Below are 71,713 nucleotides of genomic sequence, written 5' to 3'. Positions count from 1 at the left end.
TTTCTTAGAATTCTTTCTTGGTCACCTCATGGGTATGTCTCCCATACTATTTTGGTGTGTTTCTTTGTTTCTTATCCATATTCTCCTTTTAAGACAATTAGTTCACACTATATGCTTTGAGCTCTCTCTCTCTCTCTCTCTCTCTCTCTCTCTCCCTCTCTCTCTCTCTCATCCCTTCCCCCACCCCGTGTGTGTGTGTGTGTGTGTGTGTGTGTCTTTACCTCATAGTATCTCACTGACACCCTGCCACATCATCAGAAATCCTTTCAAACCAGTGTTTAGAATGCCACTTAACCACCTGGTTGATATCCCGTGCAATTATGACCTGGACATTTTCCCTCTTAAAATCCAAATGGCCATCAGTCCGAGAATCCCCCTCCCCCAAGCTTCCAGAGCAAGCACAGGACCATCCTTGGTCTTATGCTGCTCCTGGCTCACAGACACTTCCTTACCTCTTACTGACTACATCCCAGGCCAGTGCTGGAGGGTGTCTGTTACTCACCACCACACTTTGTCCCCCTCCCTCAATGTTTCCATAGCCCCATCATGTTCCTGGGGCCACATACAGGCCACGAGCATCATGGCTGTTCATTTCCAACAGCCAGCTGAACCAAATATACTCACCTGCTGTTGGCTCCTGGCTGACACAGGAATGTTTCCAAACAACCTTCTAGACTTGTATGCACACTCCATCTCTCCTAGTACATGCTCATAATATTGGCCTTTCCATCAGAGTGCTCTCTCCTTTTTAGCCTGTGCTTCATCCTAAGCAAGTCTTCCATTCCTTTCTCTTTCCACGAACCACCTAAAATCCTCTTGAGCACAGACCTTCCTTTAGAGCAATGTTGATCCAAGGAATTGCAATCGCCACAATGACCTGCTTTCCTCTGAGAATCTCTGCCCTTTCCCAGGGCTCACTGCTGGCGGTCACAGTCTTTAAAACAGACTTCTGCCTCAGGCCTGGGAATCTAGGCTCCTCAAACCCACAGCTCTTTTCTTCTGTCCTTTCTATTCTCACGCCAAGGCTGTCAGTGACCCCCGCCCCACCTGCCCCCTCGCTATTGCAAAGCCTAACCAAAGCAAGCTGAAAATCATTTAACAGCAGAAGCGAGTCTGCAGAGACGCCCCCCAGCCCACCGTGAAGACGGCCTTTTACAGAATGAAACAGAATGCTTAACTTCACTGCTTACAGCATCTGCATATGGAGTCAGGGCCTCCCCAAGACAAAGAATAGGTACTTGAGGTACATCTGCATGACCAAGAGGCCAGCCTGAATGTCCAAAGCCAAACAAAGGCACCGTCTGGTTGCAGGGCAAATTTCAGCCCTCCCCTTAGAGACCTGACCTGGGTACCACTGAAGTTTTTTTTTTTTTTAAACTATCCCTTTGGTCTCCTGCCTCCAGCCTTTGAGGATTCAGAAATGTTAATGTCCAGTCTCTGAAATCTCCATTACACAATTTGAACCCTCTCCCCATTCATTCAGCACAGTTATTTGCTTTTTTAAGTAACACCCAGGACACAGAGGGCATGCGTTCTCACTCACATCCACAGTGATTTCTTTAGGATAAATACCTTAAAGTAGGGCTTCTGAGTTACACAATATGCCCCTTTTAAAAACAGCTTTGTGAATCTCCTCCCAAGGGTAGGGTGATTTGCTGCTCTTTGGGAGCCCCGCCCAGCAGTGAGTAATAGCTGGCCTCACAAACCCTAGGCGGCAGCAGCGAGGGCTTTTAAATTTTTAATCCCTGCTAATTTGATAGGCCAAATATGGTATCCATTGTTGCTTAATTTGCATTTCTTTGCATTCTAGTGGGTTTGAATATCCTTTCATATGTTTATTGGCTGTTACTTTGTGAATTGCCTGTTCATTGGGGCCTTGTTTGCTTCATCTCCTGTCTCCTCTACAGCCCAGGGCTAGCCATGAATTAAACACACCATACAGTATTTTTAATTAATCTTCCTTAAACACGACTCTGATCATGTTACTCCCCTACTTACAAAACCTCTGATGGCTCATTATCGCCTACAGGAATAAGTCTACATAAGGCCAGGCACAATTTGGCCTCTATCTATCTAATCTCCTGCCATCAGCACTCAGGCTACTTGGCCCTTTGCTTGAGTCACACATGGAGCACCTCCCACCTGACACCCGCACCCCTAGCACCCGTTGCTTCCCACTCGGCCCTGAGGTCCAGCTCAAATTGCTCTATCAGCTGCTGTTTCTTACTAGCCCCAGGTTCTGTGACTTCCCCCACTTCCCTTCCCCTTTAGATGGCCCCTCCTACAGCCTTCCTCAGAGCTTTTCCTCTTCCTCTTTGGACTGTGAACTCTAGGGCAGACTTGGGACATGGATGCACCTCTTTCTTTTCTTGGCCTCAGAACCCAAAACAGATGAGAATATGGATCCTGAGAACTTCTAACAGACAACCCCTGCAGTAGCTGCTCCATGTGTATGTTCATGCCTGTTGCACACCCTCACACATGCACGTCTACGCGGACACGCAATCAACCTGTAGCGTAAGAAACAAATAATTTGAACCCAAGTGAAAACAATGATTTCTGCTACCCAAAGGTGGACGAGGCAAAATTCCCACATGTTGGGGGGGGGTGCAGGGATAACCTCTATATTCCCACCCAGCTCTCTAAGGAAAAAGGCAAGTGTGGCAAGGAAAGAGAGTGTCGGAGCCAGGGCCATGTGGAACACGGCTTTAGAGCTGGGGCAGGTACAAAGATGGCTTCAGCTGTGTTGGAGAGGAATCGGAGAAGTTGCTGGACATAACGGAGTAGAAAGGAAGATGGAGGGGGTCGACAGATATATTATCTCCTAGACGGTAACAGAGGGGAGGAGTCAGGAAGCCAGAGTTCACTTGGGTGATGACAATCACCCTTGAGCAGGCTGTATTATTATTATTTATTAATTAAAATTTTCACTTATTTTACATCCCAAATGCAGTTTCCCCTCCCTCTTCTCCTCCTGTTCCCTCGCCCGCCTCCCCTCTGCCCTTCTCCACTCCTCCTCCGTTTATGTTCAGAAAGGGGAGTAGGTGGTTTTTAAAGGTCTCACTATGCAGCCCGGGATGACGACCTCATGCCTAGCCTTCCGGCCTCAGTGTCCCTGAAAGACATGTGTATAATAGCATGCCTGGCAGAAATGGTCTCTATTTGTGAAAACCTAGTGTCATGGTAGTAGCTTCTTAATTATTTTTTTTAAATATCTAAAACACACTTTTAAAGTAGCTTGTGATTCTGTGATGTAAATCTCCCCCATCTGACACACACACACACACACACACACACACACACACACACACCAGAAGTGTACTCCCTGACAAGGAACCTGGGGTGCGCAGCTGTGGTGAGTCAACCCATATACAAAGCTCCCTGCACCCCCAGGCTCACAGTTGGAGTCTGGGTGAGGAGAAGCCCTGTGTGTCTGCCTGGTTCCAATTGAGAGGCCTGAATTCGTTCTTACTGCTCACCAACTGGTGCTCGAGAGCTTTCATTTGATTTGAGCAAAGCTAACGAAGTTGGCCAATGGCGCTCCCATCCCTCCCCAGTGCTCCTAGCATCCCCAGCGGGTGACAATTCCAGCAGTCTTGCCAACGCTGAAGTCAAAGGCAGACGTGGGAAGCAGATAGAGAGGTGTACCTACCAATGGGCAGCTGGGAAGCAGCAGCCAGGGCGGCCCTGCCAGTACTTGTTTACTCTGTGCTTTGTTTAGTCTGTTTACTCTGTGCCTTGCTGCTGACACCTAGACCCATACTTGGAATATAGCTGACTTGTAATAGACTTCTGTGGATAGAATTCAGTCTGTTGGGACCAATATTTTCTCATGCACATTCATGAGTGTGCATCCCTAGGAGGGCTTTGGCCTCAAAGGGTGCAGGTAAGGGAGGCAATAAAAACAACAAGGCATGGTTCCTGCTCTCTCTTGACTTATCCTTCAGCAAGAGAGTAAAAAAAAATGGAAATGACAATGAACAAAAATATCCAGTAGCAATAATGATAATGAAGTCGTCATGGCCTGGACACACCTGAACATAAATTCCTTATGCTCCCTTCCAGGAAAAGCCACCAGGACTTTCATTAATGATTCTTGCTGAATAGAACTGGCCTTTTTAAAGAGGTCATGAACGGAAGAAGTCAAGTCATCAGGTCAATGAAGTCAGAAGCTCAAAACCGTCAGCCGGCCTTCTCTATTACTCTCCGCCATATTCCCTTGAAATAGGACTAATCCTGGAGCTTGCCTTCTTTTGCAACCAGGTTTCTCTGTGTAGCCTTGGCTGTCCTGGAACAAGCTCTGTAGATCAACCTGGCCTCGGACTCACAAGAGACCCGCTTGCCTCTACCTCTGCTCCCGCCTTGCCTCTGAGTGCTGGGATTAAAGGTGTGCGCCAGCACCACCTGGTGAGTTTGCTTTTTTACAGACTAGAACAGCATAAGGCCTGCAGAACTTTGAAATGGGCGGAAGTGGTGAGAACTCAGGCCTTCAGGCTCACAGAGCTTTTGCCCCAGCTCTATTGTTGACATTTATGTGCAGTGGGCAGCAAGCTCTTGGTAACACGAACTGGTACCAATTTTTTGGAGAATTTATTATAGACCAAGTATTTTTTTCATGGGTTATCCCATTTAAAGCTTGCAACCACCCCCACGAGGAAGAAACTGGGTTATAGAGAAGGCAAAAATCTTGCCTGAGGTCACTCAGCTAATAAGTAGCTAAGGCAGGAAGCCTAATTGCATCTCAGCACTCCTAACCTCTAACCCTAGCCGCTGTCGGTTCCTTCCAGAAGCAGCCTTGCTGGACTCCAGACACAGGCTATTGAAGAGTAAAGGTTACAGGAAGAAGTAGACCAGACCCGGTGACTAGGCAGATCTGGACCAGCTTCCTGGGCCCCACCTGGGGAAACCTGGGGACAAGAAGGGATTGGGAGGGCACCCCAAGGAGAGTGAGCTGCAAGGAGAACCCGTATTTGAAAGACAGAGAGCCAGCAAGCAGCATCCAGTCACTGACGGGTTTGGTATGGCCCAGGACCAAATTACACAAAACTGAACGATTTGCCAACACTGAAAATCCTGGAAATTTTACATTTAACATTTGGGTTTCTGGTTTTTCTGTATAAACGGGAGGGTCTGGCAACAGTATCTCGTTCTTTAGTCCTGAGGATCTGTGTCCCCCCAATCCTATTTTAAAGTCCCAGCCCGCTAAGTGATGATATTAGGAGGTGCTCTAGGAACTACTTTGGCTGTGGGGTTTGAGATTACTGCCCTTATAAAGCAGACCCCAAGCAGACCCCTAGCCCTTCTGTCACTAGAAGCTAGATGGAAAAGACAGACAATTATGAGGCAGACACAGGATATGCAAATGCTTTGCTCTTGGCCATCTTAGCCTCCAGAAGCATGCGAAATGGATTCCTGTTTAGTTTTAAGCCATATAACCCGTAGTGTTCTATCGTAGCAGCACAAATAGATTAAGACAGGCTGTCATTTCCACAGTGGCAGGAGCTGAAGACTGTAACCAGGCTGCTGTAAGTAAGATGTGCCATTCCCATTCTTAAATCCCTTTTGGTTTTTATCCCCCCACCCCCAACACATCTCACTCCCTTTCCACCTGGCCTCTGCAGCCAAGTGACTTATGACCTCCATAGGGACCGAAACTGTTGGAAGGCAGCAAGGAGCCTGAGTGTTTAAGGAATGTCAGGCGATGCTGGACTTCCAGGAGAGACCCGTGTTCTGCAGAAGCAATGGGAAGAACTGAGAAAGGGCATTGGTACTCCCAGAGAAGAGCCAGTGCCTGCAGAGTGGCCCACCTGTTGCAGCGCGAGGCAGGTGAGGTTAAGGATTTGATGTATCTAAAGCTTGGTGAGCTGACACTAAGGACCGAACGTTGGACACCGTGACTGGCAGAAGATACACGGAAATGTGATGAATTTAGCTTAGCCATGTTGAATTTGAGGTGTCAGAGAATGTTCTAGATGAGGATGTCTACTATGTAATTGGGGGGTGTTGCCAGAATATGGAGTGTGGAGAGGCTAAGGGTGGATAAATAGCGAAGGGGCAAGAAGCAGAGAAGCCAGAGAGAAGGAAAGAGAAGGGGGAAAGGTGGGAGATATGGAGAGATATGGAGAGAGGGGCCACAGGACAACCATCCTTCACAGAAGAAGGGAGAGTTCCAAAGAGGAGCTTACTATGTCCTCCCGGCCCAAGGCTCAGAAAACATGGGTAGGGGAGGAGCCAGTGATTGACCAACACCCTCATCTACCTTCATGAGCATTGGTGAGGGCTTACTCTCTTTCATCTCTTCAATGCTCTCCAAACTACCAGTCCTCTGGGGTGGTGGAGATGCAAGCCATCACTTCCTAGCCATGGGTTTTGAAATCTATCATGGCAGAAGACATGCATTGTCCAGCGTCACATAGCTTTGGCCCACAAGTGGATAGATAATTGATTGTGTCTAGAATATCCAGAGTTCTCTCAAAGGAGGTAAAGAGGCAGATGGTGAGGGGTTGTGGAAAAGCCTCCGAGGGTCATCATCCAGGTATTTCTGCAGGGCTTCCCCGAAGCTACCTGAGAGATTTCGAAGGTTTATAGACGCCCAAGTTCCACCCTACACTCACACACTTTTCTGAACTCCTAGGTGAGTCTAACATATAAGCCACTCCTCTAGGCTGTGGCTGTTGTAGGCTTGGCCGGATGTGCTGGTATTTGGCAGCGGATGGGGCTGGAAGTGGCCTGGTGTGGCCATGGTTCACAGGTCTACTCACAAACTTTCTTTATAGTACTTACCCGACTCCTTCCATATGCCTGTCTGCCTAGTGGAAGACATACATTGAAGAAAACAATGGCAGTCTGAGAATGAGTTTTGGTACTCACTTAACCTAACATGCATAGATTTCCACAGGACCCTGCCTCAGGGACCCACTCTCTGCTTTGGAGGCTTTCTCAGGGCACAACGGGTTCTCTTCCTTGAGAGATGCTTGTGATGCTGTCACTGAGCATGCGTTTCACTATGGACCATTTTGGATATGCCAGAACGCAGTAAAACACACAATGTAGCAAGCATCTGTGTCCCCATCACACGGCTCTGTTAAGTTTCTACAGTGTTTGAAATCCAGAGACAGATGAGGGCCCTTGGGCACCCCTCTCCTGACCCATTCTCCTTCCTCTTGCCCAGGAAACCCCGTTCCTGAATCCAGTGTGCCCCACATCCATGCATACTTTCACCCTGTGTTTATTCTCAGCTCCAGGTTAGACAAGAGAAACTGAAGGAACATTCCCCCAAAACACACAAATCAAGTCCATAGTAAGCAGTAGAATCCAGAAGCCCCAGGACAAGGTACCAGGCAGTCACCTGCCAGCATGCTGGCCCTGCAGTGCCCGCATCTGGGGACCTCCCACCCCATCATTCTGTCAACACCTCCTTTACAGGCAGGGGCCAGCCACACCAGGCCCAGCACAGTCCAAGACCGAGCAGAAGCTGTGGCCTTCTCCTCACATCTCCCAATTCCTCCCCTGTCTAACAGACCAGGCTCCTCCAGACCCCTGCCCTACCCCTTTTCTGTTTCCTCTCTGCCCAGGGCAGACCTCCTCCCATCCCCCCCCCCCAGTCCTCAAGCAAAAAGCCTGTCTGTGCAGTCCTTCCCCTGTTAGGCCACTGGGGGCTGGGCCGAGGCAAAGGCCTGTGATGCTGTTCTGGGGTCCTCTGGGCTTAATGAGCATGCTGCAGGCAGCAGTTGGCCAGAGGTGGTGGGCAGGCACCCAGACGCTCAACCAGGGCCCCAAACCACGACCTGCCTCCATCACCCCCCCCTGCTCCCTGCCAGCAACAGAGAGGGCCTGTATGCAGTGGAAAAGAAGGCAGTGGCCGACACCTTTGCATGAGGGAGGAACCCAGTGGGGAGAGGCAGGCAGCACATGCATAAACACAGGGAGATAATTGCTCCCCTTACACGTGTGGGAAGGGGAGGGGGCGGGGAGGAAATGGCTATTTATGAAGCATGCTGCTGCCTGTTATCCTAGCTAATCCTGTAGCCATCCGATGTGGGCACTGAGGAGCAAACTGAGGCTGGGAGGAGTGGAGAACACGGCCAAAGACAACGCTAAGAAGCTGGCAAAGGCTGGAAGCCTGGCCCGTTTGTCTCTAAGCGCCTTTCCAAGGGACAAAACAGCTTCCCAGACTTCTCCATTCCCAGACTCCTCTTCTTCCCAGCAGTCCTCTGAGTGGCGAAATGGCAGCTGGGAAGGGAGGCAGAGGTGGTGAACAGTGGGGTGGCAAGAGACATCCTTTGTGCAGTTTCTGTTCCAAGGCACTCAGGTGTCCATGGAATAGCTTCTGCTCAGGACACTGAAGCCGGTCAACCTCCTGCTCCCAGCCTCCAGCCTCATCCCAAACGGGCCCTAATCTCAGGGCACCTCTCCTACCTGATTCCTCCTTAGCCCCCATGGACCTACATGGCCACCAGCTGCAAGGTGAGGGGTCAACCCTGAGTGCCCTGAGATCACTAGTCACAAAAGCCAGGGTACAGGAAACTTAACAAGTGCTGGCTGCTGGGTGGAGAATGACGCGCATAGTAAATTTTTTTTTTTTTTATTTTTCGAGACAGGGTTTCTCCGTAGTTTTTGTTCCTGTCCTGGAATTAGCTCTTGTAGACCAGGCTGGCCTCGAACTCACAGAGATCTGCCTGCCTCTGCCTCCCGAGTGCTGGGATTAAAGGTGTGCGCCACCACCGCCTGGCGCATAGTAATTTTTTAACCCTTGCCGCAATCCCACTCTGGGGATAGCATCATCTCTCTGCTTTAAGACCAAGAAACAGAGCAGGGCACAGTGGCTCACTAGCACTCAAGAGACTGTGACAAAATCACTTAGGGTTTAAGGCCAGTTTGGGCCACACAGTAAATTACAGAAAATCTGGGACTGGAAACACTGTGGCCCATGAGGTCACAGGGTTCCAAAACCATATGTTCTGGGGTTCCCTCAAGGACACAGCTGCCTGGTGAGGGAAGAGATGGTGGCAGTCCCAGGAAAGGGTAGGAGGGACCAGGATAGCCCTAGAAGAAGGTTCCAGTTCTGGCTGGAAGGCCTCCAGGCCTCGCGATAGAGTTCAGGCAATGAACTTGGATGGTCTGCCATCAGACCTCTTCTGGAGGTGTTGCCAAGCCATTCCTGGGCCCTGCTGGTCCTCAGAACCATTTCCAGCATGTCTTTGTTGAGGAACTGAGGTGTGGGGTGAGATGCCGCTCAGATCCCAGACTCACTGGGATGGACTAGCAGGTGGTAAACTCTGCGTGATCGGACCCTAGCTTGGAGGCTCCACCCCTACACCCCCTTCTCCATATCTGGGCCTGAGGCCCCTAAGCTCTTAGAGAAAAATTGCTAAAATCAAATTGCAATTAACAGAGGCAATTATCCACCTATTAGAAAGTTTCCCCTGAGCCAGGCCTGTGCCTTGAATTGCCTGGGCCTGACTTAGTAACTGGGCCCCAAGAGAGGTCCCAGAGCAGGGCAGCATTGAGGGGTCAGGGAGTAGCCAGAAACAGCCTAGGTAGGGGCTGTATGTTGAAGGCCATTGTGGTCAAGAGAAGATTGGTCTGTCCTGTGCCCTGGGGAGGGGATGGCAGCCCTTGAGCCAGGACACTGTCCCTCTCTCCCCAGCCCCCCCCCTCTTTCAGCTCCTCCTCCCCATTATGCCTTCCTAGAGGGCAGACCTGGGGCAGTCTGTGCGTACCAAAGAACAAAGGAGAGGAAAATCGCGCAGTGACCCTCCAGGGAATGATGATAACATTTTCACTTGAAAATTACCAGAGAACAGATTGTCTTATGCAAATCATATGCAAATCACACTTCAGTTGGTCCTCTCCTAGCAATACCCAGAGTTCTTCTAGCTCTTTCCCTGGCTGGGTGTGATGGGGGTGGGGATGGACTCTCAACGCAGTTTCTGAAGAGGCTTACCTGAAAGTAGGCTGGATAAGAAAACCCTTTAGCCCACAGAGACAGCTGACCTGAGCTAGCGGGAACTCACTGACTCTGACCTGAGCTGGGGAACTTAGATAGGGCCAGACTAGACACCTCTGAATGTGGGTGACAGTTCTGTGACTTCGGCAGTCCTTGGTACCACTGACATGAGACTAGGATTTATCCCCAGTGCATGAACTGATTTTTGGGGAGCCCATTCCCTATGGAGGGATACATTGCTCAGCCTTGATACAGGGAGGAGGGCCTTGGTCCTGCCTCAACTTGACATGCCAGACTTTGTTGACTTTCCATGGGAGGCCTCACTCTTTCTGAGGAGTGGATGAGGTGGAGGGAAGGTGAGGGGGGAGCAGGAGGAAGGGAGGGGGAACTGTAATTGGTTTATAAAATGAAAAAAAATACTTTTAAAATTTTTTTAAAAAGAAAAAAAAGCCTTAGTTGTCAGGTCCCACTCTGATTCTTGTGACATTTACAGACACCTTACTGCTTCCTGTTGCTAGACCCTATATCCCCTGTCACTGGGACCATACATTTGCAGAAGACAGTTGAAGTCAGCCTGCCACAGCAGAACGAAGAGCATGAGGCTAAGAATCCAGAAGCACATGGTGGCACAACCTTGCTGTCCCAGCCCAGGCAGGAGTACTGAATGGAAATTGGAGGCCAACCTGGGTCCCATCTGGAACAAACTAACGACAAAAAGTACCCAGCCGATGGTTGACAGAGTGCATAGGGCTGTCTCTCTAGCTCATACCTCACCTTGTGCCTCAAGGCTGGACTCCAAATACAGAGGTCTAGTACCCCAGTGGGCCCCATTCTTGCCTTTTAGTGTCCCTGCCTCAGGGCCCAGCAACCTTGTGGCTACTTAAGCCAGAGGATAGCAGTAGAATTCCCCTCCCCTCTATCTCCTGCACTGAAACTTTACTTCCAGACCTTGAGAGACTCCCCATTATCTCCTCAGGGTCACACTGCGGTGTTTATTTCCTTTTTCTGACCTTTTCCCAAGGTCTTCTGCCTCCAAACCAGCCCCTCTGCTTCTTTCCTTACTCTGCTGCCATAGTGGTCTCTCTGAAACCAAACTGGCCAGACCCCAAGCCCATTCCTGATGCACTGAGCTGTCACACAGGGCCTATAAGGCAGAGGACGAGAGCTGCCTCTAACTCTCACCATGTCCCCAACTATGTGCCATTTTGTCTTTCGCCATCCACCCGAAACACCCCATTTTACCAGGCTTGCCCAAGCCGTTTTCCTTCCCTAAGCCTCCCTTCCCCCACCTTCTCTACTCTTGGTGAAATGATATTTATTCTACAAGAAATGCTTTGTCTAGGAGACAGTCTCTGCCTGCCAGTCCCCACCCCCAACACACATGCACACACTTAACACACACATAGCCTCCCCAGCTGTCATGCGTTTCTCCTTTCTCGGTTCTCTCCAGCTTTTCTTTCCATAGCAGAAAGCAATTCATGTTTGTATCCTGAACACCTAACGGGCAATGACTGAATGAATAGCAAATATGAACGAATAGAGCGGGTGAGTGAAGAGACCTAGGTTGGATTCCTTGTTCTGAGTGAGTCACCACTCTGAACTCGAGGTGCTTGTAAAAATTGAGGAGTATTAAGAGAAAAGTTCCCAGAGTCCTTGAGAACAGCTTCTGGGATCCTATAGTTACTGGGGAACCCCCAGATTAATCTTCAGCTGGCTGACCTGAAAACCAGCTTTATATACGTGTATGAAATAAGCTGGTCCAATAGTTCTTTATCTCAGGTCCACTTTGAGTACTGGGTCCAGGCTCCATTACAAAGGAAGCACCCTAATAAATTAACCATAGGCCCAAAGATGTGTCTTCTTAGGAGAAACTCTGTCACCCACAGCAGCATCCAGGGGAGGCTGTACCTGAGACGCTTTTGCCCTGTTTGAAGCTTAAAGTGACTGGAGGGATATGACAAAATGGAGAGAGGTGGGGATTCGAACAGCCAAACCTAGTCCTGCCGATAGACAACTACATCATAGCAGGACATCTCATGACCCTTCCCAATGGAGATGTTCACACACACACACACACCATGACTGTTGTGAGGAGGCAATGAAGTACTGTGTGCGATATGACTAGCATGGGGCTTGGCATGAAAGAATGTGCCCTCGCTGTGGGCATAATAGGACCTTTTCATGTACATTGGTTCTTTTCCTTCTCATAGCCATCCTGCGAGAAGATAAATACATTGTTATTATCATCTCTTTCCACAGCATGAAAACTAAGACACAGGCAGGGGAAGCTATTTTCTCCTTTTGCATGCAAAGTTTATAAATATTTTTATGCAGTGTCTTTACTGAGATATAACTCACACATCACACAAACGGCCCATTTAAAGAATACAACCCAATGGTCTTTTCAAAATTTATTACTATTATTAAATGCTGAGTGTGATGTGGAAGGAGCGCATGTGTGCCACGGTGTGCACGTGGAGGTCAGAGAACAATTGTGCAGAATAGGTTCTATCTTTCCGCCTTCACGTGTGTTATCAGGCTTGTTTGGCAAGTGCACTTACCCTCTGAACCATTTCACTAGCCATAATTCAATGACCTTTAATATAGATTGAGTATCCCTTATCCTAAATGCCTTATATCAAGTGTTTCAGATTTGGTATCTTTTTAAAATAATAGATAAAAAATCGGCAAATATTTCCTGCAAACAACTATCATATATGAATATATACTTAAAACATTAGAATATTTGCATATATACAATGCAATATCTTAAGGATGGGTCTTAAAGCTAAACATGAAATTAATTAGGTGAATTTATATGAAAATAAATATTATTCATAGAACCTAAAGGTAGTGTTCTGTATGTGTGTATTAAGTCTCACTCTGCAGACCATGGTGGCCTTGAACTTATCTTCCTGCCTCATCCCCTAGATACCAGGGTGAGGTTATGTACCACTATGCCCAGCTCTGAAGGTATTTTAGAAAATGTTAGGATGCCAGTGCATTGGCTGTGACTTTTCCGGTGAATTCAGGTTGGAATTCTCCACATAAGATGTTGCATGCATCCTGAAAAGAAAACAGCTTGAGTTTCAGAGCACTTGGGCTTTCAGGTTAGGGATGCTCAGCCGGTACATGGTCCCAGCAGTCATGGATTCTGAGCTCAGTCTTCTGACTGCAGATCCCTCCTCTAAAACCTCCACCTCAATATGAAACAGTGCTTGCTCATGGTCTGTGAAAAGAGCTTTATTTCCCTCAGACCTTTCTTGGCCTTTACCCATTAGAAAAATCATAGCTTTTCTCGCCTTACCTTTCCAAGATTCAGTTAATCTTTAGGGACCAAGCCCTTGGGCACTGAGGCAGAGACATAGAAGAGATTACCTTAGCCAGGGGCATTGGTCTATCTTGCCAGCTCCCCAGTACCCACGACAGTACTTGCTTTAGGTTATCTATGTTGGGATGGCTCTACAGGTCCAATCCAAGAAGAAAGATTCCCACAGAGCTCCACAGGGATGTTCCAACACACCACACACTGGGAGGCCCTGAGAAGTGCCATTGATTCCATCCAATGGACATGTCATCCAAGCCATTTACGGAGCTTGGGAATTTTAGCAGGCTATGATTAAAACTTTACCCAATGTGACCAGAGATTTGGGACCTTTGCTGCAACAGCCACAACAGGCTAGGTTTTTACCACTCTTCCGAATATGCCAGTTAAAGAGGGGGATGATGAACAACAGAGGAAGAGATTTAATCAATGCATTGGGAATAGAAACAAATAAAGAGAGCTGCCTAACCCCAAGTTCATCTTTGAGATACTGATATGAACTTTATGTTTAAAACAGAGGAAGAATTAGGGTAGCAGTCAAGAGATATGTATAACTAACCAGTCCTGATCAAGATACGCTCTCACCCATCTTTGTCTCAGCTCTAGTACTGCAAGGTGATTGACAAGTTGTGCTAAGTTGTTTATTGCTGTCATATCCCCAAGGGGATCACTGTGGTTCCTGTGACACAGTGTGTTCCAGGATGCAGCCCTTCCTTTATAGGCAATTGTCCTCTTGGGGCGATGCCTGTCCTACCAGCCTTATTGCTCCTAGAATTCAAAGTGACTGCAGGTTTAGGTCATTAACTTCCATTTCTGTACCTTCAGCCTTAAAGCAAAGTGGATTGCGTTAGGTAGACAGGGCATAATAGTTCTTATGCTTATGCAGAGTCAAGTGGGCAGCCTGAGCCAGAGTAAGGGAGACTGACCCAGGAGGAAGGCAGAGGCTTTATGCTTCTTTGGTTTAGCCACCTTGTGGGAGAAAGAGAGGGTCAATACTTTTCAACAAAAGCAGCTTCTAAGTGCTTGTTACATCAATATCTATGAAATATATTCATTTTAACATGAAATCAATATAGAAAAATTATAGGAGTGTTTGACATTCCTTTTTTCCTGCTTAATCTCCAAACTCTGGCATGTATTTTGCACGGACAGTGCTTCTCAATTTGGGCTACCTTAAAAGCAAGTAGTGATCGCCACAACAGACAGCATAGGTAGAGGTCCTTAGAGAACAGCGCTGGAAAGGCAACCAATAGCAAGCTAGGCTGCGGAACAGCATGAGCCAAGTGAGAAGTGTAGTTAATTGGGACACCTCGCTTTAATAAAAGTTGTGGTTTAAGAGGTGTTATCTCCAGAGCTGTGTGTGTATGTGGAAAGATCATCTTAGTGGACTACATATTGGGTGAGTACCAGCCCGGCTGTGTAAGGAGCATGTACATTGCTGGGGAAGTAGACAGATGCATCTCCTGTCCTCAAACAGCTAATAGTTGTATGAGAAACAATGGCCGCGTGGCCTAGGATGGTGGCACTGGGGGCATCAGTGGACCCTTTACCCAGGTCCAGATGGGGCACCGAGCCAGGAGTGGAAGAGCTAGTCAGAGTCGGGTTTTGCAGAAACGGCTTTGGCAGTGAGTAAGAAGTGAAGGGGAAGAGCAGCATCTAGTGAAGGGCCGGGAGCTTTATGGTTGCCTGCGGCCCTAAAGTCAGATGGCCTGAGTGTATAGGCCCTTAAGAAAGAGACATTTCCTTCTCTGACCCACAGTTTCTCTCCTCTGTAAAACAGGGCCAGCACAGCAGAGCACCTCTTGGTGGATTGGCAGCAGGAGGCAAATCTATGGAACCACTCAGCACAGAACCCGGCCTGCCTGAAGCCCTCAGTAAATGAAAATGTACTGTCCTTGTCCCTCCGATTAGTGATGTGGGAGCAGTAAAAGGCACAAGACAGGAAAGGAAAGAAGGGTTTGGGAGTTGAGATGGGTGGGGCTAGGAAATCGAGTGATTGCTTGGTTGGGGGGGGGAGAGAAGTGCTGTATGAGTATCAGGAGGGCTAGACAGACACAGGGTTGGGGAAACCTGGATATTTCTACAATTACAGCTGACTTGGAATTGGGACCTGGCCAAGTGTCTTTTCCCACAGGAGGTTCTCATAAAGCAGCTGCCCCTCCCCAGCTGAGCCCCTGAGGTCAGTAGCTATGCCACTGATGAGCCAGCCAGCACTGTCCTCGTTCCTCGAATCAGCCTCAGCACCACTTCTGCGCCAACTTGGTCCTTGGCAGGGCTGTCTGCCCATGCAGCAGCCGCTATCCTGCCTACGCCTCCCTGGGTTTCTAGGTCAAGAAATACTTGTTGTGTAAAACTCTCTGGGGTGGAAGTGTGGGGCCCGAGAGATGACTCAGTAGTTATAAACACTGGCTGTTCTTGCAGAGGACCTGGGCTTCAATTCCCAAATCCCACATGGCAGTTCACAACTGTCTCTTACTCCAGTTCTGGGGAACCCAGAACCCTCTTCTGGCCTCTTTGGGTACCAAATGTGCATAGGATGTAGCAGGTAAATCCCATACACATAAAATAATAAAATTCAAAATAAAAAAAATTATCCAGAGCTAATGGTGCTTGCAAAGGCAGGTTTGGGTTCTCCTGTCTGCCGAGGGGCACACATGGCTGGTGGGCATGAGGGGAGGACTGGGACAGGAAGAGCTCTTGCCACTGTGGACATCTCTCTATTGTCTTCTGAGCTATTTTGAAAAAAAAATCCCAGAAAGATAAATGAGTCACTTGCAAGCAGATGGCAGCTTAGAGTGTGAGCCATGGTCTTCTTGCCTCCAGTGGCCTGGGTTCTCCAGGACCCAGAGCTACTTGCCCTATCCCAGACCAAGTTACCGTTTCCACGCTGAGTCTTCTAGAGTTGATCCCTTGGTCTTGAACCTCAAGGAGAACCACTTGGTTAGCAGTTTAGGTCAAGTAGATCCTCCTTCTACCTGGCTCTGTTTTTGTCCCTTCAGCCCAGGACCTGCCTACTGGCCAACTCGCTGTCACATCCCAGTTTTATTTCTGGGCCTTTGCCATACCCCTCCCCCTCTCAACGCTGCTGTATCAACATCCTTAAATGATTACCAGCTGGTTCTAGTCATATCCCTCCCTAGAGCCATGACAAGAGGGCAGGCCTTTCTTCATTTGGCTCCCTTGGGTATTAACCTTTGGCTAGCAGGCTGGCTGAGTCTTCAGTGCCAAGAAGAAGCCAACGCCCTAAAAGATAATGAGACATAGCCTTTTAGAGGAGTTGAATTTCTCAGTGGGAAGCTTGGGCTACCTCCAGCACTCTTTTCTGGATCAACACTCTGAAGATGTGCTCAAGGAAGGGTTCAACTGGCAAATGACTCCTTTGCTTGCCTACAATGGAACCCTTGGCAAATTAAGGCTCCTCACCACTGTGTGTAACCTTCCCCTTTTATATCAGATAAGGGTGGATTAATGGGAAGTATGGGGGTTGGAGAAATGGGTCAGTGGTTAAGAACACTGGCTGTTTATCCAGAGGATCCAGGTTCAATTCTCTCACTCCCATGGTAGTTCACAACTATTTGTAACTCTAGTTCTGAGGAATCTGATACCTTATTCTGGTCTCTGCACCAGGCACACACTTGCTACATAGATAGACATGCTGATAAAAACACCCATACACATAAATTTTTAAAAATTAAAAATATGGGCTTTGACAACAGGCTGCGTGGGTTCACACCCCACTGTTATCTCGTGCCAGCTAGGTGACCCTGGGCAAAAATACTGTGTCTCTCAAAGCTTTCTTTCTTCACCTGAGAAGAGCAATAGGACCTCTTTCAGAGTCTTTAACTTTAAAACAGTTCCTGGCATAGACCACTCAACATTAGCCCATCTTGTGATATTATTATAGGTGGTAGTTCAAAGAGCCATGCGGACAGGGACCGCACCTTTCTCTCTGAGCTCTGAGCAGCCACAACCATCCAGTCACCGAAAGGACACTCAGTACATGCCAGAGAAAAACATAGTCAGCTGGAACTGCCACTTGCCTGCAACCATCTCAGATAGGGACCTGGGTGAGTCCGAGACTAAAACATACAAGTAAGCTTCAGAAACATCCTGCCCTCTTCCTGGGGGCTTGAACTCTGCCTTCCACAGGCCAATCGGTCCATTGGGCAATCCAAGAGAACCCATGGGCACTCTGCTTAAAAAGGCAATCAGGAACTGGGGGTGCAGCTCAGTGGTGTATATGCATGGGCCTAGCATGCACAAGGCCCTGAGTTTAATCCCCAGTAACACACATGGACACGCATAGGCCAATGGTAATCAGTTGGTGGGCCTAGTGTCTTACATAGGCTATGTCCTGGGTAGTGTGTGGCTTGGATGATAGAAGCCAAGCTACAAAGCACCAATACAGGAGAAAGCCATAGCCCCAGGAGTCAGATTGACCTGGATTTGAATCCCAGTTGTCATTTTCTTAATGGCTATACTATAGAACCACAACAAAATCATAAATCTCTCTTAGCTTCAGCTTCCTGACTTGGGACATGAGGTTGAGAGCCCCCCTTTTTTTTGTAAGGGTGCAACAAGAAAAATCATGCCAGGCATGCAGTGTTGTGCTAACACAAACTGGCACCAAGGTAGTCACTAGCATTCCTGCCGTGCCCTAGGTTATAAAAGGGGCGGGGCGGGTGAATACTGCTTAGAGAGAGGTAAGGCACTGGTGAGGACCCTTGTGCCCATAGGGGCTTCCAGATGGTGAGTCGGAGCAAGGCTCCAGGCCAAGGGGCCACAACCAGGGCTCCTAGTCACCCATCCCCTATGCCTTGGCATGACAAGGTTCCTGGCCTCCTGCCACAGCCAACTATGTAAATAAACCAGCTTTTTGCTGGCTGGGAGTGAGACTGCCCTAAGTGACATTTCAAATTAGTTCTGCTATATTGGGCTTGAGCTCTGAAGAGCCTGGGCATTTTTCCTCCCTGGCTCATCCCTTTCTCCGGGTGGTGAGAGCTCTTAAAGCGCACCCGGTGTGGGCAGAGGGCCAGAGCGGGTGGGGGTGGGCTGTCTGAGGTGACCTGCTGAAGCACTTTACCAGGCCTGGGGCCACAGCCTCCCTTCCCAGAGAGGTCAGTAGCTTTGCATCAGGGTACCCCCCCCCCACACACTAACCCTCCACAGCTGCCATAGCAACCTCGTCTCCTCACACAGGGCTCACACACCAGCTGGCAAGAATGCTGAACGGAAGGAGGGCTGTGTGGTTGGCTGAGGAGAGAGAGCTGGGCACTGGAGGGGGCGCACAAAGGTGGGCCAGCTGTGACCTGGCAGTGCTGAGAGGGAGATATGCTGGCCACATGGCCTGCCTGTCTCTGGGACCGTGCCAGATGAGACCATGATAGGAGAAGGAGCTAGGGTCAGGAACACACACCACCGTCTTCTTGGCAAGGCTTTCTGGCTTCTGGGTGGAGCTGAGGGCAGAGGGCACTTGATTCAGCCCCTTTCTTTCTGGGCAAGTTGCTTTACTTACCACACTTGGCTGCAGGTTCAAGGTCTGCGAGAGTGGAAAAGAACTCAGACTACGGAGCTGGGAAGGACTGAGGTACGATGATGGCTCTCACACTTTGGTTGAGGCTCATTGCCAAGCCTAGGTTGCCTCCTCTGTGGGGATACTAGTGACTCCTAGGAGCTTACTAAGAACAAATCAATGATGCTTGCAAAACACCCAAGGCCTGGGCATAGCAAGAACTCACTATGTGGCATCTGCTATTATTATTACTGCTGTTCTTCTTAGTATATTATGTACAGTGATGGTTTGGGTGCTTGTGTCCCTATTTGGCTGAGAGATGCTAGAGGGCAGGGGCTGAGATTAATCCTCTTTCAACCCCCAGAAGTTGCAGACTGGGCCTGGAACCAGGGCAGAGTCTGGAGTGGGAGTAGGAGAAGGAGAGTCGGATGCACACTGGAGTGCCTTGTGCTAAGTATCTTCAAAAGTGCCTTGCAGGGGCTGGAGAGATGGCTCAGTGGTTAAGAGCATTGCCTGCTCTTCCAGAGGTCCTGACTTCAATTCCCGGCAACCATATGGTGGCTCACAATCATCTGTAATGAGGTCTGGTGCCCTCTTCTGGCCAGCAGACATACACAGAGACAGAATATTGTATGCATAATAAATAAATAAATAAATAATAAAAACAAAACAAAACAAAAGTGCCTTGCAGTTTGGACACTCTGTACTCTTAATTCTATAAGTTCTGGAGAAAGATGGTCCCAGGAGCGTGTGGGTCTTGAGAACCTTTCTACAGAAGCCATTCCAGCCAATAAGTCAACAACATTTTTACAATCTAAGCCCACCCAGGATCCTGAAAAGAAAGAAAGAAAGAAAGAAGCCAAAGGTATCATGTCAGCCAGTGGGAGCAACCTGCCTGCAAGATCAACTACCTGGAAATGGATCTAACCTTGGGGCTGCAGAAAGACACCATACACACAAGTCCTGGAAATCTTCAGGGAATCTGCCAGTCAGCCCGTACCAAAATGGGAGAAACAGGCTGGGGCTCATATGATCCAGAGAATGTCACCTGCAGGAAGGAACACCACCAGCTCTGGCAAGTGCTTTGTAATAGCAAGAGCACCCCCAAAACACAGACGTCTCAAGATTCGGGGCTGGTCATAGGACCCTGCTCACATGGGGCCAGTGAGCATACAGCCCCAAGGCGATGGCCTTTGAGCTGATGTAATAGGAGCTCTTGTCAAAGCAGCCTTAGGCCCTCCTGCTGCAGATTGCCTAGACCCAGGATTCCTGAGTGCCCTCCATCACAGTCAGTCAAGTCCACTAGCCAGAAACACAAGATTGAGCAAGAGACCCCATGACTGGTTAGAGGGGAGGGTGATGGCACAGGAGGCTGTAAATAGAGCCTGCCAGCCAGTGTTTGAGGGGTGGCTGCAACATGCGCAAGCTCTCTAACGGCTTAATCGGCCACAGACAAGTATTACTGGGAGAAAGCATCCCAGGACTTTGAAGATTGCCAATAGAAACCAAACCAAGGGGGTTTCCCAGGCCACAGAATCTTAGCCCACTACGGAAAAGCTACTCGGAGTCCAGGAAAAATGAACATAGCTCCTCACCCTGTCAACTGTCATACAAGCCTTGGGAATCTGGCAGGAGTTAGGGAGAAAGAGTGTGGGGTTGATGGCAGGAGCCAGGCTGCTCGCTGTTGGGAGTGGAATGTACTTACGGTTAAGCAAGGGGGAGCTGGACTAATCCCCGTGTCAGTGCATTTGAGTGGGAGAATAGACACAAATTTGAACTAAGGTAGCTTCATAGAGCTCCAGACTTCATAGAGCTGCAGAGAACTTACAGATGGGCGTTCATCCATTGGAAGGATATCCACATACACCTCTGTGCTCTGACCTCAGGAGTCAGTAGGCTCCTGTCGAACCAGACATGCTCAGAGCCCTGGCCTTGCTTCTTAATACCATCGTCCAATAAAAGGAATCAATCTCTGTGCAGGAGAGCTCGATCCCAGGGCGGAGGCAGGGAATATACAAAATGAGCCTGAAGTGTTCTGTGGTACCAGAAATGAAGGAAGTGCTCAAAACAACAACAAAAGAAAAAAAAAACAGAAAGCCACTGTGATGGGGATACGGCCAAGGGAAGTAGGGACCAGCTGCAAAAACTTCCAACAGTCAAACTAGAAGAGTTTGAGCAACAAAATAAATAATGCAGTATTGGCTATTAACCCAAAGTATACAGAAAATTTCCATGAGTCTATAGTGATATAAATAAACAATTAAATAAATAAATAAACAGAGGAGAAGAGGCAATTCCCTGGAGCAGAAGAATTGCAAATAATTTATGCAGCACTTCCTCGCACAAGGAGGGGAGCACATCATCCCTTTCCCCATCCCTTAAGTGGTGGCAGGGCCGAGTGACTTCCTTCCAAAGAGTGGCTCATGAAAAAGGAAAAAGAAAGAGTAACGTTAGAGTGGAGAATCCACTACACACTCCCCCTGTCAGGTGGCCAAGTTCAATGTCTAGAGCAAGAGGTCTCACTGACAAGGTTATATCCTTGACGTGTTGCGTCAAGAATGGAACCTGACCTCGGTGTGTGGTCTTCCTCCCTGAAACATCTAACTCCAATCTATCCCTGAGGAAAAGAGCAGACACATTCCACTTGAGGGACATGGTACCAAATACCTGAGCACTACTCCTCAGTACTGGCAGGGTGAGTCCAAGAAATTGCCCACGCAGAGAGGAGCCTAAGAAGACATAATTACTAGTCATAACTCTACCAGCCTTGTGGGGGAGGATAAAGGGCAATACGTAAAAACCAAGAATGTCGAGCAGTAATTAGCAATAATGTGTAAATTTTGGTTTATTAATTCTGACAAGCACATCATCCTAATAGTGCAAGATGTTAAGAGCAAAGAAAGCTTGCAACAGATTATGGGGGAAACTCCGTACAGTTGTTCTCTCTCAGAGGCTTCGCCGTGTGAGGTTTCAGTTTCCTAATCAACTCCAAATATATCCATGGAAAGTTCTAAAAATAAACAATTCGTCAGCTTTATATTGCTTACTGTTTGGAGTAGCATGATGAAATCTTGAGCCATCCTGCCCCGTTCTGCTGGAGATGTGAGTCTTCCCTTTACCCCCGGGTCTGCACACTGCATATGCTACCCGCGCATCAGTCATCGCCTGGTAGCTGGCTTGGCTATTAGATCTACTGTGTTCTCATGATACTTATGGCAAAGGAACCCTTATTTCATGGAGCAGCGGCTCCGAAGTGTAAGCGTAGTGATGGTGGCATTTCAAATATGCCAAAGAAGACCCTGAAAGTGCTTCTTTAAGTGAGGTGAAAAGTTCTGAGCATATCATTTGGGTTCAGTAGTGGCCATGGTTCCAGGCATCCACTGAGAGTGTTAATGGATGAGTACTATACTCCTTTTAATTTTCTATAAGTAATTCTAAAGCAGTTTATTTAAGTAAAAGGAGCATGAATTTTCAGGTTTGAATCCTGTTTCCACTTGTCCTGACTCTAAGGCTCTAGGGAAGACATTAGCCTTTCTGAGCATACTTATGCAAAATGAGAGGAATAATTTCTCCTTAGACCCTTCCAGGAGAGTCAGAGGCGGTTTAAAGCAATGTGCCTCCCCCTTCCCCCCCCCGACACACACACACACACACACACACACACACACACACACACACAGAAGGAGAGCTATCCAGTTCATGCTAATTTCCTTCCTCTCTAAATACTCATAGACCCCCATGTGAAAGAGATGTATCATCTAAAGCTAAGAGAAGCGAGGGCCTTGCTCGAGGTCATGTGACTAGAACACAGAGGGACCAAGAAGCCATGTTTCCTCTAGGGCTCTATGCCTATTAGCAAAGCTTGGGCCTCAGTGGGACTGTTTGAGCTTCAGTGAGAAAGGAGCTCACTGTCTACCTTGTGGCCTCAGAGCCCCAGAGAGGAGGTCAATTCCTCTGAGAGATGAAAAGGCGGTACTGCAGAGCGGGTAGCAGTGGCCTTCAGGAACAGACTGCCATCAGATTCAAGTGTCAGTTCCACTTTGCCACTGAGTGACTTGAGTATGTCGTTTGACATCTTTGAATAACGCATAAAATGGACATTGATAACAGTACAGATCTTCCCGCCTCATTGTTGTGAGGGTTAAATGAGTTCATCCACAGACAGAAGTGTTTAGAATTGTACCTGGTACATAGTAAGTGCTCAGGTAAACCCTAGCTGGAAATACCTGCAGGGCAAAGGTTTCAAGTTCAGGATTCCTAACGGCCCTTTTGAGTCCTCCGTTACAGTTGATGGACCAAAGGGATGCTCCTTGCTTTAAAAATACCTAAGGGGGTTTGCATAAAATCATAATACCCTTTAGTAGAATTAGTGAGTGTTCCCTTGCAAGCCTGCATCTCCAGGAAGCTTCGAAACCATCAACATCATTCTAGAAAGGCGAAGAGGGTGCCTAGAGCTTCCTCTGCAAACCAGTGGCTGAGTCAAATGCAGAGCCCCCATTTTCTTGGCCCACCTTCCTGCTGCTCTACCAAGCTGCAGCTGGGAGTCTTGAGGAGGGCTTTCATTGTTGCCAAGTGTGTGCCAGGTGCCAGAGGGAAACAGAAACATGCACACACACACACACACACACACACACACACACACACACCCCGCCTCTGCTTTCAGGCTTTAAAGTGTGCTTCTCATATGTACTCAGAGAAAGAGGACAAAAAATGAATATACAAAAATGCTGGCTTGGGGGTTCCTGCTTGGTTGCACAGAGACTGTCATCAGCACTGGGGGAATCAGTTCTTGAGCTGGGCTGTCAAGGCAGGGAGCTCAATGCATACCGAGAACACAGGATGGAACATTTGGCTGGTCATGCAGTCATGGTGGAGGTCGTTGGCAGTGTACTGGTAAAAGAGCTTTTCCGGAAGCCAGAGGAAGCAGAGTCCTCACTTGTCCTGCTTGCTAATTTCCCACATTTGGGCCATCTTGCTCTACCAATGGCGTAACACCAACAGCAGGCTCTCCACCCCAGCACAATGGAACCTACAGATGAGAAGAGGTTGTTAACATGGCAGCTGGAGCTGGGCCTTGTGGGCAACAGGCTATGAGGATGGAAAGCTAGCTGACTAGGGTGAGGCTAGCTCAGCAAGCAGCTGGGTGCCAGCCCACAGGTCACACGTGCATTCCAAGGTTAGCTATTGAGCTGTGCTTTTTACTGGGCTCTCTGCCAGACATTTAACAAGCATTAGTTCATTTAATCCTTACAGCAGTTTCAAGACCTGGTCGCTCACTCATTGATGCGAACATCTGCCATCTGCCTGCATAACAAGTCTACACTGAGGCCCTACTATGTGCCAAACACTGTCTGAGGTACACTTACGATGAAAACAGTCATCAACTTCACGGATCTTCGGCGTAAGTGAAAGGAAATAGTCAATAAACACATTTTAAAATGGAATGAAAAATAATTGCCAACTGTGGTATTTGGAAGGCACCCAAAAGAATACTGAGTTGAAAACAAAAAAAATGGTACTGCTCTTTAAGGAAATATGTCTCTGAGGAGGTAATACTGAAGAAGCAAAAGGGATCTAGGCCTGGTGGTATAGGCCTGGAGTCCCGGTGACTTGGGGAGCTGAAACAGGAGGATGGAAAGTTTGAGGCCTGCCTGGGTTACAGAGTGACCACAAGGCTAGCCTAGGTAGCACAGGAAAAGGCTGAGGCTCGGTGATTCTACTCTTACTACTCACTCAATGCCTTGGATTTCACCTCTAGTACGACGCCGAAAAATGAGGAGTCAGCCATAGCAATAGTTAGAGCCAGGGCAGTGAAGGGGCAGGAACAGCAAGTATGAAGGTTCTGGTGCGGAAACAAGTTGAGTAACTTTCAAGTTAAGCTAAGAAAACAGAAGCCGTAGATCTCAGCAAGTAGAGTAGCGTAGCCTACAATGAGTTCCAAGTAGCAGACAGGGGCCTAATCATGTCTGCTTTGTGGAGAGAACTGCAAGGGCATGGTCAGAGGAATATTACAAGATCTGTTTAACCACAGGATGAAGAATAGACGACAGAGGAGCAAGGAGACTCACAAGGAAGCCAGCGAAGAGGGTATAGCCAGGTAAGATCTGGGATGCCAGGCTCAGAATGGGGGCAGTAAAGACCTATTATGGCAAAGGGGGTTATGTCTAAGAGCACACATTAAAAATATGTCAGGACAGAACCAAATTCAGATCCAAACCTAAACTCCTTTGCTTGCCCCTAGCAGACTCATGGGGAAAAAAAAAAGTAAACTGGGAATCTCAAGCCTAGGTACCTTTCTTACAGAAATGACAGACAGAAGAGGGACGCCACGCTCTATAGACATCACTTTTAAGGCAAGGTATAGCAACATACAGCCTTGGCTGGCCTGGAACGCATCTTCCTTTGCCTTGACTCTCCTGAAATCCCGGTCTACTCTATCTACTTCTTGTCCTTAAATGATGGGCCACTCAGGTGTCTATAGACTTCCAGGCAACTCCTTGAGGGCAGGGGTCGGAGTCATGTGGGAAGGAGTCTTGGGGTGTGGTGGAGATGGGGATCCAAAGGATGACCAACTCTCCTAGATACTGTATCAGCGTTGGCTGTGGCCAGTTTGGTTCACTCTGGAAAACCTCTCTTGCCCCTAAGCTGCCCCCACAGCATCTGTACACTTGGCTTCCAGAGAAACAGTCGTAGCCAAACAATGCCATGGCCTTAGCACTGAATCCATCTCAGCACCTCTGCCTCCCTGGGCTTGCCTTTAATAGATCTCACTTTCCCCATCTACGAATTGGGACCATGACGAGTTCTTACCTCATGATGAGGAACAAATGAGACGGGGCAGAGAACATGGCTGAGGCAGCCCCTTGCACCCAATAGCTTCTCCAGGAGATTCCTTCCAGGATATCAGGTAGATGAAAAGTTAAGAGCCAAGGAGCCTGCTTAAGAAGGAGGGAGGGGTGAATGGGGTCCCTTTCCTGCCCCTTCCCCACCTGCCTTCCACTCTCCCCGCCCCCCCCACCATCTTCTCGGTCTAAAACACCTGGGAGTTGCCTAATTAGAACTAATTAGCTTCTCCTGCAGTCAAACTCTAAGGCAGGGAAGGCTCTGTAGCTCAGGACTCTGACAGCAATCATGTTAAGCAGATATTTATTTATCCCTTTATTAAGCAAGCCAATTAGCATGTACGATCTCCAAAGCTGATCTGTAGGCCTGGGAGGAGAGCATGTGCTGTCAAGACTCGAAGGTTCTACTTGGGACTCTTTTGTGTCTTGTTACCCCATAACTTTTCCAAAAGCCAGATCATGGGATGGCAAGTTTGGGGAGAATCACTGGGCATGGGGAAGAGACTGGAGACCGGGGCCCAGACCAGCTTGCCTGGGGTCACACCATGGGATGCACGTGACTCCTGAGATGGCAGGAGACATAAGGAGTCCTGCAAGAGTTGTTGCTCTCTAGTGAGGACGCATGGGACGTTGAAGGCGAGTGGTCAGGAGGGACCTCACAACTGGAGACATTGCATGCAGAAGGACATTCTGCCAAAGCACTGGAGCCAAGCTACAGAAGTAGGGAAGTACATGGCAGATTTGGGTAACTGAAGCCTGTCCTTTATTCGATGAGTATCCTGGCAGTGATAAATTGTCCAAAGATCTCCAAGAGGCTAGAACTGCATGCTGAAGGCTGAGATTCAGCTGGCCAAGGTCAGCCTATGACCACAGGTAGGAAGGAAGATGGCTAGCAGCAGGTAGCAGGGAGGATGCTAGCTTCCATGTTGGGAGCGTATGGATCTAGAGCCCAGAGCAGGGAAGGTAATGCCAAAGGCATTACAAGGCCAGGGAAAACTGTACCCCCACCAGCCACTTAAGCCAGCCTCCGTGCACACTGGCACGAGCCAGGGCAGGCAACATGCCCTTGAGATGCTCCCAAGTGAATTAGGCAAGCAAACATGCTAGAGAAAGGCTTGCCGGGGCTGGCATGACTCAATGGTAGAATACTTGCCTAGCGTGCACAAGGCCCTAGGGTTCCATCCCTAGCACCGCCGTGTATAATTATGACGTATGGCCATCCAATGTAGTAATAACTGGGATGAATAAGAGTTCCTGACTAAAGGAAAGAGGCCCAGAGATGTGACTAGGGTTGAGTTTTTTATGATTTTTAGTGTCTGCACTTTTTGGTTTATTTATCACTTCCATGCAATGTGTAAGGAGCTTTGTTTTTACTTTTGAGACAGGGTTTTAGTATGCAGCCCAAACTAGCCTTGAACTACCCCTGAAGCACTAAGGCTGAAGGCATATGCCATGATGCCCTGCAAATGTGTATGTTTTGATTCCTCCCAGTAACTCTGTGGAGCAGAGAGTATTAGCACTAGTTTACAGATAGCAGAAACCAAGACTGCACAGTACAGCGACAGCTAGTGCCACGGGCTAAAGTATGTACCTTCCTTCCGCTGTAGCTCTCTGACTTACTAGGTGGATCCTGAACAAGAGGCCCAGCCTCATGGAGCCTCCGTCAACTCCCCTTCCCATGAAATAAGGATCATGCCTCTATCAGGTTCACTCAACGAATCAGTATAGAGCCTCTAGTTACAACCCATAAATGTTAATTTACTTACTCCCTGCCCACAAATGACTTTCTCTAGCTCATACAACTTGCCAAGACTCAAATCCAGACTCTGGGTTAAAAATTCACAGTGGAGGGAAAGCCAAACACCCGGGCCTTGACTGTATAAAGAGCCAGCCTATGCTTTGTCACCTCCAAGGGACAGTAGGGAGAGAGCAGCTGGACTGACTCAGTCTGACAGCAAGGAGGATGGCGGCTAGACAAGGTCGTGAATCATCAACCGGAAGAGCTGTGGCTTTGGGAACCTGGGATCTCTAAGACAGGAATAACCCCAATGAGTGTGACGGGGTGAGGTTGCCCTATCCAGAGAAATAGGGAACAATGACATCACCTAGGCTGCAGACTGGAAAGAGCCCAAATAGGTCATCTGGTCCAGGGCCTCTGGGCAGAACTGTTCTAGAAGCAGACGCGTAAAGACTTCCCTACAAGGTCTCCAGGGAAAGGAATTCCTCAGCTTTCCTTGGTCATTCAAGAATTCCCTTTCCCAGCTCCCTACAAGAACCTTCCTTTTTTATTTTTGTGTTTTGGCTAGTTGCCCCTGCTGCCACCTCAGCTCTCTATGGCAGAGTTACAAAGCTGCTGGGTCACTTTGGGCCACTCAGCTCACCAAGCAGAAAGGTATGAAAGCAGCTTCCATTTGCCAAATCCTAAGGGTCACTTTCAAAGTCACCAGCTCAGACCCTCCACAATGGGTCCCACCCAGCTCCCTGGGCTCAACTCCCTTCACTACTTCCGGCCTGGCAGGCTTGGCTGGCTGGCTCTCAGCCCACCACAGCCCGCCCCTTCCAGGCCTACAGGACCCTGGAAGCAGAGTCCTCAGAGGAGCCAGCCCTGACTCTTCCCAAAAAACCTCTCTCCTCCCCCATCCCGTTTTGTGCTTACTTTGCTTTCTGATCTGGATGACAGCGTAGTATTGGGTTGTGGGCCAAAAAATGGTTGAAAGCTGCCAATTTCATATGGTTCAGCCAAACAGTTGGTCTGTTTCGGCTCCTCAGCTGTAAGGACAGTACTGGGCTAATCTCCACGCCCCTCCACACCCCTCCACACCCCTCTACAACCCTCCACACCCATCGCCTCCCTGGAACATTGCCTTACAAACTAAAGGAGCCAGCATGTGTGTATTGAATTCTTTGACTGGGCAGGATAATATCTGGGTGGAGTTCCATTCACACATTTTTGTCTCAGCTCCTACTCAGGAGCACAGTATAAGGAGAGTCCTCTTCTCTCCTCATTTGTGAAATGGGGAAACTGATGTACTTGAGCTGTTCAAAAGACTGAAGTATTTGAACAGGGCCAGGCGGCCACCATGAGCTTACCAAACATGGGTGGACTTGGGCTGAACTGAGAGACAACACCAAGGGCTCACGGAAAATGCACGCATTGTACCAGGCTTCCTCAATGATCTTCCAGCCCCATTTTCTTCAGGTCTTTGGTGAATCTGTTATTGATCTGGAACTGGGGAGGTCATTAGACCGGCTGTCTCACCACTGGCCACTGCCCTTCCTCATGTCTCTTCTGGCTCCTCTTGTATACCACAGAGCTTTCTGGGGGGCGGGGGGATATTTCTGGGCCGTGGATGTTCAGGGTCCAACCAAAGGCTGGTCACTAAAGCTGCTTCTTGACCTAAGTAAGAAGGTGTTCTTCACCCACGTTCTCCTCCATGAAGCAGAGGGACTCATATTTTCTAGCGTCATCTTTCCCCAGAGGTGCCCATGGGGTTGGTGCTAGCAGATTATAAGTAGCACACAAATAAACTTTCTTATGGCACAAGTGACTGACTTAGGTTTTGTGTGCTGGGACTGGAGCCCAGGGCCTTGCATACACTAGGCAGACATTCTGCAAGTGAGCCACAGCCTCAGCTGGACATACTCACTTAAAGGTTTATTAGGAACACAACAGAACCAGCAGAAATTATGTAATAGACCGTGTTGCACAGTTTGACACAGAGGCAAGCCTTACAGGTATGTGTTCTCCCAAAGCAAACCCATTCAAAGAAAAATAGCTGCCAGTCAATTAAACAAGGGTAGAAAGATTGCCAAGGGTCATAATGATGGGATATGAGCAAAGCTTTCCCCAGTGTCCTGAAACTACCAGCCATAGGACAACGCGGGAACATCCATTGTAGGGGATCTGCACATGCAGGGAGAAACTGAGGCAGGAGAACTTAGAAACTTCAGTGAACAGGGGGTGATAGACCAGCCCAATCACATTCAAGAAAGTTCCTTCTGTGGTCAGGATCAGAATGGAATCCCCAAGAGAAGAAGGACTTCACTTCACTTGTATGTACAAATATATATATATATATCTTCATCACTTAGCAAAGTGCTGGCTGCATAATAACTGCTCGATAAATACTGGTTATATGAATACATGAGCATGAGTTTTGGAGGCCCAGTGAGAAGCATAATTCCCATTGGCAGATGTCACTGTGAAGATTATATGAAGTATCTCGGAGCATGTCACTTTGGGCTGGGCATACAGCTGACTCTGAGTCACTGAGTGGCACTGTTGTTGCTGTAGTCCTTGGAAGGAGTAAGGAGACAGCAAGGCACATCAAGAGGCCTCCCAAGGTACCAACCCTCCAGCTTGCAGCTCAACAGCAAAGCCCAGGGCCTTCTAGGCCGGCACACATACCTGTACCCTTGTTCATGCTACCAGGGCCAGAAGCACTTGGGCATCAGGCTGAAGTCCAGGCCTGCCTTGTCTCTCTGAGATCTCCCTTTTCAAAAGTCTGAGGTAGGCCCCAGAGGCAGGCTGCCAGTAGCAGGCAGTTTCACACTTGCTCCTCTGTCAGATTCCCTAGTGGAATTCGGCTTCTCCTACCACATTACAGGGCTAGCACTGGTGTGACCAGAGCAAAGGATAGGCCATCCCAGGCTCTATAGAAAGAAGCTCTGAAGGAAGGAGGTGGGGGAGGGGCGCAGAGCCCTCATTTGGGGAAGCCAACACCAGCAGACCGCTGCAGAGGCTGCAGAGGTGGGGGGGGAGGTGGAAAAACCTCCTGCGGCCCCAGGAGCACAAGAGGGGTCTGTTTCTGTAGTTAATGCAACAGGTCCTTCTTGGGGTGTGAGGTCTGGCTGTTTCAGGGCATGCAGAACCCGAGAGGGGCCAGCTCCCATAGAGAAAGGGGCTGTGTGCAGCTACTGTTAACAGGTCCCCCTCATTACAGATGCGAGCAGGGTCGAGAATGGGAGAGCTAGTTCAGAGGTCCCCAAACCTGGCTACATCTGAACCCCCCCCCAGGGACATGTTAAACATACAGGCTTTCGTGGCGAGAGGCTGCTTGTGATTCTGCCAAACTGGTAAACCACTGCTAGAATTCAGACTGTTTAAATGAGATATAATTCGCATATCATCAAATTTCCCCCTTTAAAGTATACAATTGAAAAAAGACTGGAGACAGAGTTCAGTCGCAGAGCGCTCGCCTAACTCATGCAAGGCCCTAGGTTCAAGCCCGGGAGCAAAAATAATACTTAATCTGTTTTGTTGTGTTGTATTTTAACTATAGGCAACTCTCACGACTGCTGAATTTCAGAGTGTTTGCATTGCTTCTAGGAACTAAATTTCATTCCCTTTGCCCATAGACCCTATTAACCATTGGCCTATTTGCTATTGTTATACATTTGCTGTTCTGAACACTTCATATAAATGGAATTATATATGTATATATTATATATGTATTTTATATATATATAGATACACACATATATGCCCGTTTGTATGTTAGTATAATGTTTTCAAGGTTCATGAATACTGTAGCCTGGATTAGTGGTGCTTCATTCCTTTCTAATTATAAATAATATTCTACTGTGTGAAAATACAGTATTTTGCTGTCCATCAATCAGTTGACAAGATTTTGGGTTCACTTCTATCTTTGGGTTATTATAAATAATGTTGCTACGAGGCTTCATGTGTAAGCCTGTACATCATTTTTTTGGGGGAGGGGTACTGTTGTTTGTTTCTGTTTGGTTTTGATTGAGACAGGGTCTCGCTGTGTACTGACTGGTACAGAATTCAATTTGTAGACCAGGAAAATGGCCTTGAACTCATGAAGACCCACACACCTCTGCCTCACCAGAGGCAGATTAAAGGTATGTGACAGAGCATCTAGTCGCTCTTAGTTTTGGGAGACAGGTTTGTACGGTGTAGCCAATGCTGGTCTCAAGCCTGCAATCATCCTGATAGTGCTTGCACAGTTCGGGAATTACAGGTGGGTGGCAACATGCCTAGCCCTAGGTTTAATATTTTGAACTGTTTCCACACTGACTGTACCACCCTGTATTTCAACTAACAATGCACAAACATTCATTTTTTTCTGCATCCTCAATAAGTTATTACTTTCCGGGTTTTGATTTTTATTTTATTTTAGTGTGGCAGTGGATGTGAGCTGGGATCTCAGCAATAGTTTTTGTTGTTGCTGTTGCTATTGTTGTGCGTGTGTGCGTGTGTACGTGTGTGTGTGTGTGTGTTCATATGGACTCCAGGGAGGGACCTCAGGTTGTCAGATTGACAGCCAGTGTACCCACAAACCCATCTCACTGACCCCCCTCACTGTAGTTTTGATTTGCATTTCCTTAAGGAACGTATGCATCTTTCTGTGATAATGGGAATTTATACCTCTTCTTTGGAAAGTATCTCTCCAAATTATTCTTACTTGTTTTGAAAGGTTGGATTATCTTTTTATTCTTGAATTGTCAGAGTGTTCTGTAGATTCCAAATACTGGACTCTTAGCTGATAATGTGATCACTAAATGTTTCCCCCATTCGGTTGCTGGTTGCTGTCTTGACTTCCTTAATCCCCCTTTTTACAGATGGAGAAACTGAGGCTCAGAGAGCAAAGGGACTTGCTGGCACCACATTCAGTGAAGCCAGTAGCAAACAGCCACCTAGTCCACACCCTAGGGGCACAAGGAGGTATGCAGGAAGGTAGGCAAAGCAGCAGCAGGGATAATCCAAACCAGCACCTAGTCCACCCGTTCCTCAGTTGGCCTTTGGAGCACACTGTCCTGCCGATGGCTTCTTCGTATCACTACGCCTTACTCAAGCTGCTTTGGCCGTTAGATTCTGTTTACTTGTTTCTTGAGACAGGTTTTCATCTGTAGCTCAGGCTGGCCTGGAATTTCCTATGTAGTCCAGGCGACTTTTGAACTCATGCTGATTCTCTTGCCTCAGCAGCAGCAGTGTTAGAATGACATGCATGTGCCACCACAGCATGGCCAGATTTTTTTCTTTCTGATAGTCTGCTCATAATGATAGAGAGAAAGCAGCCCAGTATTAAAGCATCCCTACAGACAGCTTCCACAAGGAAAAGCAGGAATCTATGCTCCGGTGTATCTGATGCTGCTTTGTAATGCATGCCAGTCCATGGAGACCTAAGGGAAGGCCAGGCGCTCCCTAACATCTGCCAGGAATTTGGGGGCAGTCAGGAGTTGGTTCAAGTGGGAATGTTGCTTTGTGTTTATGGCTGCATCTTGCATGTTTCAATCTCAAAACAGCAGAAGGCTTTTCCTTTTTCCTCTGCATGTCAAATATTAGTGAAGCTAATGTAAAACCCATGATGTAAAATAACTCAGACATTCACAACAACAACATACACACCACCACCACCACTAACAACAACAGCAACAACACACACACCACCACCACCACCAACAACAACAACACTGGTACACACACACCCTGGCTTGGAAAGCAGCAAAGGACGCTTTCATCCATTTCAACAACCCCTTCGTTTATACTTGGAGTTCACTGTGCTTTTTAGATAGCTGCCCCCATTTCAGCAAATTTCTTTATTGTTGCCTAGGTGACAACTTATCAGACAGGTTAAGATGATGACACGACTTGTTAGGTGGGGTCATTTGGGGGGTTGAGGCAGGAGAATTGCTATGTTTTCCAGGCCAGCGTGGGCTACACAGCAAATATCAGACCAGCAGGATTATGGATTCCAAACTTGTCACAAATTACTACCCGCTCAACCCAAAGAAGGTGGTAGGTCTCATGGCATGCATGGTAATATATAAATTGAAGAGGAATTTAATTCATATATTCATAATGTTATTTGAAAATTGGATGGTATTCATTGCCCTTTATTTTTGGAGTGGGGGAGTTGAGACGGTTTCTCTGTAGCTTTGGAGCCTGTCCTGGAACTAGCTCTGTAGCCCAGGCTGGTCTCGAACTCACAGAGATCTACCTGCCTCTGCCTCCTAAGTGCTGGGATTACAGGCATGTGCCACCACCACTCAGCCTCAATCGCTCTTTTTTTTCCTATTCATGTCTGTATTTATGTATGTGCATGCATTTGAGAGTCAGCAGATTTGCATCGGAGGACACCCTGCAGAGTTGCCTCTCTCTCTACACATGCTGAGGCCTGAGCAGCGAACCTATCAGTCCCCAGACTAGACAGCAAGTCCCTTATAATGAAGTCATCTCCCAGGTCATCAACTGCTCTCCTCCTAAGTATTCAGTTTGAACTTTGTGGACGTACATCCCTATACTGGGGTTGAAACTATACTGTGCGTGAATCCAGGGTTTCATGCACACCAAGCTACGCCGCGGCCCCAAGCCTTGTGTTTTTAATTGCACGGTACTTTCTCTGGGCAGAACCTCATTTATCATTCTAATAACAATAACAGACTGAGGAGAGCTGTTCTGAGTGGGGGCTCCTATTGAACATAGCACCCCCACCCACAAGCCAGTCCTCCTACACTGTGGGAACTCAGAGCCCTGACCTTGGTGCTGCAGATCTTGGGTACCAGCTGTTCTCAGCTCTTAGGTAGGCAGCTTCCTCACTAAGCGCCCCGCCCCACCCCCACCCCAGGCTCTTGTGGTCTCAGTTCTAGCCATTAGCTCCATATTTCTGGACTCTTACGACAACTCCAGACAAGAAAAAAAAAACGTCTAAGCTCAAATGCCTCCCCTCACCCAAGCCTAGGGAGCCTGGAGTCCCTTTGACCCCCTTCAGCACAGAGGCAGGATCTCAGGGGAGCATGCCAGGAGGCCCCGAGGGATGTCTGCTGAGTGGGAGGCCCCCGGGGAGGGATGTCTGCTGAGTTCTTCAGATCGCTAGGCCTGACAGTTAGCTTCCCTCTCCCTTCGAGGGTTTCTGTTGCTTCCTGCTATAGAAATCTCCCTCCCTGCGGAGGGGAATGGGGTGGGGGACGACTTTAATTGGAGACTGGGGTCACCATTGCCACCTTTTGCTCCCTATCAGTCTTGAAGAGAAAAGCAGGTGGTTTGTATATTTCAGTAAAGCAAGGAAGCGGGGAAGGCGGGAGGCAGAAAGGACATGGAACTGGGTTTGAAGCAAAGAAAGAAGGTGTGTGAAGGGGCTGCTCCGTTTCCCTGATGTTCAGTCAGGCTGGTCAGCAGCTTGTGAGCCTCCAGACAGGGGAGACACGGAGTTTTCTCAGAACTGTTTTCCCTGCCCTACCCCAGCCTTTGTTAAGGCCTGGCGGGATAGGACTGGCGCCTCTACCCATGGTGATGGTATTCTATTGGCTTGGAGGATTGCCTATACCACAAGTATACACCTCCTTCCAGCCCACAAAAACCCAGTTCCTATTTTCCCAGCCCACCAGGAAGGGCAGAGGGTTACTACGGAGTATCCTGCTCACCAGTTTCTAGATGCAGGAAAGGGAGGCACTGGGGGGGGGGGGGGCGGAGAGCCTGGTTAACTGCCATGGAACCTGCAGTGGAAGCAAGAGTCTTGCTGGTAGGGATAAGGAGTGGGTGTGGGATGAGGAGTGGAAGGGTGAGGGCAAAAGCTGAGCTGAGCTGAGCTGCTTTACAGCGTTGGTTCTGAAGTAACTAAACCAATGCTGGTGAAGTTCCTCAAGTTTCGAAAGGGTTTTTCTGCAGAACGCCCAGAAGCCAGGTCTTTAAGGACCCACCCCAGGAAAGATTGGCTTACTTCCCAGACAACCACTGGGTGGCGCTGTCTCTCCACTCAAGTGGTTTAGGCGGGTTGCAGATGCCAGGGCAAAGAAGTCACCCATTCATGCCCCATCCTGCCAGGGCCCTAACAAAGGCCGCTTGGGTTAGGGCAGGGAAAACCAGTTTTGACAAAACTCCACGTCTTCCCTGGCATGTGGGTGGAGAATGGAGGATCCAGACTGCTTGAGTTCAAGGAACCCAGGAGAAGTTACAGGTAGTTGTGCTGGGGCCTCAGGCGCCACTCCACTTCTCCACCATTCTGGATTTCGGAAGCTTTGGCTTTTTAAGTCTAGAGAGGAAAGAGAGGTTCTCCCCCACGTCAACAGAGAACACACGGAGTCCTGAAACACTGAGCCGAAAGTTCAGCTTTCATGTCTAGCAAACACCTTGCCCAAAGTGAGGGTTTCAAAGTGATCTCCTTTCTCCACTAGGTCTAAGAGATGGCTTTAGAAATGCAAATCCAGGCGTGAGTGACAGGCCTGGACAATGAGAGAAAGCTCTGTGAATGGTGCAGCCCAGGCCTGGGAGCTGGCCTTCCCCACGTGGGAGCCTGGGCTGGGAGAGGGGCAGCCAGAGAGACACCAGTTGGCTGGTTGGACATCCCAGACCTGGCTGACTGGAAGGTGCGGGAGCTGTCAGCAATAAGGAAGGTGGAAGGGACTGCCTCCTTGGTTATCTTTGGGGCAGGGAGGAGGAGAGCGAGTGATGTTGAGGAGAGCACCCTTGGTTTTGGGGCCCCAGGTATAGACTAGCTGACCTGAAGACATGGGGACCCTGAAGTGTGACTAGTGGTCAGTACAAGCCCAGAATTAAGGAGGCAACACCCAAAATTAACAAGGCCACACAAAGTACCTTGGGACGGTGTGTTATCGGGCCCCCTCACTCCTTAGCAACGTGCTTTGGAGTATAAATCCAGCTGGAATGCGAACACCTGCCCCTTCGGACCCTGGGGAAGAGCAGAAACAATTCCAGGGATTTGGAATGCTGCTGGTGGTAGGGCACTTGCTTAGCATGCTTGAGGTCCTGGGTTCCAATCCCAGCATGACAAAAACAAATACAGAAACAGCACAGAGCAGCGCTTACCTACGTCACATGCGCTCTGTAGTAAGCTAGAGAAATACTAGCTCTGGGGAGACTGGGGCAGGATGATCACAAGTTCAGGGCCAGCTACTTGTCATGTTTACCACTTGTCATCCCTTTGATCCACAGTGATTCATGGCACCTGCGAGCCCTGGTGTCGGCTTGTTGGCTCTGTGGTTCTGAGAGAGGACTCTGCCTTGAAGGAAGAGCCTGCCAACTCCATGGCTCCCAAAGAGCACTGGTTCTCCGGGGCTGGGGAGTGGGCCACCCTGTGGATGAGGGCCTTGAGTGGGAGAGAATCCTGGAAGGGCACCGTAGGGAGTGGTTGCACGGCAAGGATTTACGTCCTGATCAGCAAGAGGGCCCAGCCCTAAAGTTGGGTCTTTGGTAGACAGAGGCAGAGGCCAGAGAAGGGATCCTCACAAAACAATAGCAGTCAGTGGGGGGGGGGGCAATGGCAGTCACTCCCAACTCAAGTGCACTAAAAAAAAAGTCCTCTGAGCCAGTTGGGCTATCTGCTTGCCTGTAGAGAATTCCAGTCCAGCCTGAACCACATAGCAAGACTATCTCCAAAAAGTATAAAGAAAAATTAGAGAAGAAAACAAATGAGACGCCAGAGGATGTTTTACTTATTTCTTCCTTCATCCTCTAATGATGCTGAAAAACACGGAATCGGTGGGTATGGTAACATGTGGCTAGTAGCAGCTGCGCTCACTCCACCCGGATACGGCACACAGCAATGCACAGGGGTATACAGTACCTCATGGCACTGTTACTGTCCTCACTTTCTCTAAGGGACAGCGAAGGTGCAGATAGGTGGCATGTGCCCAACATTAGAGACGCATGTATGTTCAGAACGACTGCACTAGGTCACAGGCAGGTCAGTGACAGTGCTGGGCCACCCATAATAAAAGTTCACGACTACATAATTGTTCTTATATCCCTTAGATCCCTCTTTTCTTCCTGCTACACCCCTACTCTCCTGCCTTGCTCCTCAGCACAGATGGCAGGCAAAGGCAGCTGCTTCTTCCTTGCAAGGGTAGCCTTCTCTAGCTCAGCCAGGGTATAACCTTTTAGCCCAAACCTAAGATGGCCGCTCATCGATGGGAAAGGGAAAGTGGGAAGGCGGGCTCTGTACAACTGCCGTGAAACCAGGCAATGGCTATGGGACCAGGCAGCTGAAAAAGCAGGGGCTCCAACCTCTAGGATCCCGAGCGTCTCTAAATAGTGAGCAATGGCCAGAGATAGTTCCCTATAGACTATATAGAAGCAGCATAGAGCGCAGTTACAGGTATGCAACTAATCGGAGATGTGGCCGTACATGCTCATGGAAGGCACAGATGCCTAGGTATTTGGTTGCAGAACCATAGAGATTGCCGCATGGATGTGAAAGAAAAAAAACCTCTTCACAAGAGTCTGAAGCGAAGGTGTGAATAAGCCTTGTCAGAACGCCTGGCTATTTAAAGCGCCCCAGCAGGGTTTTCTCTTTCGCTCAGGAGGCTGTGTTCCTCAGGATCAGGGGATGGCTGCAGCAGTCCCTCTCTCAGCCCAGAAGCTACCCTGAGGAGCACATCCCCCTCACCTACTCTTGTGGACCCCAAGCTTCTTCTGCCCCCGGCTTCTGCCTTCCTTCTAGGAAGGGCATCAGGTCTTCCTGCCACCTCCTACCCGTGCCCACCCCTCACCCTCTGCCATGGCACTAGCTGTCTCTGACCACACTGGAGGCGCAGGGGACCACTGCCCCATCTTTGAAGGGAATTGCAAGGTTGTGATTAACTGGAGAAAGAGGTCTCTCCAAAGCCTCCGAACTGCTGGGATCGGGGCAAAAGAGAGACAGAGACAAAAGAAGTCAGGGGGACGTTCTCTGTTGCTAGCTTCCTTCCTGGCCTGGATGCCTGTGGAACTTTTTCTCTTTCCTCTTTTTCTGTGCCCTCCACCCCCTGTGTTTGTGCCTCCTTTTTTGCTTGTGACTCTGTTCCTTGCATGCTCCCCATTTTTAAGATCCTCACCCCCCGCCTCCTCTCTTTCCCCTCCTCTTATTATACTTTGGACTTGCTCGTGACCTTTTTGTTTTGTTTTTAGCTTTAAGTACTTGCACAAATATTCCAGTGAGGAGAGTTGACAAGAAGACAAATATCCCCTGGGTCTGTATTAATTGCCACAAAGGGGATCATGAAGGTGAGGGCCTCGTCCTCTCCTACAGCTCTCTTCCATTGTCTCTCGTGGCTGTCCACACGACCTCCATTTCCACGTCTCTCAGCACGCAGGTTTCAGGCTCTCACTCTTCCTGGACACAGCTCTCCTCTTGCATAACAGCCCAGCCTAACCGAAGACCTGTCGTGAGCTCTGCTTCTCAGCAGCTGTGTCCCTTGAGGTCACCCAGATCACCCAGCTCTATCTGCTCTTTGATCGTCCTCCCTCCCAAAGTCTTCCTGAAGGAGTAAGCTCTCTCCCTGCCTACGTCCTCTCTCTGGGGATTCTCAGAAGAGAATTCGGACCAAAAGCAATGTTCTGCTTGCTGAGAGAGGGCCAACACATCCAAGCCAACCTGGATGAAGCACCAGAAACATTCGGGACATGGCTGCTGGTCACCAGTGTTGCTGTGTTCTTCTCTCTCTATCCCCACCACCACTGCTAGTGTAGGCCTTGTCCGAGTGCAGTGGTCCTCAACCTTCCTAAGGCTGCGACCCTCTAATGCAGTTTCTCATGTTGTGGTAACCCCCATCATTTTAGCTGCTACTTCACAACTGCAATTTTGCTACAGTCATGATTCATAACGCAAAATATCTGTCTTTTCCGATGGTCTTAGGTGACACCTGTGTAGGGTCATTGGAGTTGAGAACCGGTTGAGAAGGGATGCCCTAGTGGCTCAGTTTCACACAGTGGAGGACGGAAACCCAGAGTACAGAGACAGTGGGAAAAAAGCTGTAACGTGGACTGGCTCATCTCTGCCAAGCCCTTAAGACTGGGTTCCCAGGTACTCAGGGGGCAGGGCACAAGGGAGCAGGAGGGCAGAGAGGCCTATCCTGGGGGCACTTTTAGGACTGGCTACCTTCTAGAGAAAGCACAGAACAATCCTGGCAGGCTAGGAGCAGCTGTAGTTTCTGTTAGTCACCCCCAGCAGAGTGGGACTGAGGTCATTTGATTCTGTCAACCTCCTAGGCCTGCAGCAAACATGGATGGGGGCTGATCTCTCTGAGCCTGAGCTGTTCTGTATGGCCACTCAGCTTCTGCTAGAGACCCCAGGCACTGGCCTCAGGCGCTCCTCAAGTCTTGGGGGTGGGGGGCGGTGACAGGCATCTTGTGTATGCTTCCAGCCCTCAAGGGAGAAATTTCAGGCCTCCCTGGAATGGTTCCCGGAAGCCGACCAGGATGCTTCACGCTGCAGCTGTTGCTCTGGCCCTCACCTCCTGAGGATTGCTATTTGCTGCATATTTTGGGAGTGTCTTTCTCTTCTCTACAAGGCCCCGGGCTTGGCTTTCTCCATACAATATCACCAATGAAAGAGTTAACATCATGTGTCCCACCAGAAGCCCTGCCCCCATCTTGAATTGCCCCTGCACCCCCAGGCTGCAGGAATCATATTCTCTAAGACAGCACTTGGCAGAAAGGGGACTGCTCTGCCCAGCTGGCCACATGTCCCTTCCTCCCCTCCTGCAAGTGTCAGGAAACAGGCTCCAAGGGGCACCTCCAAAGAAGACACCTGTTCCTGGAGTTCCTGATACCCGCTCCTTCCTGCCCCAGTCCTCAGACCCTTGGTGCCCCTAGGGCCTGATGGGAAGAGGCCTCAGAGGAACTGGCCACCTCCTAGTGGTGTCTTTATTTGGTCTGTCACATTTGCTCAACCCTGTCACTATGGGAGGAGACCAGCACAGTAGTCCCTAGAACCAGATCCCTTGAGTATGGCTCCAGAACAGCTCTGTGTCTCAGTCATGAAGATCAGCAGAGTATCTGCCTCCTTGGTCACTTTGATTTAAATGTGGGAAATGTTTGGAACAGTGCCAAAGGCACGGTCAACAGTTTATCATTAAGAAAATTCTGTCGATGTCTTCCAGGGTCTCCCTCCACTCCAGTCCCCTAGAAATCCTTAGTATTTACTCGGTCCCATTGTTCTAGCTGGACAGGTGTGGGAACTTGGCCCTTGGCTCCAGGCCTCACCCCTGTTATCCCTGTTCCTCAGTCCTGCGAGGCTGGAAGTCAGTTGGAAGTTCTCAGATACCCTGTGGGGCAGCTGAAAGCTGCATGGGAATGGCCATCTTCCACCTGCAGCTCCACAGGGGCCTGCCCTGGAGTCCCTTGCCGCCTCCTCCCCAGAGAGGGGCAGCTGCTCTGCCTCTTTAAGGCCCTAACTAGGTCATCGCCCAGCTGAACATCCCCTCACATTCCCCCCACACTAAACAATATGATCTGATCGCTGGTGATGAGGTCAATTTCACATGGCTTTGTTCCTGCAGTGAGCTTGTCACGACCAATCATTTCCAAGCGAGGAGCCCATAATCCCTTGCTAGCTCCCTCACCCCCAGAGGCCATGGCCTCTTTCTTGCTCACCAATGTGAGGTCCCTCAGGGCCAGCTCAGCACCAGTTTCTGCATGGCCTCTGTGTGCCCTCATGGTCTTGCCTGCCACAGTTGAAGGGGGTCAGGGTTGGGGTCAGTGATGAGGCTGCCAGGAGGGGCAGAATGGGTGCCCAGTTATCTTGGGTGAAGCCGGTCTCCAGGGAGGGAGGTGAGTGGGCTATGGAAGAAGGCAGGGGTGGTACGCACTCCTGGGCGTTGGGTGCTGGGTAGGGTAGGGTAGGGAATAAGCCCCTCTTTGGGGATGATCAGGATGGAGTCTCGTGTCCTGGAGACAGAGAGCATGGGTCAGGGGGCTTGTTAGTGATTCTGAACATTTTCCCAGGCGCTCCAGCCTAAAGCTTGGTGCCTAATGCCGGGCATGCGCACTGCCCTGTAGTCATGACCAGTAACACAGTGCACTTTGGGGGAGGAGACCAGGATTTCATCTCCAACCCAAGCCTATCTAGCAAGGCTTTGATGTCTGAGTCACAGTTCTCTAGATGTACCAGGAGAGAGTCCGGGCTTCCTCACATCTTGGAATGGTCCTGGGCCTTCGTGGGAGAGGCCCCTTCTGGTTCTCAGAGGGGCTTTCTCGGCATCCTCAGAACAGTGTGTTTTCTGTCTTTGTGGGGGAGGGAGGCGGTGAGCTTTGCTTCTCTCTGCTGTTTCCTTCTAGTATAACAGCACACCTCCCATCTGCCCGAGCCTGGAAGGTATCGCTACAAGGGAGCCAGCTAGCAGCCGTGAGCAAAGCTCAGCCCTGCACTGCTATCATCTAAGTGGGCATTTAGCATCCCGCTGGGCATGTGGGTCCAGCTCGATCCAGGCTAGGAGGGGAGAGAGGAAGGAGTTTTCCATACCTCCTTATTACATTTAGTCCTCAAGTTGCTATGGAGACAATGGGCCTACGCTACAATTCGTAGATGGACAGACCAAGGCTACAGGAGAAAAACCAAGGCTGGCCAGGCAAGCTCGGAGTTGCTCTTACAATGTCTCTATGGAGATGGCCTCTTAGAATGCAGGACCCAAAGGCGGGACCTAGCTCCAGTTCAGTGTGCAATGAAAGGAAAACAGAGACACTCTACCTTCCACAGGAAAATAGAGACAACTCTGCCTATCACAAGCCTAGTTCTTAGTTCAGCTAGCCACTTTCTGGCTTTGTAATCTTGGGCAAGCCACTTGCCCCTTACAACTTAAATTTCTTCCTTTACACATTGCAAGTATATGCATTCAATTGCAGAGGAGAGTCGGGAAGATTGGACGCATTTAGCCCAGTTCGTGAACGAGTCTCGCCATGTTCACTTCTCCATGTGGCCCAGCTCAGCTACCTCCCTCCCTACACAGCTCAAAGGCTGCTAGGCCTGAATGGGCTCTCTCACCTTCACCCTGACTCAGCAGCCTCTCCTTGGCCTTCCTGCTTCTAAGATGGTCTCCTCCCAACAGCTATTCCAGCAAAAGCTGGGTTCTCTGGGTATAAACCTAAGTCAATCCCATTAGTCCCCTGCCCCACCCCCAGGGTTTCCCATGTCCCTTGGAATAAAATGTGAAGTTCTTACCCATGGCCTATAAAATCCTCTACAGTGTTGGGCCCTGCCAAGTTCTCTGACTTCATCTGTGATCACTTTCCCCTTGTTCTATCCCAATTACAGACATCTGTGCTAAGAAGCCACAACCCGTGTTCTACCTCAGGACCCTTGCATTCGCTGTTTTCTCCAGCTGGAGTACAATTTCCAGTTCTCCTGGCCACTTCCTTCATGTCGTACATGTCTCAGCACGGATGTTGATTCCTTAGAACGTCCTTTCTAGTCACGTTTGCTTGGGTCTAAGGCCTTGTCCCCTCAGTTCTTCACAACATCTAACCTACAGCTCAGCTGAACTCCTTTGACCTTGCTCCTTGGAGCCTCGTCCTTCTCATGAGACCTCCTAAATATTCAGAAATAGATTTGGACTGTTCTGGATGAGGCTCCAAAATATGAGCTCCTTGGTGGGCCTGGGAGGAGAGGAAAGTAGTGTATTTAAGGGCCTAAACACTGCCAAGCATTCGCATGCGAGCGCATTCCTGCCTGGTCTTCACACTCTATCCACTGTTTCTCATCACAGCCCCCAGGGTGGGGATTCCTGCCCCCATTGTATAGGTGAAGATGCCGCAGCTCAGAGAGGCCCAGCAACCTGGCCGAGAACACACAGCTTGTAAACCCAGTGCTCTTTTGATTCCAGAGCCTCTTTCTGAGCCTGCTGCATCAGAACAAATCCCTGGCAGTGCTCTCAAAGGATGCAGATGCATTTGTCTGTGCTGGCTGAGTGAGTTTCATTCTGGTCCATTTCCTGTTGCTATGGAACAGTATTTGAAATTGGATTATTTGTGAGGAAGAGTAGTTTATTTGGGCTCATGGATTTCTGGTGAGTGCCTGGTAGCACACAATGACAAGCAGAAGGGCAAGCGGCTATGCACAAAAGAGGCAGAGACAGACTTTATCTCAGGTAGCGCTCACCATGACCCATTCACTCTGAAGACACCATCTGAGGGGCGTCGAGCCTAAGTGTGGACTACCCACAAACCACACCTCTCCTAAACACCACCCAGAGGAATCACTTCTCAAGCTAGCCCGTGAATTCTCTGGTTACCCTTATAGTCACCTCCTCCCCCTCTTTTCTGTGTGCTACCCCTGACCAGCTTGCTCTATTTACCTCTGCAAGGAGCCCCTTTCTATGGTAGGTTCTGCCTGGCCAGGGAAGACCATGCCCTTTTCTTCCATGTTTCCTGTACTGACTGCCCTGATGCCACCATTCAACCACATATAAGCCCCAAGGCTCCGTGGAATCACAGGGGACCAATCGCACACAGTACTTTCTTCTCCAGCTGGCATGGCACATGAAGCTCCTGGGAGGGCAGGCTTTAGAGACAGCATCCTTTAAAGAGTGGGATCTTGGTGGCTTGGCTCCTGATGGTATGAGAAGACTTCTTCCACGGATATGAAGCAAGTGAAGGTGTGGAACAGGCAGAGGCCTGGAATGGAAACAGGGCAATCCACTGCCCATGGCAACCAAAGGAATGTGAGCCAGCTAGAGCGGAGGAGGACAGGGACCACCTCAGTGCCTGCAACCCAGGTTGCTACCAGCCACCTGTTGTGCCTATTACCTCGGGACTGCAGGAAGCCTGCTGGGCGGCTGTGTGCTAAGGCTCTGGAGGAGTGAGTTTGGGCATTCTGACAGACTACAGACCTCCGCCTCCGAAAGGGCCAACACAGGGATCAGGAAGGGATGGAGCACAGAAAGCCTCACTTTTGCCTGGAGATATCACCCCATGACGTCCATTAGCAGCCAAGCAACAGCCTCTCTTGGAGAGGCCCCGTGGGTAGTGGAAAGCAAGCACAGAAGCCCTGCCTCCCGTAGCCTGACTCATGAAAGGTGTGGGAGGCAGGCTCGCTAAAGGTAGGCCTTGGATAAGCCAGGAGTCACACTCCTTACTGCTGCCCACTGGAGACCTTCATCCGAAAGGAGACTGAGCGCTATACTGTCCTGCGTGGGTGGGCATGCGTGTCAGAGATCCTTTTGCGTACTTCCTCATTGACTTCTCCTCAGAATGCCAGAGGATGGCGACCTCTTCCACATCCCATTTTACAGAAGGGGAAAACAAAGAAATCCAAGAAACTTACCCGAGCTCACTCCTGGGAGGGGCTGCCCTCCCAGGCAGCTTCAAGGTCCAGGCCTTGATTTTTGCCATGGAAGATGTATCATCTCCTATTATCTTTTCGACATTGGCTCTTATTTAGTCCTGTGTTTGAACAGGAAGTTGGAAACCTCATTAGGAACACAAGACGGACTGAGAAGAGGTTCCCAGGCTGTCTACCCCAGACAAGCAGTAGAGAGGTAGCCAGTGCACTGTAGAGGGCCAGGAGAGCAGGAGGGGTGTGGTTTGCCCACCCACTACATTTCACTTGTGTCCTCATACAATGTAAAGAAACGTGTGATTGACTATAAGACAAAAACACCCCTCACACACTTTAGGGGGGCCTCAGTGCAAGAAGGTAGCAGAGTGCTCCAAAGATCTAATTGCTTCTGTAATCTCTGTCAGATTTAGTCTGCCAGGGACTATCTCTGGGACATGTTTATCGTATCCCATATTACAGATAGCCAATCTCAGCACACCAGGCCCAGGGGTTCCAGCTATGAAGCAGTCATTCTTTGCAGCTCCGTGGATTGGCTCCATGCCCTCTTAAACACTTCCTACATCGGCTGGTCAGTGCCCCATTCTGGGAGCTCTAAACCTGGAGCTTTGTTTGGGGTCTACTACTACTGATTTCTATGTGACCCTGCCCCACTTTACTCTGGCCCTCACTCAGGTCTCCCTTCAAACATGTTAGCGGCTGGGCTGGAGAGATGGCTCAGCAGTTAAGAGTACTCAATGTCCTTGCGGAAAACCCAGTTTCTGTTCCCAACACCTATATGGCAGCTCACAATGTCTTTAACTTCAGTTCCAGGGGGTTCACCACCCTCTTCTAGCCTCTGCAGGCACTGGGAATGAACATGGTATACACACATATATGTGGGCAAAACAGTCATATGTTAAAAAATAAAATCAAAGTAAATACATCTTTAAAAAATGCTAATGGTGCCTGCTGACAGTGGCGATGCAGTGGGGCTAGATAGAAGCTAGGCTCCGGGATGAAGACTGTGTCTAAATGGAGGTGTTGGCGTCCTCACCGCTCCCATACCAGATGCTCCCTGGAGGCAGAGATCTCTTTCAGCCATCACTACATTCCTAGTGCCCAACTGGACCTGTACAGAGGTGACATTCATTCCATCATTTGTTACAGGAGTCACCAGGAAAAGCTATTGATGGTCACCCCAGAAAACACCGTATCCATACATCCTTTGACTTCTAATTCGAAGGGCTTCTCAGACTCCAGAAAACCAATTCTCAAGATTCATAGGATGAGGAGACCTGGGAAAGATCTAAGAATTTGAGTTCATTGTCCCGAACTGCTATGAGATGGGATATGCTGGGACCTAGAAGATGTGAGGATTTCCCCTTTCTTTTCAAAATACATTTTAAAAATTTATTTATCTTTATTTTATGAGTATGAGTGTTTTATTTGCATGTATGTCTATGTACCATGCGTATGCCCCTTGCAGAGACCATAAGAAGGTGTCAGATACCCCTAGGATTAGAGTTGCAGATGTCTGTGAGATGTGGGAGCTGGAAATTAAACCCCGAGTTCTATGAAAGAACAGCCAGTGCTCTTAACCACGGAGACATCTCTCCAACCTTACATATGGGGATTGTTTTTAGGTTGACTGGGACTGAGTGGCTCTTAATTGTGAAATTACCAGAAACACCAAGATCTGCCTACTTAGACTATGCGTTACCTCACAGCAAGAAGCCTTGGGCATACAGGATGCCCTTGATAGTTTGACGCTAAATGCATAAATGGGTCTTCTGGTTGAGACCTCACCATCTTGGATTTGGGTCGGTGACACTCAGTAGTACTGGGCCTGACTACCTTTGTGAAATCCTGAAAGTCATAAAGCCCCACTAAGGGGCTATTCCCTGGAAAGCCAAGGGTCTTCCTGCGCCTTCTAGCTACCCTCACATCTATTCCAATAATGATCCCCATTGGGCAAGCACTGGCTAAGCAAGTGCTTTGGACTTGCACAAGGATGTCACTCGGGGATGACTTTTGCTGTTGTTTTCATTACTGTGTTACAGTCTTCTCAGTGGGACAACTATCCTGGTGGGGACCGGGCCACAGGGTGGCTGCTTGTCAGAATGAGGAAAAGATAAGAACTGGAGTCATCTAGATGAGCTCAAATCCTTTCTGGGTTACCTGTAATCTTTGTAACCTTGGGGTAGTCATTTGATTTTCCTGAGCCTCAGTTTTCTTATCTATAGAACAGGAATGGCAACCTGTCCTTCAGGATGTTGCAAGGTTTCAGGAAGCATCTTTCATGGGCCCTAATGCTCTTTAAACACACTATAGATTACTATCTATAGAGCTGCCCTTGGGGTTAAATACCAGCAAGAGCTGCTCAAAGTGCAGAGCCCTGAGCCAGTAACACGAACTGGGTGGTTGTCAGAAATACAGTCTTACTTGGTGTTAGTGGTATCTGCTGGATTTCAGCACTCGAGAAACAGAGGCAGGGGGATTGCTGTAAGTTTCAGACAAGCCTGGGCTACCTAATGACATTTTTTCAAAACAACACAACAAACAAAAGAAATGCAGAGGGATAATTTACTCAGTCAGTTATGGTACTTGCCATCAAGACTTACGACCTGAGTTCAATCCCCAGAACCTTGTCTTCTGACTCTGACATATGCCCACTGTGGCTCACATGTATGCACGACATATGTGAGCATTTTCACTGTGGCTCACATGTATGCACAACATGTGCCAAGCATATTTACACAAGAAGTAAATGTAAAACATTTAAAATGTAGAATCTCAGCTGGACATGTAATCCTAGCACTCTAGAAGCTGAGACAGGAGAATTGTGAGTTCCAGGCCAGCCAGGGCTACATAGTGAGTTTGAAATCAGCCAAGGCTATGGTGTGAGACCTTAACTCAAAAAAACAAAAACAAAGCTCCAAACTAACAAAATAAACTAAAGCAGGAAATTCAGTCTTCAGCTGCACACCAGCCGTGTTTGTCAACAGACACTATGTACAAATAAGTTGGAAAGGAGCTTGGTCAAGACTCAGTCTTCCCGTGGCATAGCAAGCCTGCTCCTTTTTAACAGTTTTCCCCCATTCTGACACCAAATCTGCCAGTCCTTAAGTCCTTGATACCGAATAGCATAATATTTGCATATAACCTACATACATTCTCCCCTAGAAATAACTTTTATTTATTTACTTTCGGAGGTTTTATTTTATTGAAACAGGGTCTCAGTCTATAACCTAGGCTGGCCTGGAACTATTATCCCCCTGCCTCAGCCTCCAGAGTACTGGGATTTCAGACACACTATACACCCAGTTAAATAAACCTTTACTGACTTCTAATACTTAATACAGTAGGCAAAGGGGTGAGTCAGTGATAGAAGCCCTGGCTGATGTGCATGAGACCCTGGCTTCATTCCCCGGCAATACAAAGCTAAACACTAATACGATGTAAATACTGTGGAAATCGTCAAACTGCACTGCTTAAGAGATAATGACAAGAAAAAAGTCTTTACATACTCATCGCAGGTGTAATTTTTTCAAATGTTTTTGATCCCCAGATGTGGCATCCATATATGAGAAATGAACCTGCAGAACGGTAGGGCCAAGTGTATGAGGAACAGCCATTTTGGAAAGTCTGCATTGCCTGCTCAGGAAGTAGCTTTCTCTATCAGTCGTGTGAGATGGTGACCGTAGTTGTTGCCTGGGAAGAGTGGCAGTGGTAGCGAAATGGAAGAACAACTGCTTACTGAATATTTACTGGGACCCCAGTCACCATTCTGGGGTGTCCCTGCAACCTCACGGGGTCAGTATTTTACTTATTGCTATTTTTCCAATAGAGAGACAAGACACCAAAAGATGAAGCCACAGGGTTCAAACATTTGTCAGATGCAGAACTACAATGCAAACTCAAGTGACCTGTCTCGAGAGCTCAAGTACTGAGGATGTGGTAGAAAACACCTTCTAGTGAAGGACAGGGCAGAGAGCATGCCTCGGGTGTCCATTGAGCTGTTTCTCCATGTCTACCACAGGCAGACTTGGGAGCTAGAGTCGCAACGGTGGCAGGCTCTGTCCTGCAGGAACCAGTAGTCCAGTTCCAGAGACAGGCAGAAACAGAAGAAAAGGGAGGAAACAGCCTGCACCCCCTGCTGTGTCTGCCTGGCCAAACAAACGGTGGAAGGGTGCAGGGGAGGGGGCTGGGAGCCTGGACCCTTGAGGAAGGAGCTTTCCTGCAAGGCAATCTTTCCAGGTAGGGTTTCCAAGCTACGAGTAAAGTATCTTCCAGATTAGATAGTGAGTGTGGGCTTCTAGGTAAAAGAGTTGGGAAGAACGGCAGTCAGATCTAACTGTGGGCCTCATCTGGGGTTTTAACTCTCCTTGTAGCTTTCAATAATAAGGTCCCAAGTTTCTCCACATCTATAAGGAAGATGGTAAGTGTTGTGGATGGAGGTTTCAGGCCCCACTAAAGAACAAAGGGCTTGTTGCGATTTCTGTATGGCAGGGAGCGTCCATCTTCTACACGGCTGTGTCTCGGGCTCTGAGCCTGTGGCCTGACACACAACTGCTGTTCTGTAGTGGTTTGTTAGACAGTTGAGTGACCAACCTCAACATGGTCCAGATTCACTAGGTCCTAACTTTATAACCCGATACTTTGTGCAGGCCTCAGTCCTAAACAGAACCTAGTCTGTTCCTCTCCCTCTAGCTCTCGGCATCTGACCTTCGGCTGACTCCGCTCTGCTCCCTCCTTAGCCTTTGCTACCTGCTGACAAAGCCCTTGCACATCAGCTATCTGAAGAATAGAAAAGTAGCCAAAGGAAGCAGGGAGTGGCCCAACGACACACGGGGAGAGCGAAGCCAGGACGAGTAGCTGTGTGCTTTCTGGCCATCAGTCCCCTTGTCTGTTTGGAGTGCTCCAACGCCAGGCTTTGACACAGATAACAACTGAATAGAGAAGGGCTTATTATGCGCTGAGGCCGGACTGGGGAGAGGCTCAGAAATGGCAACACTAAGGACAAGGTCCCTTGTGGGCAGGAGCTGAGGGGCATGGGAAATTCCAGCTGGAATGCTGAGGACCCAAGTTTCCCATTAGGCGCTCCTCCTCCACTGCCTCCCCTCAGGAAACAGAGAGGGAAGAAAGGCTATAATGTATAGATAAGCCCATTGTAAGAGTGCATGCTTGCAGGAGTACCTCTGGTACCCACTTCTATGGTGGGTGACACCAGGCCCAAGGTCCTCCAGGCCAGAATACAGTGTGCTTTCCCAGTCTCACGGCTTCACGCTCTCCAAAATGCCCTCAAGCCCCTGACTTTGAGCCAAGCCCACTCTGTTTGAGTCTCTCTGCTCTAGTACCCACTAAGCTGTGTAATCTTAGAAAACGTATTTCTCAGGTCCCATTTGGACTTTCAGGCAGAGACCCATCAGGAATGCCCTTGGCTCCTGCCTTCCGCTGGGTAGTGGCAGGGATCATGAGTGCCTTACTTCTTTCTTTGGAAGGGGGATATGAAAGACCTTTGGTTAGCAGCTCAAATGTTGGCTGTCTCCACCACACAAGTGTCTCTGGCCTCTCAAAACCTTCCCTCACCCAAGCCACCCCAAAAGTAATCTGAGCAAGCTTTTTGTGCACCACCACAGCCACACAGTCACTATGTCCAGTCACATGCTCACAGGCACTCAGAGAGTGGCGAGTTTGGACTAGAGCTAGCTGTCACTTCCTTGTCCCAATCCTATATTCTGCAATGCCACCATAATGGAAATATCCTCCCACAGGAAGCAGGAGGGGCCACAGAGCACCTCCTCCAGAGCTGACGGTCCAGTGCCAACACACTTAGCATGCATCACTGAGCTTATGTTATATACTTGCTTCTTTGCTGTTTCTCACCTATGTGAAGCTCCATGAAAACGGGGGCAGAGGCCTATGGACTTTACCAGTATGTCCCTGGTGCCTAGAAGAGTGCTTGGCATATGGCGAGTGTTTGGTAAATACTGGTGGAGTGGCTAAAAGCCTGACCACAGTACTGTGCTAGCACAAGATAGGGCACAGGTAATTTTCTCCCAGAATCAGAAACATTTTCCCCTTACAGTTCAGGGATGGAACCCGGACCTCACCTCCTACGCAAGTGCTCTACCACTGAACCACTCCCATTACACAAGATTTGGGAGTTTCTGCTTTGGGACAAAGGCTTACTATGAAGAATAGTCTAGCCTTGAACTCACAACTCTCCTGCCTCTGCCTCCCAAGAGCTGGGACTGCGGGCCTCTACCATCACACCTGGCCTCAAATTAGAAAGATTTGAGCTGGAGTATTAGCAAAAAGGAAGTGTTTGCCATTGCAGACAAGAAAGGATTTCCCAGGCAGGGGGATGAAATGGAGGCCGGACACAACATGGGAGGTCTGGGGAAAAGCCCAAGCCAGCTGGCAGGTTATTGTGGAGTGTGGGGGTGGAGAGGCCTTGGGAGTCGTGCAGAAGAGGTGGGCAGGGGCCACATTGTGAGGGGCCTTCGGTCCTTGAATGGGAGGCGGATTTCCCCTTGTAGATGATAGGGAGCCATTGAAATGTTTTAATTAAAGAGATAATCCGATCAAGCCTTTGCTGGCAAGGTGCCTTTGGTAGCAGCATGGAAGGTAGGTTGGAGGGGGACGGCTGGAGGGCTGGTCACTTCTCCACAGTAGGCCAAGGCTGGACGGCTGGTCTTTGGAGACTTCAGCCCCTCTCCTTGTTTTTCCAGCCTGTTTCCTTTCCCTTAGCCCTCAGTGAAGATGGAAAACAGCTGGCCCTTCCCTCAAAGCCCAATGGCCCTCTGGGCCCTAGGCCTTCATTTCTACTGCCTCACTTCTTGCTCAGCCCTTGTTCTATGAAAAAAAAAACCTCATGGCCCTGCAAAGGCACTTAGAGGACAGGTGCCCAAACCAGGCACAGGGACTAGCTGAGCCCACCCTAATCCAGGCCCCATCCTGCTGATCCCCCATAGCAATCGAGCCCCCCATGACACTGCTAGGAGAGTTAAGGGGCCTTGTTGTCTGCGGTGTTGCTATGCAGGGCCAGCCACAGGCAGCTCTGAGGTTGGCTTGTGGTCTGGTGTGGGGCTTGTGCTTGGCAGCTGAGGTAGGCCACCCCAGCCTGGGCTCCAGCTACGAGCGGGGAATGCTAAATGAGAGCCTCCAGCCTTCCAATTTAGAGGACCAAAATAAACCCAGCCACATTCCTGCTGGGGCCCCAGCGCTCCATCGTCTAGGCAGAAGTCAGGCTTTACCTTCAAGGCCCCAGCTGCCAAGGTGGGGACACTAGGTAGGACCGCTCAAGGCTGGGCCACGGGCCATGCTGGAGGCTTGCAGGGTCTGGATTGGGCATCTGCCTGGACTTTTATCAGTCTACGTCAGTGCTTCTTCTGTATTCTCTCCACACGTTTGGTGGCAGGCCCTGGGCCAGCTCCACCCTGGAATGGCAGTGGCAAGGGCTACTAGGATGTGCTCGCCAGGGAGACAGGTGCCTCAGACCCATCTGGGCTAAACTGCTCACGTGATAGGTGATGAACCAATCAACTGAGTCCTGAGAGGAAAAAGCACTCAGGGTCACATCAAGGTAACCATCTAGGGCTCTAGTGAAGAGCTGGGTCCCTCAAAATTAGGATTTTCTTTTGGAAAAAAAAAATGTCGTCTTTTTCGGTTCCACTTCCTCCAGGAAATCTAACGAGTGGAGAGTCAGCAGGCAGTGGCAACAAGGACTGGCCCCACCTTTGCGACCTCCCCCAGCTCAGTTCACTGAGCTCCACGACCAAGGCCGCAGAAGCACAGCCCTGGCTTTTGCTCCGCTCTCCATAAACTGACAATCTGCTTGAGGGAAGCGATCTGAGAGTGGCTTCCTCTCCAATCCTGGCCAAAACTGTAGACGTGTGAGCCACCATGTAGTTGCTGGGAATTGAACTCAGGACCTTTGGTAGAGCAGGCAATGCTCTTAACCTCTGAGCCATCTCTCCACACCAGAATATTGTATACATAATAAATAAATATTTTTAAAAAAACTGTAGACGTGTCCATTTTATGTGCTTTTTCTCTCTGTGTGGCTAAGCAGGCCGACTCAGGCCGACTCACAGCCAGGCCCATGCAGCCAGGGATAACAGTTGCACCCCAGGCTGGTCTGGGAGAACATCTGGTGGCCCGTGTGCTGCTTGGTTAGTAGTGTGCAGAAGCTAGGGAAGGCCTCTCGAAGGGGGTCTTAAAGTCGGGCATGGGGCAGGGCAACGGAAGCCAGGAGAGGAAGTCAGGAAAGGCGGCGGAGGTGAGGATGGTACCAGCTAGCCAGGAACCCGATGGGGTCCAAGGGCTACCTTGGGGCCACAGGAGTCCCTCCCTAGCACAAGCTACAGTCAACACCTACCACCCCCCATAGTTCTCATTGCCCTTCTTTCTCTGCGGCCAGAGTAATTCTCGTCCTAGCTCATGGGCATCAGTAGCTCAGCTCCCAGCTCCCCTCTATGGGTTTGCTGTACTGTCTCCTGTGAGCTGCCTGACAGCCTGGAGACGTGGGCCTCTGATTAGATGCCTTTTAAAGATGAGAACGTGGAAGCACACAGAGGTTAAATGACTTGATTGGGGTGACACTGGGGATTTGAACATAGGGAGTTGGATTCTGGTGTCTGTGTGCTGCTATGCTATAATAATCTCTATAATGATGAACTAATCTCTCTTGAGTAGAGTCAGCCCCTCGGGGGCCTCAGGGCATGGGCTCTGGCTCCCCAGGGAATGCTCAGCTCTACAGATACTCAAGTCCCTTATGCAAAATGGCAAAGGATTTGCATATAACCCACACATCCTCTCATATACTTTCACTCATCTCGAAAAGACTTACAAGACCCAATACAATGTAAATAGGATGTAAACAGTTGTGATGTTGTGCTGTTTAGTGAGGCCACAGGCGGGTCCCTGAATGCTTTCAATCTGATTGGTTGAGTCCTCAGATACAGAACCCACCTATAGAAGACTGACTATATTTGTTACAGGCCAACCACTGTTCAAAATGGTTCATGTCGACTTTATTATGTAATATCATCACCCCCAATTTATGGATGCAAAAACTGCAGCACAGTGCGGTGAGGGGAAGAACCAGCCTTGCCTCTGCATGAGCTTGCAAGCAGAGAAGAAGGGATCTCCCAAGCAGAGAAAACATTGAAACTCACGAGCGGGCTATGGCAAGCCAGCCACCAGGGTGCAACATAGGGATCCTGGTGCAGGAGACGCATGGCAGCCCTTCAGATTGCCACCTCCTCCCCACCAAGGAGATCCTTTGCAAAGAAAGGTCTAAGTGAGAGGAAAATGAAAGATTTAGGGCTGGGCTGGTAAGAGCCATCCCTGCCTCAGTAGGCTGCCAGGGGCTAAGGTGAGGAGAAGTGAAAGGGCAAAAGGCACAGGCCTCAAGAGGGAACAAGGCCAGCAGAGGACCTCTTTCTCCTATACTGGGATCTGCTCAGGCCTGGGGAGCCAGATAACCCGAAAACTCAGAGAATGTCAGAGTCCCAGGAGAGGCCGCAGTATGGCCGTCCAGCCTTGCTGTCTCAGGACAGTGATGCGAAGTCTAGGCCCAAGTAGCATGTAAGGCTCCTCCCAGGACACAGAGCCAGGGAGGACCGGACTGAACACCCACAAGAGCTCCTGCCTGCTCCTGAGTCAAGAGACCTCAGTACAAAAGGAGGGGGATGTTACACCATGGAGGTCACAAGAAAAGCCATAGTTTTTTTTTTTTTTTTTTTATCCCAGAAGAAAAGAACTGCCAACTCAGATTTCAATATCCATTGAAAACGTTCTTCAAGAATTAAGTGGAAAATGTTCTTACGTGAGGGACAACTAAGAAAATGTCTGCCGGTGGTGCTGCTTTCAAGAAAAGCTGGATGAAATTCTTCAAAGTGAAGGAAACCTGGGCTAAGCACAGATTTGGTCTTTTAAGTTCTATCTGTTCTTGGTGCCCTCTCTCCATCTGCCGCCATTTCCCACTAGGGTTTCCTCCAGCCTAGAGGCCCTAAGCAGTTTGCTCTCCTAGCTGGAGCTGAAATCCAGAGCCTAGACTTGGGTCTTTAAGCATCACAGGAATCTAAACAGCATACGGGCAATGCAATGCGGTGCCCTGGGTCTCGGGGCATGCAATGCAGTACCCTGGGTCTCGGGCTAATGTCACCATGAATGCTACGCAGCCTCCAGCAGGTTTCCCTGTGCTCTCGGAGCCACTATCTGGCCCAGGGGATCATTCCCTATCACTCGTGCTTGTGTGTGGGAGACCAGAAGAGGCTGGGTGGAGAGGTAGTCAGTGGGGTGTGAAAGGGCTGTCCAGATGGGAGGGACGCTTATTATCATTCCTCCAGGTCTTGCCTCCTTAGCCAGCCAGGCAGCTGAGGGGGTGGGGGGGGGGGAGGACAAGCTGCTTAGCTAGTCAGCTTCATTTTACTTCCTCCCCACCACCCTCAGGGTCTTTGTAGTTCTGGATTCCAGGGCTTTGATGGAAGGGCTAGCTGCACCGCCCCCCACCCCCCAGCAGCCTGAGCTGCCCTGTTTGGGTCCAATTCTTTCCATAGAATCTTTCTGGTATGACAGCTTCTTCTATTGAGGAAGGGGGAATTGGGCCAAGAGGGGGTAGCCGGTCTGCGTTTGAACAATGAGTGGAGACTCCTCCAGTAACAGGCCAGACCCTACATTCAAGGCTTGAGAACTCAGAAGTCCACGTATGTAGTGACAGCTACTGTGGACCTTCCAAGGGAAGAAAGACAGGCACGAACCCTCCATCCACAGTCAGAGAGCCCAAAGATCTGCTGTCTAGACCCAGTGACTTGCCAGCCTAAACTTGGCCTTCTCCTTCCCCTCCACAAGGCCTGATTTCCCATCTGTACTCTACACATACAAGCATAGGCATGAGCACGTTCACGAGTGTTCATGCATGTCTGGGAATGTGTGCATACCATGCAGAGGATGCCAGACTACTGACGTCTGATGCCCTGGTTCTGGGTGATTTGAGACCCAAGGCTGGTGGTTAGGAAGAGGGCTAGCTGGTACTGAATGCTCTTCACCTGGAGTGCTTGGGAGCTGCATCTCTGTCCACTGCCGTTAGCGGAACCCTGAGTTAGTCCCGTACTATCTCTAAAGTCACAGGGGCAGCCTTGCTTTTCTCATGCTACCCCACCTTCCACCTTTGTAGGATGCTGTCACACAGTGGGCCCTGGGGAGGCCCAGAGGTCCTCTCTATGGGAATGTGGTTGTGAGGTCAGCAATAGGTGGTCCCTAATGTACTTCCCAAGTCTAGCCTGGCCACCCTCTCTGCATAGCCTGGCTCTTTAGAGGCTGTGACAAGGACTATTGGCCTTGGGGACCATGAGCAGATTGGCTCACCCCTACTGACTCCTCTGCGGCAAGCAAAGATTTGGATGTACAACTCCTCAGCAGATGGCTGAGAGTTTGAGCAGCCTGCTTTCATCCCTGACCCCAAGGTAACACAGGGCTGTGAAGTAGGCCAGAACCAAGCAAAAGACATTGACTTCAGTAAGGGAAATGGCTGTGCAAGCATGCAAGCATCTCTCTCTCTCTCTCTCTCTCTCTCTCTCTCTCTCTCTCTCGTTTTTTTCTTTTTTAAGACAGGGCCTCACTGTCTTTGCCCTAACTGGCCTAGAACTTGCACTGTAGACCAGGCTGGCTTCAAACTCACAGAGATCGCCTGTTTCTGCCTCCCAAGTGCTGGGATTAAAGGCGTGCGCCACCACCGCCTATCATCGGCCTCTCCTTGTGTAACACCAAAAAACAACTCCTTTAAACAAACGAGTTGTTTAAAGATGGTTCAGCAGCTCTTCCAGAGGACCCAAGTTCAGTTCCCAACACCCACATAGCTGGCTCTCAACTGTTCGTTACTCCAGCTCCAGGGAATCCAACAGCCAGTTCTGGCCTCCACAGACACATGTGTGCATGTACACACACACACACACACACACACACACACACACACACACAAATAAATAATAAAATCAAGGGTTTTTTATTGTTTCAAGACCAGCAAGTTCAAAAAGCCCATGGACATCATTGTTGAGTTATTAGAGGTCAAAGGGCTTAATAAAACCAGTCTAGGCCTAGACTATAATGGCTAAAGAAGGGGCAGAGAGGGATGCATCTTCCAGAGGGGGAGACCAGAGACTCCCAGAGTTCCCTCTCCTTGCCTCTGACAACCAGCCAGTTGCTTCTTCTGTAAAGAAACATTTAACAAATATGCTTCCCAAATCAGATATGCCTATAATTCCAGCACTCAGGGGCTCAGGCAAGAATCACAAAGCTTGGGGCCAGCCTGAGGTATACATGGGGATGCTATCTCATACAACCTGACAGGTGAGAAAGGAGGAGACAGAGTGAGGAAAGTTTCCGGGGCGAGGGTGTAGCACAGCAGTAGAGTACTTGCCTAGCATGTGCGAAGCTCCGGGTTCCGTTCCCAGTGCATACACACACAAGGGAAGAAATAATTCCCAACATTAGAATCCACCGAGAGGGTCAAGTACTAGAGGCAGTGGATAGGCTGCCTGTACCTTGGCTCTACGACCTGCCTTGCTGTATGTCTGCCCGTTCTCTTAAGACATACCAACAAGATTGTGAGCACGAGAAAATGTTTTTGTAGCTGCTTTTGCTGCTTAACTTGGCTGGAGTCAGACTCCATCCGAACCCCTGCTAGCTATGGCCACTGCTGAGTGGAAGTTAAAAACCAACACAGTCATCCTTGGTCTACAGCAGAGCCGAGGTACCCTAAGGAGCAGGCTAGTTCCAAATCCAGGTCTCTTAGACAGTAGAGCAGCATGTGAGGGTACCCTACTTCCAAGGCTAAGGAAAGCAGTGGGACTTCACGAATGGATGGACAGATGAAGGAATGAATGAACGAAGAAATGAATTGCTCCTACTCTCAGCAATGGCAGCCACTCTGTCTTCAGTGCCAGACTACTGCTGACCCGGGCCTGCTCTGAGCTCCAAAAGAAGGAACAAAAATCATAGTCATAAGATGGCAGAGTCAGCCAGGCCCTTACTCGGTCAAGTTCAATGGCTTCCTGGTCTAGTCAGGGAGGCCAAGGCCTACCAAGGTTAAAGGATTGGTCAACGATGACAGGACTCGGTTCTCCTGCCTCACCATACCATGTGAATCTTCCCTAGGTTTGTGTTTGATAGGTATACCTCCAGACCCCGTTCTGAATGCAGTAGGACTTCAAAGCATGGCAAAATGGCATCTGGGCTCTCTGTACTCCTCTTCAGCCCTGACACTCCTGAAGCCAGAGGGTGGGAGTGCCTTTGATCAGCCAGGCATGCTGACGGTCCTTCACCAGGCCTGACAGCAGAAACGAGCCAGAGGCTGGCTCGTGCCCTCAGGATGCTGGGAGAGCACACCACGTCACTAAAGAGAAAGTCCAGCCTCCACCCTGGGGCCTCCCACATCTGGGCCACGCCACCCAAAGCCTGAACAGCTGTCCAGCAGGGAGGGCTGCAGTGGGGGATGTTTGTGCTAATCCTCACCAAGGGAAGAAGCATGATAGCTGGGCTAACGACTCCAGGGTGGGCTATCATTCAGTACATCCCAACTTTCCGGCCTCTTTCCAGTTTCCTGTTCCTCCTGTAGCTTTCATTCCAGCTTCTGCCACCAGCCACAATCACTAAAGACAGGCCCCTGTGTTGGGGAAAAAAGATGCTGTGTGATCTTGAAAGGATTGCTTACCCTCTCTGAACCTCTATCCAGCTACCATACAAAGAGACAGAGGTAGATGGAAGTGTCCCAGCATCGGTACTTGGTGAAATTCTCCATGGGAGGGGTGGTTTGTGATAGATCGTAACCAGCTCATAGCTAAAGATGCCAATCCCTGTCCCACTGAGCTCAATGCTCTAGCAATGGCTTCTGAATCCTGGTGAAAGTGAGGGAAAGTGAGATCCAGAGGTGATCTAGAATTGAGCTAGAAGAGAATAGAAGGAAGACCAGGTTGCATGTGTAGAGTCAGGCATGTCCCAACTGCACTTGGCCCTGTGGCTTAGGAGACAAAGCTGAAAAGCCCAGTTTCCAGGAATTCTAGGCCCAAGGTACCCAAATTTCCTCTAAACAGGGTTTGCATGTCCAGAGCCCAACCCTTGCTCCTTGAACCCAGGACCACTCATGTTAAGAACCCTAGTATGGGGAGAAAATTACATCATGTGATACCCCAGCCAGCAATGGATAGAGGCTTGTGCCAGGTCCCAGGGATGAGGCTCCCCAGAAAGAAGCCTCCCTTCCCTACCAGGCCTTCCTTTTCTGGGGACTACTGTGGGACTCTGGGACTCCATCTGTGTCTCTGCAACTAACACCCAGACCCTCATGGTAAATTCACATAAAATCTCCTAGGTACCATGAGACCCTACTGGGCCCAGCTTCCATCCTAGGTGATGTGGAACTATGATTAGTCTCCTCAGCTCCTTGTGTCTAGAGGGGGTGATTGTATGTCCCTATAGGACAGAGACGATAACTGAGCTCATGACCTTGAAGTGTTTGGGACACTCTTCCCAAGGTAAGTCCAAACTGTGAAGAACCCCCCAGAATCAAGGTGGATAGCTGTGTCTGCAGAGGAAAAGCCCATTCTTGCTCCTCACAATCGCCCCACAAGCCTCCACAGCAGCCCTGGGGGAGCAAAGGAGGTCTGTGTGCAGACTGCAGGCCTAGCCAGGGGGCACCTAGAGACCCGCACCAGCAACCTCCCTCTTGACCTCATCCTTCCAGTCCTCCTAGGGTGTGGCATATTCCAGAACCAGGTGCCAGGATCACATTTGCAAAGGGCTCCAGGAATACATGCGGAGGATGCCAGGCTCATGCTCGGCCAGACAGCCCAGCCAGCCAGCCCTGCTCTGTGGGGATCCTTCAAGAGGCAGGGGAGACTCAAGGAGCAGGCACAGAAGCCAGAGCTCCTGGCTCTGGGTGTGGGGTGAAAGGTAACTGGGAAGTACGAGGTGAGTGAAACAACTGACAGATATGGGGTTCCTTGCTTTAATAACACTGAATGCCAAAATAACACTGTGACACTTTGCCTGATTGGCTAGGCAGGTTCTGATGAGTGACTTTTCACCCTTGTGGTTGGAAACAGGCTATATCTAGATCTTTTTTACAAGCCAAGCACACTTTTCTTTTCTCTTCTCTTCTTTCTTTCTTCCTTCCTTCCTTCCTTCCTTTCTGTCTGTCTTTCTTTCTTCCTTTCTTGATTTTTTTTTTAGACAGAGGTTCTCTGTGTAACAGGCCTGGCTGTCCTGGAACTTGCTCTGTAGACCAGGCTGGCCTCAAACTAACAGAGATCCGCCTGCCTCTGCCTCCTAAGTGCTAGTACTAAAGGCATGTGCCACCACTGTCCAGCTAAATACACTTTCTTTTATCTTAATGATGTCTCTCTAAAATATCATGCCCACTATGTATGTATGTATGTATATATATATATATACATACATATATATATATATATAGAGAGAGAGAGAGAGAGAGAGAGAGAGACCCAGAAAGGTACCATATATATATATATATGTGAATTAGAAGATAGCACTGAATGAATTCACAATAGCATAGAGACAAACTCTGAAGAAGAATTAAAAAGCATGAAGGCTGCCATTGAGAGTTACCAGTGTAAGCAAAGTTCTAAACATACAACTGAAAAATGGCAACCACTGCAAGATAAGAGCTGCAGACTTTCCAGAGCAGAAATATATGACTTCCCAGAAAGAGCCCTCCAAGGAGCGAGCAGGAAAAATAAAAGGTGTCTATACCTAGACACTTTGTAGACTACTGGGAGATGAGAGGTTGGAAAGAACAGGCCTTATAGTCAACGCAGAGAAGAGGCTGGTTTTGTTCAAAGCAACAAGCTGACAGTGTGAGCAAGAGCCGTGTCCCCAATGGAAGAGGAAATGATGGGACAAGGTGATAAAGAATTGTGTTGTGGCGTGTTCAGTAAGTAGTTTCTAAAGGTGGTTGAAGGCACGGCTTGCATAGGTCCGAGCTGCACCATCTCTGCATTCCTGCAGACCTTGCTCATGTCCCAACCCTTGCTGTGACTGTATTTCACTTTCCTTCTCCCAAGATGCAACAACCATTTCCCCTTCTTCGTTACTGTCACCACAGAGTGAGGAGACCAGGGAGAGGCTCATAATATAGCTGTGCCTGTGAGGACAGCCTTGGTGTGTACTGAGCCTTGCTTTGGAGAAGTGGTCAGCAGAAGCGGCCCATTGTAAGGCTGTGACTGTTACCCCAAGTAAAGGCAGAGGAGTGTAATCTTGGGAAGTCAGGAGGCTCTCCACACACTTGGAGATCACATTCTTCCACGTTGCAATGTCTACCCTTGTGACTTGCAGGCTACCTGCCTTTGGTTGCCATATGACTTCTAAGTCTGACAGGACAATAACGCGACCTAACAAGCTAAAGGTAGACTAGATAGAAGGGAGTCAGAAGGGCATGGCAATGTGTGAGATGAGCCTTCTGACTTCTCTCTGGGCTCCTGGCTGGTCTGGGATGAAACCCTCCCTAACATCAGACATCGCAGTGATTTTAGCTGGTCCTCACAACCACCCTATGGGACAGCTAACACCCAGTTTCCCGAGCAGGACCCTCTGCTCCGAAAGTTCACTCTTACTTGCTGAGTGAGGTAGCAAACACAGGAGCAAGGACTTGTTTCTCCTCTTTCCCATCTTGCCTGCTCAGCCCTCCAACTCTGGGTGGAGGAAGGTAGGAACTGCTCTGGAGTCTTTACTTTCAGAGAAGCCGAAACCGCAGCTCTCCTGGCACACCCAGCTTCGGGAGCTGTCATGAAGGAGAGGAGCATGGGGTGGGGGGGTTTCTTGGGGAATGGCTGGGTAGGCAGGAATCAACAGGGAAGGATCTTCTTCTTTTTTTTTTTGGTGTATGTGTGTGTGTGGTTTTAGCTACTGCTGACCTGCAACCTGTGACCCTCCTGCCTCAGCTTCTGAACTCTTGGGCAGTTACCAGGAGTGTGCCACTATAACAGGAAGGAACTTCTGACTTCATCCTAGCCAGAGACCACACTAAGTAGCTGATCTACCTTGCCAAGTCCTGCAAGCTTCAGAATTTAAAGTGAACTCTAACTTCATGACCCTGTGGGAGTCACCTGACCTTAGGTTCATCAGCTATCTAGGGCAGAGATGAATGATCCCTACCTTCCTGGGGAAAAGCTGAGACAAGGAAGCAGATGTCCAGCACTTCTCCTCGTGTTCCACCAGGATAACTACTCTGGGCCCCTGCCATCACTGCCCTCAGGCAGAAGCTCTACCGTCTCTGTCGTTAGAGCCTCAGGTGGAAACTCCAAGCTCTACTTTGGAAATGTTCCTTGAACTTCATGCCTCACCTTCTTAATGAAGGAGAAGTTCAGACTCTCTGGCGCCTTGGAAAGATCACCATGTCCAAAGCAGGGCCAGCCTTGGTAAATGAGAGCGGAAAGAACATCGCTTCTTTTTTTTGCCCATTTGTTTCACTGGTTTTCAGTCACCTACTATGCGCTGGGCACTGGGGATAGAGCAATTAGCTCAACTGGATAGGGATCTGAGCTGGAGTTGACAGCCAGTTTCCTTCCTCTCCTATGGAGACAGCAAATAAAATCTTCCTCTTGACTCAGGTGCCATGCTATGTATGACTTTACTTTGAAATAGATGCAGCTAATGTAGCCCAGACTGGTCTAAATCTCTTGCCTCTGCCTCGTGAGCGTTGAGACGATATAGGCTTGTGCCTCCATGTCTGAGTATGCTTTACTTTCAACTGCATCTGAACTTCCCAGCAAACCCAAGTGAGTTTGTGTACCACCACCAACCTCCCTCCCGCCACCTCCAGCCCACTGTTCTGCCCACATTAGTCCAGACTGCTTCTGCTCCTAAAAGGATCAAAGCCTAGCTGCTGCTTGTGGACCTTGGGCAAGTTCTGTAACTGCTCTGGGCTTCCATTTTCTCATGTGTGAGATGGGCATAAGAACAGCACATGGCCGTCGGAGAGCTAGCTCAGCAATGAAGAGCTGCACCCCCAGAGGACCTGAGCAGCTGTGGCCAGTGGCTCACAACCACCTGTAACTACAGCTCTAGGGGATCTGACACCCCGAGCCTACTTGGGGAGTAGGACTCATTTGCACACATCCACACACAGACCCACACAGTTAAAAAATAATAAAACAAATCTTCAGGCTGGAGAGATGGCTCAGAGATGAAGAACACTGTGCTTCTAGAGGTTCCAAACACCGTGTCAGGTGGCCCACAACCACCTGTAACTCCAGCTAAAGAGGATCTGATACTCTCTTCCGGCTTCCGTGTGTGTGTGTGTGTGTGTGTGTGTGTGTGTGTGTGTGCGCGCGCGCGTGCATCCACACAGAAATAATGAAAACAAAATAATTTTAAAAAGAAAGCGAGAATAGCACCCACCTCTCAGGCTCATCCTGAGAATGGACTGCCATACCTTATAAATGTAGGCAGATTAAATGTTATTATTATTGAGGTCACCATCATTATTACCTGACCCAGGCTGTCATGGACTTTCACTTCTTTGCCCAGCCTGAGTTGCAGAAGATGTATTTTTTTCTGTCCCTGTGGTCAGGCCAAAATCCAAAAGTCAGCCTCCCATGATGCCTTGCTGCTGTGGTCCCCTGGGGAAGCCAATGAACAGGCAAGGCGCACACTGGGACATCCTCACAGTGTAACATAAAGCACTGCCTCCCTCCTTCGCTGCCTTCATATTTTGCTCTAACCGGCCCTCAGTAAGGAGGACATCCCTGGCCACACCTTGAAGATCCCACACAGCCTGCCTACTCCTCCTCCACTGCTTTCTTCAGCTCTCTAATGCTTCCCACCACCTTTCACACTGTATTTCTTACTTGTGTGTCTTTCTCTAAAACCGTGGGCTCCCTTTGGCCTCTAAAACACAATCAGGAAAGGAACTGTGAACTCTGGAAGGCCAAACAGCCCTGAGGTCACCGGTCAAGAAATAAGCCTGGGTCTCTGTGTCTGTTTCTGGATGAGGCCTCTCTGATGACAATTGGGCTAGGCACCAATCTGTGACTATAGCAGAAGATCATAAGGCATCATGAAACTGACATTTTTTAACAGACGCAGAGAGCCACAGTCAAACATTAGGCCACACTGGGGGAATCATGCTGAAGAGAGCAAGGAAGGATTGTAGAAGCCACATGGGTCAAGGACTCCCACAGAATCAATTAACCTGAACTCATAGGGGCTCACAGAGACTTAACTGACAATCAGGGAGCCTGCATGGGACTGACCTAGGCACTCTGTGTGTATACGACAGTCGTCTAGCTTGATTCTCTTGTGGAACTACTAACAGTGGGAACAGGAGCTATCTCTTTTACTGGCTTTTGGGACCCTACTCCCTATACTGGACCACCTTGCCCAGTATTGCTACATGGGGAGGTGCTTAGTCTTACCGCACTTGATATGCCATGTTTTGTTGATAATCATGGGACAACTGCCATTTTCTAAACAGAAACCTAGAGGAGTGGACTGGGGGTAGGGACAGAGGGAGAATGAGGAGGGCCTGGAAGGAGAGAAAGGAGGTGAAACTGTGGTGGGGGATATACGGAAAAGAACTTGCCTCTTTCTAAGTTCTAAATTTCTCTATCAATTTGTGTTATGTCGTGTTAGTTCAAACTTAGGAATAGGGAAGCGTCATGAAATACTGTCAGCCATTTATGACATTGCTGCTTTAGCCTTGAACACATAGCAGCTACGGACACCAGCACAAGATTGGACCCTGCGACTTTCCACCATGGTTATAGGAGGTACCCATAAAGATCAGCCCATTCCTGAGGAGCTAATGGCTGTTAATGATTCCTAGAGGTGTGACTGTCATTTCCCTTAATGGTATAACCACTGGAGGGACTTGATGGGAAACAATTCAGAGGAAAAATAAGGGGGAGTTCCAGAGGGCGGTGGAGGTAAATATAATCACAATACATTGTATATATGAATGTAATTGTCAAAAAATTAAAAAAGACAACAAAAAGAAGTAAACCTGAGGTCCTGATATGCAAAGTGCGAGGCTGAACATGCACAGGACATTCTCTGCCTTGATCAGAGCTGTAGTTTTTCCTTGAGAATCAGAAGATGGGAAGATCTGGGGCCTGCTCAGTTATGACCTAGAAACCATTGTTCTTTTGTGTCATCTCTCATAGCAACCAGGAGAAAGAGCTTTATCCTTCATTTAGATTGACCTGCAAGACGAGGCTCTGCCTCAAGCAATGTGGCAGGGGCACCAGTAGACTCCCTCTCTCTCTCTGCAAACAGACCTTCCTCTACTTTGGCCTTGGCTGGCAGGGCCCTGGCACTGGGGTCAAGGTGGTCTGGTCCCCCTCCAGATGGTCTCTACCTCATGTCCTTTGTCTCTGGCAACGCTAGCACAGGTCAGGACAGCTGGACATGGCACGCTCACATGTGTTCTCATGAGCATGGCTCACTTGCCCCCTGGATGCTGCCTAACAGCTTTTGCAGAGGACCTGGCACAACCTTGGAGGGCAGTATGTTGATTTGGGGCTGCTGGTTCCTGGGCACAGGTTGTGCCCCTTCATCTTCCTTCTTACTCTGGCCTGGGACCGCACAAGAAAAGACAGGCCACCATTGCACCCAGGTGCCAGCCTTTTCCCTGCCCCACTGCCCTACTGAGAGGAAATCTACCTACAGGAGGAAGCTGTCCCCATTCTATCGTTGGCCTTCTCATTCATTCATTTGACAACAGAAGTTCCACCCCTACTGGGTGGCAAGCAGAACATGGGGACACAGGACATTGTAAGCAAACCCAGACAGGATCTTTGCTGTCTGGTTCTGTTTACATTCTAGAATGTAACAAGGGGGGCCTGAAGTGAGTTATAGAAACCTGGAAATGAGATTCAGGGTTTGTGTATATGCTGTGGCAGAAGCTTTGAACATAGATGAGGCCAGAGACAGGGTTTATGCATGCAAGACAAGGGGACCGGAAGAGACCTGAGGATACCAGCCCCAGAATTTCAGGAGTGGGCAGAAGAAAAAGCAGAGAGGAAGCAGAGGAAGCAGTTCAGGGTAGAGACTCCTGGGGCATCACAAAAGAGGGGGATTCCAGGAAGGGATGAGCAACCTTCAAATGAGTCACATTAAGGAGTAGGAGGCCCCAGGCAGGAGCTGCAGGCCTGGTGGCTGCAGAACAGCCCACTTGAATGTGGATGTTAGGCAAACAGGGCTCCAGAGTGAAAAACGGGGTAAAAGCAAGAAGGAGGAACACAACATTCGCGGAGCACCCAACTACGCTGTGGGTCCTATACTGAAGCCTGTAGGTGCTTCCAGAGTTGGTAATCAGTGAACAGTTTTCTTAAGTTCAGGACCTTGGATGGCCCTGCCATCCGACCTTAGTCTACATGGGGGTGAGGAACAACACACGAATCAAACCATCCCACAGGAAGTAGCTCAGCCTAGGGTTATGATGAAGAGGCCTACTCGACTCAGGAGAAGCAGAGCTTTGACCCAGGAGGAGGTCAGTAAAGGCCCCGGGGGAGCTGATAAGGAAGCTGAGATCTGAAGATGGATGAGCTGAACAGAGCAGGGCAGCAACAACACGTGCAAAGGAAGAACCCCAAGATGGTCAGCAAGAAGTCTATGGTGGGGGAAGGAGCAGAGAGGAGGAAGCCGGGAGAGGAAGGTGGGAGGGGGGAGCTCTACAAGGTTTCACAGCCTTTAGTGGGCTTTCTGCTTACCCCAGATCACAGGAGAGCCAGAGAGTGGTTGTCAGCAGCAAAATGACAATGCTTACAGCTGTGTTTTGATAGCTATTTATCTACTTGTTTATTTTTGGGTTTTTTTTGGGTTTTGTTTTGTTTTGTTTTTTTTGAGACAGGATTTCTCTGTATAACAGCCCTGATTGTCCTGGAACTCGTTCTATACACTAGGCTGGCCTCGAACTCACAAAGATCCACCTGCCTCTGCCTCTGCCTCTGCCTCCTGAGTTCTGGGATTGAAGGCATGCACCACCACAGCCCGGCAATAACAGTTTTTAATAGAAATCTCCGTGCTATGCAGTCCAGGCTGGCCCCAAACTTCAATCCCACTTTAGCCTCTCAAGTGCTGGGACGGCAGGTTTGCACCACCACATCTGTGATTTCCAGCTGTGTTTTCAAAAAGTGAAGATTTGAACAGCAAATTTAGGAGGCTATTCAGCCGAGTCCAGAAGAGGATGGTGCTAGTTTGTTTTGGAGTAGACACAAAAGAAACCAAAAGAAATAGACTTAAAATATGTTTAGACCAGGCTGGGGATGTCTGTCAGTAGGTAACAGTAAGAACACTAGCCTTGCATGTGTGAGGCCCTGGGTTCCATCTCCACCATCATAAGAAAGTAAGAAGAAAAAAAACAGTGTTTCTGCATTGTTTATAATCACAAAAGCCTGCATGTAGCTGGTGCTGGTAAATACTCCAGCAAAACAAGCAAGGCGAGCTGTCCCCAAGAGAATACTGTGGACAAAAACAGACTGATGAAGCTTTCTGTGTACTGAGCAGGGAGAGTGACAAGATGCACTGTTAGGGGGAGAGAAAGGCACAGCAGTGTGCTCACTAGTGTTTGTTTCATGGGAGGATGGGCGAAGTGAGAACATATGACGCACGTCTCCCACACAGAAGGCACTGAGGGGTAGTCGGTCTCAAGCCACGGCAGCCGTATACCTGTGCATACAGGGGGCAGGTGTGGAAGCTGAGAGAATTGCAGCGAGATTCCTCGCTAACTCCTGCTGTGGATTTCTGAGTTGCAAGTACATTGCCTAGTTACACATAAACCATGTGTTACCTCGTTAAAAACACCTACACAGATCTTGTGTGTGCTGGGGATGGGGCCCAGAGTTTTGCGCATGCTAGACAAATGCTTACCAACAAGCTGTACCTCCAACCCAGAAACAGCATTTTCTGGTGGTGGTGGGGTGGTGGTGGTGGTGGTTTTTAAGACAGTCTTACTATGAATTCCTTGCTAGCCTGGAACTCACTATGAAGACCAGACTACCCTAGAATTCACAGAGATCTGCCTGCCTTTGTTGCCTAAAGAAATACTTTTTAAAGCCAAAGTCACTAAATGAATGGGCCTGCCTATGGGGTTGGGAATGTAGGAGACACCGACATCTCTCAGGGTTGTATGTAGTTTGGGTGTTGGAAAGTGACAGGGGCCCTTTGCTATGAACAGGGACAGAAGAATTTCATGGGTTTGGGGAGGGAACCATGTAACTAGCCCAGGACCACTTAAGTGGAAAAAAGAGAGAGGGCAGCAGCCAGGGCAGGAACTGAGGTCCAGGGAGGTGACTGCTGCGTTGGCTTCAGGAAGACTTTGGAAAGTCTTTGGGAAATACACAGCTGAAGAGGGGAGCCTGGCTATCCTTGAGCCATGAATCTTATTAATTCCATTTTCGAGCAGAGGAAAATGAGGTTCCAAGGGCCCATGGTCACTAAACTAGATGGTGGCAGAAGGATTGGTTGGGGCAGCCCCAGACCAATGGAGCTGCAGGGGGCTGTTGACAGAGAACCAGACACGAGAGGGGTTTAGCAAAGCCACGTGCATGTCGAGGTACTTGTTCTCTACTGTGACCCCTAAAGGATATCTGGTAGTGTCTAGAGACATGAAAGGTTGTTGCAACTTAGACCAGGAGGGTGGTACCACCCGGTAGACAGAAGCCAGAGCTCTCGCTGAGTCAGCAACAAACAAGTCAGCAGTTAGAGACTGCACCAAGATGTCAAGGCCAAGCTCTGGAAGCCCCTGCTGGGAAGACTCCCTGGTCAGGCAGCTTATCCAGTTGGGTCTCTACCCTCTTTGCAAAAGCAAGTACCTTCATTGTTTGGAGTGACTTTTGACTTCTGCTATCAGACACTTTGGAAACATTCAGACAAAGCAGAAGTCTTTAAAGTATTAAGCGAAGACCCACCCCCTGCTCTGCACGACTCCCCCAGAGCTCACTCACGGCTGTTTTTGTAACTTTCAGGGAACAGGTTGAACTCTATAAGCAGAAAACAACTTGCCTCCCTCTGAATTCTTCCCACCCTCCCTCCTCTGTTACAGTTCTCTCCTCTACAGTCTCAGAAAAAAATCTTCAGGAAGAGCTAGGACCTTTGCAGATGTACTCTTAGAGACCCCGAAAAGTCCGTTTATCTTGAGGAATTAATGTGTAATGCGATGAGCAAAACTCCACACTTGAGAGACAGAGAGAAAGAAAGGAGAGTTGCCCTCTCCTTGATAACTAAGGTCCCCTCTTGTCCTGCCCTATTGGTTGCAGGGCAAGTCCAACATGCAGGCCAGGCTCTGGCGCTAGTTCCCTGATGTTGAGGCCATTTCCGGAGTTCTCTCTTCTTGCCAGTGCTTACGTCCTTGTACGTGTATCTGCCTTTATACAGTTGTCAAATCCCTTCTCTGGGATTAAATTCCCAGAGATCAATTTGTCATGACTCGAATATTCAGATGGGTCGCCAGAGTTTTGGTTTATGTTCCCCTAGCAGCATGATGGAGGATTGCTGGTCCTGCCTCCTACCTAGGCCTACACTGCTGTTTGCCATTGAATGAGTGAATATTGAGAGGCTTTTCCCTCCCTGTTAGGTCTTGCTTGCCCTCACATGGCCAAGGATTCTGGGTCCCGAATTGCTCTTGAGTGGGTCTCTCTGGGAATGGTGTTGGAAGTCATTCCTTGTTGAGCCTATACACAAGGCGAGCATCATAAGCCTGAGCTATGCCCCCAGCCTCCTCCTGCATTTGCTTATTTTCAGCGAGTATCTCGTTAAGTTATACAGGCAGGCTCTGGACTTGTGATCCTCCTGATCCAGCCTCTTGAGTAGGTGCTATTACAGGCCTATCCCACCAGGCCTAACGCTAAACTATGGATTCACTTTTGTTTTGGAGATAAGGTCTCATTACACAGCCAAACTAGAATTTGCTGTACAGTGCAGGCTGACCCAGCTTTGATTCAGTCTTAAAAAAAAATAGTTATTGCCTTTATTTATCTGTCTCTTTATGAGAGTAGTTGTGTGCCATAGCATACTGGCAGAGGTATTTCACCAGCCCAGCCATCTCACTGGTTCTGTAAGACACTTCTGTGACATCTCTCAGCCCTGCTATTCGCCCCTCCCGCCCCCCTTCCATTGCCAGTCAGTCTCCAGTGCTGCGGCACAAGCAAGCACACTTTGTTTCCCCCTTGCCACAGTCCCTTCTGTCCTTACTCTCCGGCCACACAGTGCAGCCCAGCATCGGGTCCGCAGACTGAGCGCTGCCTTGAGCAGTTCCCGGCACTGAAATGCCCTCCTCCTCTTTCCCCCTGCAGTCTAGCAGGGAGAGCTGCTTGGCTGGCTCATGGACATGCTGCTCTCATTACTCACCCTTCCTTAGGTTTCTGTTTCATTTCAGTGAATGGCCTCTGCCTCGTTGGGAATAAGGTTGGTGACACAGTAATTCCATGTGTGTCTCCCAGCACAAAGCTGAAAGGACATGGCCTTCCTGTCCCCAGCCCAGTCTAGCCAAAAGGCAAGCTTGGGCAGTTACCAGACACTCCCCTTGGACTTTAAATCCGGAGCAAGTCATGGAAGAATAGAGGAAACACACATGTCCATTTCTTCACCAGCATCCTCATGGAACTTCTGCTTCCTGATCTTCCCAAGCCCTCCCCGACAACCGACTTGGGCCTCCTTCCAATCTGTCCTCTGGCCTTCTTCCCTACGCTGCGAGGTTCCTATGAACTATACTTTAATCCCACAGCACCGCAGATTTCCTTCTTCTGCAAAATATGTCTGTTCCTTGCAACCATTTTTTTTTTGAGACGGTGTCTGGATGTATAGCCCAGGCTAGCCTTGGAGTTGAGAGTCTCCTGCTTCTACCCCCTGGTTCCCAGGTGTTGGGATTACAGGCATTCATCACCAGGCCTACCACAGACTTCTCATAGAACGTTTAGCTCCAGTAATCTTCCATGTTCCGCACCAGCATACTGGTCTGTACATTCCTACAGTGCCCTGGAAAGTGGAGCTCATAGTGCTAGGTCTTTTCTCTGGTCCCGCCTGCTAAGGTTGGAACTCATCATGACCCCATTTTTGTGAGCTTGAGGCTCAGGAGCTCAGTGTCCATTTCAGAGTTAAACACGTATGGTAAACAACATGAAGGACTAAGAGCATGTGTCAGGAGTCAGCCTGCTCCCTCTCTGGGGCCTTGGTAACTTCCACTCTATGCCCCAGAAATCATGTGAGTTCCTACTTCCCCATGTCTCTGACTGGGGCTAACATAGGAGGATTTCTGGGTGGCACCGTTGTTTTGCCTGTACCATGGAAAAAATGCAGCAAGAGGAGCAGGGAGGGAAATGGGCAGGAGTGGGGGCAGGGAGGCTACTGTTGCAGCTGCTCAGGTGGAAGCTGCTCAGGAGCTAGATTGCTGCAGTGGGAATGGAGAGGGGAAGAGGCCAGGTTTCAAGGTGGTCAACTGAACATTCAAAATGGGAGGAAAGCTAGTTGCTTCGAGTAATTCTCAGAGCAAAAGCTGGTCATTTTGACATGGCTTCGATCAGGAAAGGGTAGTAAATGGATGTGTGGAGGGAGCCCCCCCTCCCGCTCGCTGGCATCTCCCTCCCGCTCGCTGGCATCTCCCTCCCGCTCGCTGGCATCTCCCTCCCGCCAGCAGCCATGGCCACATAGGCCTTTGCCTGTTTTCTAAAGAGCTTCTCTAGGCAGCAGGGGAAGGAGAAGGGTGGGGGTGGCCACCCACGCCACTCAGCAGAGGTGAGCTGAGGAGCACTGCATCCTCAAGGTCTCCCCCTCCCCTCAGCCACTACAGGCAGCCAGGTGCCTTGTTTGCGATGAAAGCTTTTAAAAGCCCATGTGCGCTGATGGTCATGCATTCATTTTTGTTCATTTAAGTAATACTCAGTGAGCCCAGGGCCATGTGATGAGAAGCAAAGCTCGCCATGGACCCTGCTCTCAAGAAGCTCTGAAGCTGAGGTTTGGGGTGGTTGGGGGGGGAGAAGATACGTAATCAGGCAATTAGGAACCAGTGTGAGCGGGAGGTAAGCACTGGTTGCTATGGAAACAAGAGGAGAGGCCACAGCTGCTGCTGCTCCTCTC

At 49.3% G+C, this 71,713-nt stretch overlaps 1 long non-coding RNA gene across 1 annotated transcript; it reads right to left on the bottom strand.

The window, feature by feature from the left end:
* Positions 1 to 21,666: 21,666 nt before the first annotated feature.
* On the bottom strand, positions 21,667 to 28,397 carry LOC121443287. Its single transcript, XR_005973649.1, has 4 exons — positions 28,285 to 28,397; positions 25,597 to 25,721; positions 23,614 to 23,815; positions 21,667 to 21,796 (listed from the first exon to the last, which is right to left on the bottom strand). It is a non-coding gene; the product is annotated as an uncharacterized LOC121443287 (long non-coding RNA).
* Between the last annotated feature and the right edge of the window lie 43,316 nt (positions 28,398 to 71,713).

Source organism: Microtus oregoni, unplaced genomic scaffold, assembly GCF_018167655.1.
Source record: "Microtus oregoni isolate MIOR12 unplaced genomic scaffold, Mior012 000104F_ref0000108, whole genome shotgun sequence".
In the NCBI taxonomy this organism is placed as follows: Eukaryota; Metazoa; Chordata; class Mammalia; order Rodentia; family Cricetidae; genus Microtus; species Microtus oregoni.
Note: the sequence above shows the minus strand (reverse complement) of the source record. Positions and strands in the feature narration are given on the sequence as shown.